Source organism: Peromyscus californicus, unplaced genomic scaffold (assembly GCF_007827085.1).
Source record: "Peromyscus californicus insignis strain IS unplaced genomic scaffold, ASM782708v3 Scaffold_12__1_contigs__length_115047231, whole genome shotgun sequence".
NCBI classification, from domain to species: domain Eukaryota; kingdom Metazoa; phylum Chordata; class Mammalia; order Rodentia; family Cricetidae; genus Peromyscus; species Peromyscus californicus.
Genome location: NW_026294413.1, coordinates 71,187,608 through 71,259,696, shown reverse-complemented (window position 1 = coordinate 71,259,696; position 72,089 = coordinate 71,187,608). Strand labels below are relative to the sequence as shown.

General features: G+C 40.7%; 1 pseudogene and 3 gene segments (V, D, J or C); all 4 read left to right on the top strand.

Moving 5' to 3' along the window:
* The first annotated feature begins 31,503 nt into the window (after positions 1-31,503).
* On the top strand, positions 31,504-32,012 carry LOC128106934 (T cell receptor alpha variable 23/delta variable 6-like). The segment is given in 2 exon segments: positions 31,504-31,555; positions 31,702-32,012. Coding segments are annotated over 2 exon segments (363 nt in total).
* Positions 32,013-50,195: 18,183 nt separating this feature from the next.
* On the top strand, positions 50,196-51,277 carry LOC128106933 (T cell receptor alpha variable 5-like; annotated as a pseudogene).
* Positions 51,278-56,526: 5,249 nt separating this feature from the next.
* On the top strand, positions 56,527-57,053 carry LOC128106932 (T cell receptor alpha variable 22-like). The segment is given in 2 exon segments: positions 56,527-56,578; positions 56,752-57,053. Coding segments are annotated over 2 exon segments (354 nt in total).
* A 10,331-nt stretch (positions 57,054-67,384) lies between these two features.
* On the top strand, positions 67,385-68,016 carry LOC128106931 (T-cell receptor alpha chain V region CTL-F3-like). The segment is given in 2 exon segments: positions 67,385-67,436; positions 67,601-68,016. Coding segments are annotated over 2 exon segments (468 nt in total).
* Positions 68,017-72,089: the final 4,073 nt, after the last annotated feature.

The window sequence follows — 72,089 nt, the reverse complement described above, 5'->3', positions numbered from 1 at the left end:
TTTTCTCTTTCTTTCTTTAGTTCTCTCTCTCTCTCGCTCTCTCTCTCTCTCTCTCTCTCTCTCTCTCTCTCTCTCTCTCTCTCTCTCCTTCCCTCCCTCCGTCCCTTCCTTCGTCCCTTCCTTTTTTTGTTTTCTTTTCTTCATAATCTCTTAGTTATACCTGAACGTTGTTCTGTAAGTGAGGCGGTTTGAATGAGAGCATCTCCCATAGGCTTATATATTTGAATGCTTGGCTACCAGTTGGTAGAATTATTTGGGAAGGGTTAGGAGGTTTGTGCTTATTGAAGGAGGTCACCGGAGGCAGGTTTTGAAGTTTAAAGAGATTTATGCCATTCTAGTTAGCTTTCTCTTTCTGCTTCATGCTTGTTTATCAAAAATGTAAGCTCCCAGCTCTGTTCCATTGTCATGTCTGCCTACCTGTTGCCGTTGCTCTTGCCTTGGTGATCGTAGACTCACTCTCTGAAGTGTAAGCTCCAAATAAACTCTTTCTTCTCTAAGTTCCTTTGGTCATGATGCCTCTTCACAATAATAGAAACTTAACTACAACAATAAGGAAAAAGAGAACAAGGGTAAGGATAGTTTTATGAGATTTGCAGAGATTCATTGTGTTTGCCATTAGACCCTCTTGGACCACTCTGCAGTGTCTAACGGGATAGTGAACTAACAAGCAGTTATTGTCCTGATCTAAAACCATATCTTCCAGTAAGAGAATCCAGATGGATTAACTACAATTAAGTTTATTATTATTCTTGTTGGTGTGGTAATGGAGGATTTTGGAGACAAGGTCTTGGCATGTAGACAAAACTCAGTCAGTTCAGGCTGGCTTAAAATTTGGGATCCTCTTGGATCAGCCCCTGAGGTTCTGGAATTAAGGGCTGTGTCACCATGCTGGACGTAGAGGCCAGTTTAACAACTCTCTGGTGAAGCTGACAGCAGGAGGATGCACAGTGCTGACTGAGCTATGGCTAGAAAAAGGAAAGAACCAGTGTGTTTTGTGCTTTCAGAAAGCTGTAGAGCTCTCTTCCCATTCCTTCTGTTTAGTAAAGTTTCCAAGCCTGGAGGACAGGAAAAAACAAATTTTAATGAGACTTCAGAGCCTGTAATGTGTGTGTGTGTGTGTGTGTGTGTGTGTGTGTGTGTGTGTGTGTGTGTGTGTGTGTGTTGGGGGGGGCATGGGAACTCTTTGGCCAATGACTCAACAAGATGTTTCCCCTTCCTGGAACTGTATGTTTCACTTGGTGACATACGAAATGTAGTTGGGACTTTCTCTCCCCATCCTATGATGACTCCATTTTCATTCTTTCCTATATATATTTTAGGAAGCTTCTACCGTAGCAGGGTTCCATGTGGTTTTTCAGATGGCTTTAGTGTTAGTTGCCCCTCCCTTTACTCTTTCTTTACCCTTCTCTCTTATCCTGCCCTATTCTAATTTACCTTTATCTCTTCATAACTCTGTATTCTATTTCCCCTTTCCATCAAGATTCTCTCTTCTCTCTGAGTCCCTTACTAAATATGTAACCTAGGTGATCATTCATTTTATAGCACGCATATCAAAAGCTTAAAAGCTAACATCCATTCACAAGTGAAAACCTGCAGTATTTGTCTTTTTCAGTCCAGTTTTCTCAGTCAGGATGATTTTTTCTTCTAGTTCCATCCACTTGCCTACACTTTTCTTTCTTTCTTTTTTTCTTTTTCTACAACTGACTAATATTTCACTGTGTAAATTTCCCACATTCTCATTACCCATTCATCATGGACATCTAGGCAGTTTACAATTTTTGGCTATTATTCCCAGAGAATAAATAACATGGATAAGCATGTATCTCTTTAGTAAGATATGAAATACTTTGGGGTATAAGCCCAAGAGTGGTGTATCGGATCTATTTTTAGCTTTTTGAGGAACTTCCACACTGGTTTCCACATGGCTGTACTAGTCTGCACTCCCACCAGCAGACAGTGTAGCCTATTTCCAAGGCTATTGATTTCTCTCCACAACCTAACAGTAAGGTCCTATTGCTTACTACTTATTCCTATTGCCTTACTACTCATGACACTAAACACAGAGAAGGTGAGTTAGTGTTCAACTAGAAATTTTATCCCTACTGACTAGTATTCACAGTGCTGGAAGGTACACTGCATGGTACTAGAAAAGAAAGGTAATCGTCATTACCACCAGCTACAAATTCTATCACAATAACCCCTGCAAGATGCATTGGAGCAATATCGTCACAGATGCTATGGGAGAAAGCAAACACTTTTTAGAAAGTGGATTTCAGCTCCAACCTGTGTCCATCACTGCTGAAGTGGACAAGAACCTGAGACTAGATAGCTCACTGGCCTAGGGGAAAACCTAATACTACTAATCTGTCCAAGGGGACATGGCAATAAAATAACTACTTATGACATATTTATATACCCATAGATGAGTACATTACAATGCTAAACCATATCAGAGAAGCTTCTTCTTTCAGTAGATGAACAGTAACACAAACAATAACAACAGGACAATGAGCAGAGAGTGAGAGACTTTGGAGTACTCAGTCCTAAATGGGATGTCTTCATCATTCCCCTCTCCTAAAGACTCAAGAGTCTATGTGGAAGAGGAGGTGGAAAGATTGTAACAGCCAGAAGTGGTGGTTGACTCCAAGCAAATAGTGTCTTTCTGACAAAATAGGACTGATACTCACGTGAACTCACAGAGATTGTGGCAGAAGGCAGAAGACCTGCATAGGTTCAAACCAGACAGCGTCCCACTACTGAGAGGATAAGAGCAGGAAGTAGAGATGGGGTCCTACCCATAACTGAGATGCTATTTGAAATGATACCTGCTGGGAAAAGGAAAACCTGTTTTTTTTCTTCAGTGGAGTTCTCATTGAGTATATGAACCACACGCCATTGTCTTATACCCAACAGTAGTTGGCCAACAAAAAATGAACTCCATGTTTGTTTGTTTTTTGTCTCATTTGGTTGTGTTTGTTTGCTTTGATTTTTTTTGTTATAGGATATTTATTTATTTATTTAGTTAGTTAGTTTGAAAGGGAAAGAGGGGAAATATAAGGTTGGGTGGGCAGGGAGAAGGAAAGAATCTGAAATGGGGGAGGGTAAAAACATGATCAAAATACATTGTCTGAAAAAACTGGAACTATTCTCCAAACAACCACAAAAGCAACAACAAAACTAAAAAACACACACACACACACAAGAAGACTTCAGAGAAAGAAAGAAGGGCTAGAAATGAAAAACTTTTGATGTAGAAATGATAGACTGGTGAATTTCCTGTGCTCTTTTTTGTTTCACAACACCTATCATATCATGCAAAAAATAACAAACTAGAACTGTGAGTGGGCGCAGGTTAAAATACTGTCCCAGGAAGAGCCTTGCCTTCAGTCAGAGGCCCACAGTAAGGAGAGCCTATTATATTATGCCAGGTGACTAGTCTAGAGTAGCTAAAGAGCACCTAACATTTGTACTGCACAGAACTTAGGAGGAAGGTAGCTGAAAGCCTTTAGAAATCTACCATGCTGCATTCTCTTGCTTTTGCTCCATTTTTTCTTTTATTGAAAATAGTTTTTTTTCTCACACAATATATCTTGATCACAGTTTCCCTGTCCTCTACTCCTAATTCCTCCTTCCTCCCCTCTCTTCTGGATCCACTCCCTTTCTGTCTCTCATTAGAAAACAACCAGGCTTCTAAAGGATTGTGATAAAATAAAACATAATAAGATAAGACAAAAACTAACAGGTTAGAGTTAGGCAATACAAACCAATCAAAGGAAAGAACCCAAGAGAAGGCACAAGAAACAGATACCCACTTGTTTGCACACCCAGAAATTGCATAAAAACTTTAAACTGGAAGCCATAATACATACCCAAAGGACCTGGTGAAGATCCGCCAGGTCCTGTGCATGCTGCCTCAGTCATTCTGAATTCATATGTGTTTTGATCATGTTGAGTTAGAGGGCCTTGTTTTCTTGATGTCCTCCATCCCTTCTGGCTCTTACACTTTTTCTGCCACCTCTTCAGCAGGGTTCCTTAATCCCAAGTGGAGGAATGTGATCCAGATGGTTCATTTATGGTGTTTCAAGATCTCTCACTCTCTACATGTCTGTCTGTAGGTCACAGTATTTGTTTTTATCTGCTGTAGGAGGATAATTCTTTGATGATGACTGAGCAAGACATTGATCTATGAGTACAGCAGAATGTCTTTAGGAAAATTTTATTGCTACAATTTTTAAAACAGTAGTATTTTCCTTTACCCTAGGTCCCTGGGTTATCTAGTCTCAGGTTCTTGGTCATCAAAGCAATATCGAGCATGGGTTCCATCTCCTGAAGTAGGCCTTGAGTTAAACCTGATATTTATTGGTTGGTTACTCCCACAAGTTTTACTACCTTTGCCTTAGTACATCTTGCAAGCAGGACATCATTGTAGATCAAGGGTTTGTAACTGTTTTGGTGTTTATGTTTCTCTTTTGATACTTTGCAAAGTACCTTTCTATAACAAAGATGCCTATATCTCTATAACCTAGGTTATATCCCTATAACCTAGGGATGAAGGCTCCATGTAGGCATCAGCTCAACTTCTCCATGATTAATGAGTTATGTGTTGTCTTCAGCATGGAGGCCTTGTCATCAGTTTGTAGAGAGTAACATATAGTCCTGACAACCCCAACAGGTTTGGGGATTTCCATGGGTAGTAGATAGGGTATAAATAGCATTAGAATATATTATGTGAAATTCTGAAAAAATTAATAACATATATTTTTAAAATTTAAAAATTGAAATCCTAAATATAATATTGCAGGCTGAAATAAAAAAGTGATATGCAATAACTTGGAGCCATACAAAATTAATGAACAGTGATAAACACTGCTACATAGATAAATAAAAAGCAAATATATTTTGTTGCATGTTCCTTTTTACCTAGCTTACAAGATCAATACATAAGATACAATTATAGATGTATTCCTAGCAACATACAGGTAAATATGTGTATAGTTTTACATGTATAAAAAAGTATCTGACATCATTTTAATACAATTTGCATATTTGAAACTGATACAAATTTAGTATCATCACAGTTTTTACTATGGAATAAATCACCATTCACTTCATTAAAAATGAAGGTGTGACATGGAATGTAGTGCTGGGGTTTTATTTGGCTCATGGTCAAAGGTAAAACAGTCCTCTATGTACCTATAGGACTACACACTCCCTTACCATCAAGTTTAACTTTTGCAGGACACCCCCAATCTCAGCTGGATTAACTCTGTTAAACTGCTTGTAGCATGATGTGGTTCTTGCATCTTTTACTGCATTTGATGTCTTATCTATTTTATGCTGTCTTTTGTCAAAAACCTTACAAATAGGTGTGATTATCATAAACACTGTGCCCTAGGCCCATGTCCTGTCTTTAAGGCTTCATATTGAATTTTTAGACATTATCTAAGGCATGATGAATGTTTTCTTCTGCTGTGGCCTTGCCTATTTTGGCTCTCACATTTATTGAGAAATAGCCTTTGTTTTGTTTTTAAAGAGCAAAATATTCTTGAAAAGGATGTTACCATGAGCTTCTTGACTTCTGCTCTACACACCAGACAGTTCTGGCTTGCTAGCTGGACACAAGTGTGTCATTAGTACAAAATATAATGATGCATTGTAAGGGACTCTGAACTCTATATCTGTTAAAATTATGTTTTAATTAAAACTGAAGACAATTAAAATAAATAAAATTATTACAGAAAATAAAAAGTGTTCCTCATAGCCATGCATAGTGGTACATGCCTTTAAAGGCAAAACTCAAGAATCAGAGGTTAGTGGATCTCTGTGAGTTCTAGGCCACCTGGGTCTATACAGTAAATTCTGGGCCGTCCAGGACTACAGTGACCCTGTGTTTTAATTAAGGTTTCTGTTACTTTGAAGAAACACTATGATCATGGCAACTCTTATAAAGGAAATCATTTAACTAAGACTGACTTACAGTTCAAAGTTCTCGTCCATTGTTAGCATGGCAGGAAGCATGGTGGCACACAGGCAGACATGGTGCTTGAGAAGGAGCTGAGAGTTCTACATCCAGATCTGCAGGCATCAGGAAGAGAGAGTCCCTGGGCTTGGCTTAAGTACTTGACAGCTTAAAGCCCACTCCTAGTGACAGACTTCCTCCAACAAGACCACACCTCTTATTAGTGCTACTCCCTATGAACCTGTGGGGGCCATTTTCATTCTCACCACAACACTCTGTACTAGTCACTTTTCTATCACTGTGATGACACACCATGACCAGGTAACTTATAGAAAACAGTTTAATGGGGGCTTACAGCTCAGAGGGTAAGTCCATGGCCATCATGGCAGGTAGCATGGCAGCAGGCAGGCAGACAGGAAGGCATAGTGCTGGAGCAGGAGAAGAGAGCTTCCATCCTGATCCACAAGCAGGAGACAGAGAAAGAGCTAACTGGGAATGGCTTGGGTTTTGAAACCTCTGAGCTCATCCCAATGATGTACCTCCTCCAAGAAGGCCACACATCTTAATTCTTACCAAACAGTTCCACCAACTAGGAACCACACATTCAAACATATGAGCCTAAGAGGGGCTTTCTAATTCAAACCACCGAAGCAGACTCTGTCTCAAAGACAAAAAATTTGTTCCTCAGATTTTGACATGAAACCATATTTACTAAGTGAGATTTTTAACCCAGTCAGTTTCTTTAGAATTTCTTTAATTAGAAGTTCTTTCAAAAGTCAAAGAGGAAGTGTTTTATACAGCTGCATTGTCTGGCTCAGAGAGAAGTTATGGAGTGTGAAATACTCCTGAGCTACAAGAACCTCACTCAGATTTGGTGATAGAAAGTATGAATCACTGAATACAAGGAAGTGGCTGTCAGAGGTAACTCAGGAAATATTTGAAGTTTAACTTGAAATTCATTCATACATGCTCCCTCACATTGAAGCAAATGTCTCTTAAGTTTGCATTTAACTAAGATTCCAGATTTTTACTTTTAGCTGCTCACATAAGAATGTTTATTTTTAGCAAATCTTTGGTCGCTGTCAGAATCCAGAAGATGGCAGTCTCTTCTTAGAGACATGGGGGACCTCTCAAGTGGTTTTGAGTGACAGAGTTTGGGGGGGAGGGGTTTGTTGGTGTCACAAGGGTGGGGAAAAGAGCTTTGTCTTCCTACTTGGTGGCACAGTACCTTGATGTTTCCTGAAGGAGAAACATTAGAAATGTGAAACTGATTTTTTTTTTTAACAAGGCTTAAAATCTGGATCCTCAGTGAAGAGAGAAGAAAGAATAATGAAATCCTTGAGTGTTTCACTAGTGGTCCTGTGGCTTCAGTTTAATTGTGAGTTTTGGCACTTCTTTTAGATATAAGGTGTGATACGTGGAGTTGTTGCCTACTATAGGATAATGGTAGGAACACAGATTTTTTCATCTCTAGTTAAGGAGTGGGAGGCCCATGGAAAAGCCATTGTAGAGTGTTAGCATCCATGTGCATCTAGTCTTCCTTGTGTGACCCTTGTCTCTCTTCACAGGGGTGAGCAGCCAGCAGAAGGTGGAGCAGAACCCGGAATCCCTCAGTGTCCCAGAGGGATCCATGGCCTCTTTCAACTGCACTTTCAGTGATAGTGCTTCTGATTACTTCAGCTGGTACAGACAGCGATCTGGGAAAGGCCCCGAGTTGCTCCTGTTTGTATTCTCCAGTGGTAAAAAAGAAGGCAGATTCACAGTTCACCTCAACAAGGCCAGTCGGCATGTTTCCCTGCACATCAGAGACTCCCAGCCCAGTGACTCAGCTGTCTACCTTTGTGCAGTGAGAACACAGTGCTCCCCAGACACCTGCAGCCTGCACAAAAACCTATTGGGCCATAATAAGGCCTGAACTAGAATATGCTTGATCGGAAAAGTATTTACCTTAAGAAAATATCTCATCCTGAACACGTGGTGCTCTAAGCGTCATGTCTCATATTCCTTCTCATCCTCTTTTTTTCATTACCCACTGAATCTAGTTAGTGCTGACCATGTGCTTATGGGTGTGGGATCATCTACTAACACAGGGTAACCTATAAGTGGCCACTTTCCTAAAGAAAAATGACTCTCCTTGTGCCAACAGCCATCAATTGCCAATAGCTCCTCAGCAAGAAAAGGGCCTCAGGAGCCCCTTTCACCTCCATGATTGAATTTCAAGCTGTCTTGATTTTGTGCATGTCTGGTACAGGTAACCACAGGTCCTGTGAGTTCATGTGTAGCAGCCTTGTCATGTCCAGAGAAAAGTATTTGGAAGCTCTTCTCCCCATCTTCTAGTTCTGTTTTTTGTTTGTTTGTTTGTTTTGTTTCACTTTTCTTCCAAGATATTCCCTAATCGTTTTTGGGATGTAGAGTTGGTAGAGGTGTTTCATCTGTGGCTGAGCACTCACAGTCTCTTTTTCTTAGCACTTTGAGCATCCTTGGGTTTCTACATTTTTCAACCCTCTCCTTTGTGACGTTTTCCTAGCCTTGGAGGGGCTGATACAGATACCCCACTTAGGTTTGGACACTCAACACCTGTTCTCAATACTTTGGGCAGTTACGCATCTCTGCATCAACTCACCGAAAGAAAGCATCTTTGACCAAGGTTAAGAGCAACACTAATCTGATTGTTGGCTCTTGTTTGAACTCAGTCACATTCCTTCTTTGCAGCTTGGAGATACTCTCTGACTTTTCATTTGGATGATCACATTATCACTGTTTGTTCAAGGCAAGTGCTTCATAGATGGAGTCTCAGATGTGGTTATACCTCTCTGAATTTCCTGAGGTATCCAGGTGCAAACCACTGGCCCTGCTCCTGTTGTGTCCATGGCAACATCCTTTGAACTTCTTGGAGTCTGTGTCAAAGTTCTCATGTATATTTTGGTTCCCACCAGTTTCCACCTTGCTGAATTTTGTGTAGATCCAATTCAGTTTCCTTTTGGAATCTCACAGTATTCTCTGGGTTCCATGAAGATGTTTCTTGTTAGCTATGAAAATAAAAAGTTTAATATATTTAACAGCACTAAAGACACCTGCAAGGTAGAAGTATTAATACCAGTCAGTGACTATCAGCTATGAGGCAGCCAAGGTCAGCATTCCAGAAAGCACAACTCAGAGGTGGGTAGAGGGAAGCTTTAACAACTTCTAATTGGGTAGGTAGTACCTGAACATCACATGATCATCTTCCAGCTTGGGACATGCATAGAGCGTGTGAGGCTTCTATTGGTTCAGCCTGTGATCACCCAGAAAACTAACCAATCCCAACACAATTATGTCAGCACTTGTCCAATCTCTTCCACAGCCCTATAAAGACCCTAGACAAGGAGGGTGACAGTTTCTTCCTTGAAATTATTCTCTCTCTGAAATTTCTCTCACTTTTCTTTAATTTCTCACTTTTCTGTAACTCTCTTAATAAAGATTACCTTGACTTTGCATACCCATACAAGAATCCACGTCTTTTGCCTTCATTGACAGCAGATCACAAACTCAGAGCCACTGTCCCAGGTCAATCTTTGGTGAATGTCAGTGTCTGACACCAGGGCCTTTGGTCACGTACTACTGAATTGTGAAAGGGTCTGTCACCTAAAAAACCCAAAAAACTGAAAACTAACCAACCAACAAAATAAAACTCCAAACTCTACATTCCTGGGATCTAGATACAACTCTTTCCTCATTCATGAAGACATGAATTAAACTGTTTCCTCTCAATCTGTTCTAGGACAAGGCAGAGAATGAAAAAGCTTTGCAATTTCTTCTGAATCAGCTCTGGACCCTCAACTCTCTCATACCATGTTCAAGTAGCAAAATGAGGTGGCAAACACCAGATGACAGATGGCAAGATGGTGGTGCTTCTGTGCCTTAAGACTTGATGTTAAGCCATGCCTCCCCGTGTGTGTGTGTGTGTGTGTGTGTGTGTGTGTGTGTGTGTGTGTGTGTGTGAAGACTGAGCTTTCCTCTGACTGGTTAGGTTAAAATCAGGGCTCTGGGAAATAGATTAAACACACACTCAATTGGGGGAACTAACTTTTCTCTCTTAGGAACCTCATTCCAAATCAGAGTCCAGAGCTGCATTCCCTGTTGAAAAGAAAAAGGAGGGGGGACTGGATAAACTCTGGGAGTTCTGGTGGCTGTATGCCTACAACTAGATAGTGAGTTCAATCTATTGGTAATGGGAACAGAGACATCTAAGTTCAGGGGATGCACCATTGAAGAGGCCAGGTGTTTTTCATAATTTGATCGTGCACTTGGAAAGTATAAATGCTGACTTCTGATCTCTAGCTTGTGTCTCTGTCTAGAGGTGAACAGCCTACAAGCAGAAGAGAATCCTCAGGCCCTAAGCATCTAAGAAGCTGAAAATGTCACCAAGAACTGCAGTCACAAAACTTTCATAGCTGCCCTACTGCAGCCCAGACAGGACTCAGGTAGAGGCCCTGCCCTGCTAATCTTAATCAGTTTAACTGTGAAAGAAAAACAGTGAAAGACTAAAAATCACCATTGACGGAGGGACCAGGAGTTAAAGAGATTCACTGATAGGCTGAGAGATAGGGAGAGGGGCCACATCATTAACAAAAACGGTGAACTTCCAAGATGGCTGGCTTTATCTTCACCCTGCTGATCTGAGATAAAGCTTGGCAGTTTAAAACAGAGGACTGGTGAGGCTTTTCTCCATCAATAAGCCTCCTGCTGCTACTGAACCTGAACAAGTTGAAGGCCTGATCAGCACATGTTTGTGTCAAAGCTGTGGGCCATCATTTACCTTGTCTTTATTCAAACTGACCAACCATAAGTTAGGGGAGTAAAACCTCTTAGAGACCCTTAAATACCAGCCTTGGAGAAGACACCAGAGTTTAGGGTTCCTGAATGCCTTCTCTGCACTGCAGAGTGTCTTTCTCTGTGTTCTCTCTCTCTCTCTCTCTCTCTCTCTCTCTCTCTCTCTCTCTCTCTCTCTCTCTCTCTCTTTCTTTCTCCCTCCTCTTTTCCCCTCTCTCTCCTCTTCCTAATACAAGCTTCTCTTCATCAGTTGATTCTGTCTACTGTCTCTTCCCAACTGCCATGTGCTACACTGGAGATTTTTGCTGCTTTGTAATTCTTTAACTGGTAGAGAAAAAGAATTGATCAAGAACCCCTAGATAGTAGGAAGACCTCTATCTTTTCCTGTCCTGTTCCTAGCTGTGCACACTGCTGCTTACTCCTGTGCTGCGGATGGAGTGTTTATCATGTACCTGTTGCTGTAATGCAAACCCTCCGAGATGCTTCCTACAAACCCCAACTATGGATGGAGTTGGTACTTCTGTCTTCTCATGAGGAAAAGTCTGTTATCAATAGGAAAGGCAAACCCTTTCAAACTTGTGACTTTAAAAGCATCTGTGATTGAAGCAAAGTGCTACGAGCTTAGATTAAAAAACTGAAATGCAAGGCTCAGTTCAGGCCATTCTTACATAAATGTCTTCAAGTGTAGTGACCTTGTATTTCTTCACTTGAAATGAAACTCAACATCTTCTGCACAGCTAAGGACTTCACCATGTGAATGGGAAAAACTTTTTAAGCTATATATATGACAAAAGGTTAGTGTGTAGAATATAAAAACAACTAAAAATCCCTAAACATTAAGAAACAAATTCAATTTGAAAATGGAGCATGGAGCTCAACAGAGAATACTCAAGATTTGAATTACAAATGACTAAGAAACATTTAAAAATGTTCAGCATCTTTAGCTATTACATAAATGAAAAATTAAAACTCCTTTGAGATTTTATAGCACTCCAGGAAGAATGGCTAGGATCCAAAAAGCAAATGAAGAGAAATACTGGCTTGGATTTGGAGAAAGGGAAATATATATTTAATGCTGATGGGAATGCAAACTGGTGGATCACTATGGAAGTCAATGTAAAGTTTCCTCAAAATCTAGAAATAGATCTACCAGATAGTCCAGTTAAGTATTCTTTGGAATATACCCAAAGATCTCTGATTAGCCATGTTCATTGCTGGTCTTTTCATGATCTCTAGGGAATAGAAACAGCCTAGATGACCACTAGCTGAAGAATGGGTAATTAAACAGAGGTACATTCATTTGGGGTTTGGGGGGGCATTAGCCATTCATTCTCAGTAAAATAAAATCTCAAAGTGATTTTTATATGTATTTTCATGATATCTAGTAGGGTTGATACCATTTGTACTTCATCTTTTGAGAACTATTTGTATAATTCCATGCTCTATTTTTCATTGGGTTGTTAGTTTTAATGATGTTTAGATTTTCAAAGTTCTTTTTATATTCTAGATATTTACCTTTCTCAGATATGTAACTGGAAAAGATTTTCCCATTATACCTTTTGAAAATTCACATAGAAGTGTATTATAGAAGCTTCATAAATACATCTACACATACATAAAGAGTTTCAGTGGAGTTACTCTGTAATGGGGCAACAATGCCCCTATTAGACAGCACAAGATAACAAATAAAAAGCTAAGTGCCAGGAATAGGTTACTTCCTATTGACTAGTGTGGTTCCATAGATCCCTATATATTATGGGATATCGTCAAATCTATTGATCACCTTTTGAAACACAATGGTAAGAACCTGTTGAATAAGTCAAAGAACGTGGAGAAATTAAGCTGATACTCATCTTGAGCTTCCTTACTACTGGACAGCCTCCATAGTGCTAGAATGTGCTATGCATACTCCTGGAGTAGAAAATGAACTGCCAGTCTTTCTGATCTCTAAATCCTATGAGCTACAGCCACAGCCTGGCAGACATGCTCATTCGTTCAATTATGGCACAAATGTAATGGGAGTAACCAACTAACTTCTGATTAGATTTAAGGTCTGCTCCGTAAGCTGAAGCTCATATGTGGCACCATTTGGGGCTCTAAGCACTTGTGACTAGACAAGACATAGACCCTATGAGAGAACCTGTGGTTATTACTCTGCTAAATGGACATATTATTAGATCAACTCTTAATGAATTATTGTTATAAGCACACAATGGTGCATCAGTCAGTCTTTATCAGAGAAGCTTCTTTTTGCAGTACATTGTGATTTTCACAGAGAACCAGAACTCACTGTGCTGCAGAGAAGAGGCTGTGGCACACTCAGCCCCAGATGGGACACACAGGATACATACAGTTCAGTAACGTTGGTAATTTCAGACATCCCACTGTGGACTTGAGACCTGCCTCCTTTGGGTGAGGTTTCAAGTTTATTCACAGTATTTTGTGCAGACACATGTGGTACAGTTTGAAGGGGAATCAGCAGAGGGCGCTGTCCCTTCAGAAGTGGTCAATGTCTGCATCCAGGTAGTGGCTTCACATGACAGACTGTCACTGTGCAGAAGGAGGTCCTTGTTTATGAGTGAGCAGTTTCAGTAAGGTCCTGCAGGAGACTAGCCCTGTGAGTTTGGTGCACTCAAGAACCAAGTGTCATTTTCTCCTATGAACATGCTTCCTGACACCTGCTCAGTTCTGCTGCTGCTCTTAATGCTCAGTAAGTTACATTTACCCTAAGTGTGGATGTCATTTTCTTACAACTCTGGAAGTCTTTACCTTCTTCCTGACATAGCAAAGTAATTTGTTCTTATTTATTTATATTTTATTTATTTTCAGGGAGGAGCAATGGAGACTCAGTAATCCAGACAGAAGTCCTGGTTACTGTCATAGAGGGGTTGCCTGTGAAGATAAACTGCACTTATCAGACCACTTACTCAGATACTTTCCTTTTCTGGTATGTGCTGTATCTCAACAAAGCCCCTTAGCTACTCCTGAGGAGCGCCATAGACAACAAGAGGACAGAGCACCAAGGGTTCCAGGCCACTCTCCATAAGAGCAGCAGCTCCTTCCACCCCCAGAAGTCCTCAGTGCAGCTGGCAGACTCTGCCCTGTACTACTGTGCTCTGAGTGACACAGTGAGGGAGACTGCAGGGGAAGCTGCATACAAACCACAGGGGCATGGCCCTGTGAGAGAGGGCTCTGTGCCTTTTCTAAGTGGGGTTTACCCAGCCTCCTGAAAAACAGCAACAAATCTCAGGTCAAATTCCTAGAAACCTAGGAATCTGTGGATACTCTGGTAGGATAGGATGGAAGTCATTGCTGGAGACAACCAGGCTTTGATTTCTAGAAATACTGTTCTTTCCTTATGTGAAGGACCTCTCACAGAAAACACTTCCAGGAAAACCCGAACATGGAATTTATCTCTACTGAGATGTCTTACAAAATTTAGTGATTTAATCTCCAGAATCTTCTGTTCTTACCCCATAAATTTATGACCAAATGGAGAACATATATTTCCAGTCCTTAAAAATCTGCTTCAGTCTCCCTCTGCAACCTATTTAGATTCTTCCTCTCCTTGGTCCATGTTACAGAGAGTTCAGTCCAACTTCTGGCCTCAGTTACTGTTCTATTGCTGTGATGAGACACCATGACCAAGACAACTTATAGAAGAAAGCATATAACTGAGGGCTTGATTACAGTTTCAGAGGGTGAGCCATGATGATTGTGGTGGCATGCATAGTAGCAGGCAGTCAGCCATGTCCCTGGAGTAGTAGCTGAGAGCTTCTATCTAATCACCAGCAATAGGCAGAGAGAGGGAGAGACTGGATCTGGCTTGGACTTTAAGATCCCAGAGCCCACCCCAGTGACACACCTCCTCTGATAAGGCCACACTTCCTGATCCTTCCTAAACAGTCCACCATCTTGGAACCAAACATTCAGATTTTTGAGCCTGTGGGGCCATTCTCATTGAAACCTTCACACTCCCCAACAGCATGCAATTCATGAAGCTGCTCAGGAAACACAGCCTTTGGAACTCTCAAGATGATGCCTGAGAGGCAGCTCCATCTCTTTCCTACACACCATGTAGGAGGCAACCTGGTCATGAAGAACTCTTTTGAAAAATTCTTCCCCCTTAACATCCACTCTCATAGGCTATTGCACTTTGCTTAAATCCTGAGGGTGTGGTGTAGTCACTCACCTGGGGTTAGGTTTTCAGATAATTCTTCAGTGTGAGAAGAGAAGTCAAAGTTTTGATCCATCTCAATTCTGGAAACAAAATACTGGTTTAAAGTAAAATGCTCTAGTATTCATATTTATCTCCCTATAAAGCAAGAAAGATCTGAAATCAAGCGCCATGGTGTCTCTAAAAAAATATTCATGTTTGTGGTCACAAAGAACAACAAAGTAGTATTTGCTGTCTTACTCTTTAGGGGGCAAAATGAGATGTGAAACTCAATTTTTAAACTCAAAAACTGCTTTGATGGCACAGCATAGGATAGAATCTCCCAGAAGAGTGCTTGTCAAACCTGGAATGAATGCCAACTCTAATAAAAAAAAAATACCAGTGCCAGGCATGGGAAACCTCTCTTCAAGTTGTTAGTTGGGGCTTCCAGAGACTCCTCCAAATGAAACAGGCTATTGCCATTGCCTTTGATTGCCTCATAGAAATTCAAGGTGATACACTGTTTCTAATGACATCACATAGTTTAGACATAGGACTTGGAGGAACTTAGCTAGAAATGACCTGAAGACTCTTCCCTGAGGACAAATTCTCTTAGTATATGAAGGTGCCATACAAGAATCCAAGGGAGAAAAGCAAAAAATAATCCTACCAAGTTGTGTTAAGACTATGAACCAAAACAATAATCATATGGCAAGATGTTCACAAGGGAACAATAATAGCACTATTATCTTTGGGGAAACTAACGTATGCCTTATTGAATTCAAGATTGCTCAGTAGCAATGAATTCAGACCCAATACTGTAAACCTAGTTAACTACACGTGGCTGGAGAGCTCATGGACCCTGGAAGAGAACCTTCTACAACCATTTTCCTAAATCAATACAGCTTCTAACTATATTCTAAAGACTCATAATTATACACTGCCAGTGCCCAGCTGCAGCAGGTCAGGGAAACTGGAGAGAAGATGTGGAGTCGGAGGCTAAACACACACAGAATGCTTATCTGTGTCTTTATTTTTCTCTTAACCATTTTATACAACCTAAGACAAAAATCTCTATGCAAGAAGGAAATCACCTCACAACTGCAAGTTACATATTTTCTAAAATCAAATTAAAATCCTTACACAGGAAGAAATCACATTATGATCACAAGTTACATGCTTTATTAGAAGCCTACATGTAATTAAACATTATCCTTTGTATTCATTTATCAACCATAACATCTTCACCCTAAAGCAATGATTCTTGTATTATTGATTAACTAAGTTTTCAGCAAGTCAACTATATTTCAGCCAGTTCCTGTGTACGGGCAGGCAGCAGTTTGTGGTTATAGTGTAGCAGATTTTTATCCTTATTTTATTCAACAGAACCTTAATCGAGTGGTCTAGCTAACCATCAGTTTTTCTTTACACACAGTAAGGTCATTTAATTTTCATTCACAACTTTGTTTTCTTGATGTGCACACTGAAACCTGAGATTAATTCTGTAAGCTACATGACCAAGGAACTCAGACCTAACCTTAGATGTAGGGACATAATTGCCTTCTTTAATTATTAGTTTGTTTTTCCACAGGCGAAATTCATGTGTCTATAATGCCTGAAACTGCCTTGTTTTTATCAGCCACTCTCACATCTCTGAGCCTCACTCATTGCTCTATAAAAATATCTTCATTGTGAACTGCAAGTAAATTGCCCAGTGAGGAATGGGATTTTCCCATAAAACAATCATTTTACACTAGATACAGTGGGATTCTCCCACTAAGCAATCATACCATGCCAAATGCAGTAAGGACAATAGAGCAGCAAGCAGGAGAAGGGCCAGCAGAAGTACAAAGCATTATAGAGACACCCCCTGGGGGAGGGGAGCATTGCCTCTCCAGAGCACACTCATCTTACTTGTGCTCACTGGTGAGCCATTCTCCATAAGCTTCATTGCCAACTGCAGCTCCTCCTACATGGTCACCACCAACACACAGAGGTAAGAGTAGTTCTTAGCCCTCGCTAAAGAAGCTTTATTTTGAAGCAGAGTGGCTACTACAATCAGAGACAACTACTCAAAAAGTAGAGAATAAATATCATAAGTTCTCTAGTCCCAGTTAATTCATCTGCAATGCGGTCCCTACACCTAAGGCCAGGGAACACCCCAGCAAAGGAGCAGGAGGGACTGTAAGAGCCAGAGGACCAGGCCACCAGCTGAGGGGATGACATGAGGGAGAAAAGTTATTCATTGCCAATGTGAATGGAAATGGGCACAAACATATGGAAATCAGTAGGGAGTTCCCTCTAAATTCTGACATAAATCTACCACAAGATCTAGTTATACCAGTTTTGAAGAATTAACCAAAAGAGTCTACATCTTTCTACAGCGATTCTTGCTCTTCCATGTTCACTGCTGCTGTATTCATAATCACTAGGAACTGGAAACACTCTAGATGTCCATCAGCTGATGAGTGAATTGTAAAAATGTGTTACATTTGTACAGTGGGATATTCTTCAGCTAATAAGAAAAATGAAATTATGAAAATTTCAGGTAAATGAGTGGAACTGGAAACAGTCATGCAGAGCAAGATAACCCAGACCTAGAAAAACTGAGTATTTTTCTCAAGTATATGGGTGCTATATTTGATATGTGTGTTTCATTTGAAATATCCATTGATGTTAGGTGTCAATAAGAGGTCATGAGAGAGGATCAGAATGGTCAGAGGAAGGGGAAACAGAAAAAAGACTTCCATAAAAGGGGAAATGGAACAAGCAGGATTCAAAGAGATGAGGATGAGAGGTCAAGGTAGAGGGAGGAATGTGGGGTAGGGATAACAAACATTAATGGCATTTTGAACAAAATAATATGGAAAACCTCTTATGGAAACTCCCTGAAACATGTATTCCAACCAAAATGGAGACCAGCAATGATCTGTGAGGATAAACACACACTTAGAAGGCAGTTTGGCATGAGCATTTAGCAAAATAACCTTATAGTAGTTTTCCCCTAGTACCTATGACCTCTTGAACCATGGGATTTGGGGCCATGTTACAATACTAGGCAGGAATTCTTTCCTCTGGTAGGCTTCTAATCCAATCAGAAAGCATTGCTATTCTGTAGCAGTCAGGCCATTATTGCACCACTGAGCACATATTACTGGAAGTTCAGTACTGTAACATGCAGGGTCCAGCTCTGGTTAATACTACTGCTATCCTTTCTTCCTCAGCAGCCTGCATCGAACCTTCCAGGGCTATGAAAGCTAACCAGCAGGGAGGACCATTCCCCCAGTCAGTTCAAGGTTGATTTCTCTATGTCATGCATCAGTAGAATGTGGATTGCTTTAGACATAGGCTCTCACCATCTGGTTACAGTGAGTGACCAAGAACCATGCCAATATTGAGTGTTGTTTTGTATACCTCTGGTGCCTCCATGAACAATAACTCCCACGTCTGATACTGAGATTGTTGTTTAATAAATTCATCCAATTTCTCCAAAACTAGATTTATGCATGTAAAAACATAATATGAGTATTAATGTGATAAATTGTTACATTAAGATATTCTTTGTAGAACATGTAGGTGATAAATTATTCAGACTGGAAGAATATTTAATGAGGGGAGAATGAAGCACATGCTCCAGAGTCCCTTACCCAAACAGACTCAAGGTCTAAGGAGAGCCCAGTGGATGATCACATGGTCTTCAGTTTTAAATGGTGTTCAAAAGTAAAATAATTTGAAGACTGTTCTTCACCAAATACCCCTCAACTACAATTTTCACTTTCCAGTTGGTGATAAAGAGACCATAAAATTATTTTGGATTTGGCTAGGACAGATGACTAAGTTAGACTTATTCATGTGACCCACTTTCATTCATTGTACACATAGGCGTTGTGATCAAGATTTCACAGCCTTTAGATAATGCTGTTTTACATTATGTCTATTTGCATCTTGGCTTCTTAACTCAAAGTCATGTTGGTTTATTTCCAGACACTTTCTGGTGTTGGAATCTTTATCTCTCCTCCCTAACTCCTTCCAGTGTTCTTTTCTGCTCTCACTGCTCACTGCTGCCTCATTGTGCACTCTGATCTGTCTGAAGAGGATTCTGCACTCTGTGTTCTTCATTTGGCACAAAATTGCCTCATTGAATGCTACCTGTCAAGGTTCTCAATGACTTCCTTTTGAATAATACCACACACAGACACACAGACACAGACACAGACACAGACACAGACACAGACACACACACACACACACACACACACACACACACACACACGCGCACGCACACGCACACACACACGCACACGCACACACACACACACACACACACGCACACGGAGGGAGGGAGAGAGACGGAGGAGGGGGTACTTACTGGTTCGTTAACACTCCTTGTTGAGAGAGAACTGTGATTGTAGAATTGAAATTCAATGTTCATAACTCCTGCCCCCTGGTGTCCATGATTGGCATGGTCTCCTCCTGTGGGCAGGACCTAGAATATGTCAGGTGACACTTCTGAATAATGTTGTATTTTATAAGAAAGACACAGGTAATTAAGTCTCTCATCAGTTTTATGTATGTTTAATTTGACCCTGAATTCATCCAAATGAAAGTTGTCTATAGCAGGCTTGCTGTTTTTTTTAAATGTACATTTACAATGTTTATTCAAATTTGTACTCTCTAATTTCCTCTTCATGTGCTAACACATCTGCAATATTCCCAGAAATATCATCAGATCTTTTTCTGAGCATTTTGATGATGTTGTGTAGAACTCTGGTAACATTGCAGTGTTCTGATTCCTATGTCCATGGTACTTGCTTTGGAATGTGTAAAAATGTTGTTATTTTCTCACTTTAAAATATCTTTTTCTCCCATTTCAGTTCATATCTTTATAGTCTCTTTTCTAAATGCTCACAAGTCTCAGCGTAGAAAGCATTAACCATCCTTTGTGCATGATCAGAAAGCCTTGTAATTCACACTCAGAAGTCAGCAAATACAGGAGGAACATCACTGCAGCTGTGACAGTGTCTCTTCCTCATTGTCTTTCCAATGTCCTGATGACAAAGGCATCTAAATCTCCTTAAGCTCAGAGCAACCTCTGTCCTACCTCTCCCAGTCTTCAGGCTGTATTTGCTTCCCTAGAATCTCCAGGAAGGAGTGAGTTGCTTCCTTCTCATCTTGGTGACCTTCCTGTGCATCCTGAGGGTTAGAGTAGTCCTACTGCTCACTGTCACTCCTCTTCAGGCCCTCATCTCCAGAAAGAACACTGTGCTGTTTCACTCTGAACAGAGACCCTCTTATTAGCTCAGTTCTTCCACACTGTACTGATGCTACAAAAGGATGCAGAGCTCGTGCGGTGCCTGAGCCTGAAGGCTGTATCTTGTAGCACGAATCTGTTTTTTTTTTTTTTTTTTTTTTTTTTTTTTTTTTTTTTTTTTTTGGTTTTTCGAGACAGGGTTTCTCTGTGTAGCTTTGCGCCTTTTCTGGATCTCGCGCTGTAGACCAGGCTGGCCTCGAACTCACAGAGATCCGCCTGGCTCTGCCTTCCGAGTGCTGGGATTAAAGGCGTGCGCCACCACCGCCCGGCTTTTGTAGCACGAATCTTAAAAGGTGTTATTAATAAAAACAAACCCAGTGTCAGTTATTGGGGTGAATGCTGGAAGATCAGAGAAGCAGAACAAGCCACAGCAACCTCACCCTGCAAATTTCTCAGCTGATCCTGTTTCCCCAGACTGGAAGCCTCTGAGTCCTTATTCAAATGAATCTCACCTGAACTGCTGCTAAAAGGTAAAAGCATAAAAAAGACTCCAGTTCCTGGTCCTCACACCTTATATACCTTTCTGCTTCCTGCCATCACCTCCTGGGATTAAAGGCGTGTGTCACCACACCTGGCTGTTTCCAGTGTGGCTTTAAACTCAGAGATCCAGATAGATCTCTGCCTCCTGAATGCTAGGATTAAAGATGTGTCTGCCACTATTTTCGGGCCTCTATGTCTATCTAGCGGCTGTTCTGTTCTCTGACCCCAGATAAATTTATTAAGGTGCACAGTGTACTGGGGACACAATATCACCACAGTATCTGTTTTTGCAGCAGCTGCTCTAGAGCTGAGGGGCATCTACTCATCTCTTGTCCCTTAGGGTCCTTTCCTGCATGTGCATCAGCTTCATGTGGGTCTCCAGCACCTCCTGAAGCTCACATCAGGAAGTCAGCCTGTCTCTGGTGTGGAGAGCTTTCAGACTGTATGCAGGAAGGATGGAAACTCCTTCCATCTGAGGATCCTCTGAATTCGTAGCTCGGTATTCCTGTCCCGAGTCACAAGCGCAGAGCTGGACACAAACCAAGTGAGATTTGCAGAGTAAGAGACCAGGGACATTCAGTGAAGGCAACAGTACAGAGAAAGTGGGATCTTGGGAAGTGCTTCATTCCTATGGGAGTCTTCATTGTCATTTACTTGTTTCCCATTTGTCAAAGATCTGATTTCTCCTTCAGTAGAATTTTGACAGGTAAAAAATTAATCATTTTTTTTTAACCTCAGTATAAATTTCACCCAAGTTATCCTATAGAATCAGAGGACAGCCGGGCGGTGGTGGCGCACGCCTTTAATCCCAGCACTCGGGAGGCAGAGCCAGGCGGATCTCTGTGAGTTCGAGGCCAGCCTGGTCTCCAAAGCGAGTTCCAGGAAAGGCGCAAAGCTACACAGAGAAACCCTGTCTCGAAAAACCAAAAAAAAAAAAAAAAAAAAAGAATCAGAGGACAGTGATTGCTCTAATACTGCTTGAGACTCCAATGGGCTGAGAAGGCCTAAGGTTGGCTGTGAGTTATTTTCGAGAAGATTGTGTGTCTACATTTCGTTTCTAGTCTCATTTCTCAAGCAATCATCTTCACAGTGAAAACTTTGAAATGCATTCCTCTACTGTTATGAACTCAAGTGCATTGTTCCAAGCAGTCACCATGTGCAATAGCACACCACTGTTGCTGCCCTTGTCGCTCTGGAACACAGGACTCCTATATTGGTTTCCCCCAACTCACCTCCTTCTAAGTATATTTTAAACAACATTTACAACTAACCTAGACTGTTGAAGGCATACTCCAATTTTTAAACTGCATTTCAAAACCATGAAACCATTACACGTATACTTTATCCTTATGTTGCCCTTTCTGTTCTACTGCAGTGATTTTACTTCAATTATCTTACAGGTGAAGATTATTTTTCTTTTTAAAAAACGTGTAGGTATTTGGATCTGTGTAAATGTGTGGTACATGTGTACAGGTTCTGAGAAGGACAGAAGAGAGCATCGGGTTCCCAGGAGCTGGAGTTACAGGCAGCTGTGAGCCATTGGATATGGATGCTGGGGAGGGAACTAAGGCCTCTGGGAAGGAGGAGGACCCTTATCTGCTGAGCCATCCCTCTGGCCCCAGAAAAGGGTCTTTAGTCAGAACGTGCATCTGTTTCCTGAGTTAAACCTTTAGCTTTGTTTCTCTGAGTGTGCCAGGCTCTGTGTGCAGCTGAGGCTTTTTCTCCTTGGGAGGGGATGGTCCTTTCCTCCTTCCAGCATCCATAATTCCATACAACCCCTTGGTCATCTCAAAATGTGCCTCTCCTACCCCACTGCACTCCACCCAGACTCTCAGGCAGGTCTGGTCTGGGAGGAGCTTCAGGCTCAGGAGGCTGGGAGAGAACTCTGCAGTGTCTAGCCTGGCAGGGTTCCTGGGTGGAGCTGACTGGTTGTTGCAGGAGGAGGGACACTCAACAGCCATCCAGACTGACACCACAGCCCAGGGCTTGACTCCTTGCTTCTGTCTCCAGCAGCCAGACAAGCACCATGAAGAGGCTGCTGTGCTCTCTGCTGGGGCTGCTGTGCACCCAGGTTTGCTGTGAGTCTGGCTGTCCACATTCAGGGGACAGAGAGGATTCTGTCAGCACATGGAGGGGTGGGGAAGCAGCTCAGGAGTCCTGCAGAGCTCCCACCTTCTCAGAGGACATGGGGGTGTGTTCATGGTTCTGTGGATGCTCAGTGACCCCATCTGTGTCTCTTTCTCTGTTTCTAACCAGGGGTGAAAGGTCAACAAGTGAAGCAGAATCCTGTGTCCTTGGTTCTGCAAGAGGGAGAGCATGCGGAGCTGCAGTGCAACTTTTCCACCTCTGCAAACCAAATGCAGTGGTTTCACCAAAGTCCTGGGGGACACCTCATCAGCCTGTTTTACAATCCTTCTGGAACAAAGCACAGAGGAAGACTGACGTCCACGACAGTCCCTCAGGAACGTCGCAGCTCTCTGTACATCTCCTCCTCTCAGACCACAGACTCAGGCACTTACTTCTGTGCTATGAGTGCACAGTGCTCCCCACACACCTGCAGCCAGTACAGAAACCTTCAGCTGGGTGGGTGTGGCTCTTCCCTATCATGAGACATCAAAATTTCACCATAGTACATCTGCTTGATTTAATATCCGTTTTCTGTATAGGTAGAGTTTTAACTTCTGGTAAGCTTTTGCCTATGTAGGTTAAGGATTTGAGTCTTTAAATTCTCAGTATATACTCCCTCCTGAATCATAAATATCCATCTTAGAACTAATTGAGAACTTATAAGTAACATTTTACAGATGAGCATACTTTATCTATGTATTTTGGAATAAATATGAATTTACACATATGTGTAACAATGATTAATGAAAGAAAGAGCCATAAAGTTGAAAGAGAGCAAGGAGGGAACACAGGAAGTTTTGGAGGGAGGGATTGACATGATTACACTAAAATCTCAAAAATAAAGCAATGATAAAAAATTAGTGAAAAAAACCTAAAGTTTATGGTTTAATAATCGCTATGTGTACAATCAGTCTATAAATGGGGTCAATAAATTTGACATGAAATCCAAACATTTGCTTATTTTATAAGCTTTACTGTAAATAACAAGCACTGTCATCTCCTTTTGTCTTATGACTAGCTTCTCTCATTCTCCAGAATGAGGTAGTTTTTGGCTCAATAGAAAGATAGGGAATCCTGGGGATGCATGGAGAAAAGTCTGGAAGGGGTAGAGAGAAACTAGGCTAAAGCTGACCTCAACAAAGACACATTCACATTCCATGTCAAAAATATTGGCTCCAGAGGAAGATTCAATGCATTTCTTTCTTCAAGGCCTGGGTGTCCAAGCTCAGGACACTGTTGAGTGAAGACCTTATTTGTCCACAGAGGGGCAGTGCTGCTTCAGAGCAGGTGAAGCTTGTGGCTCTTCCACACACTCCTCAATAAGCTAGAGATTATTATTTAAAACAACCAAACCATTATCTCCCATGTGCTTAAGTTTACCTAGAGAAGAAAACATGTTTCTGTCTAGCCCGTTACCTATATTATAGCTGTTTATCCTGGGCCCATAGTGTGGACAAATAGGAATTTGCAAGTGAACACTATGAAGATACATTCTATTCTTCATGGCTGGGGCCACATCACATCACCTTCTCTAATGTACATTTCTAAGGTTGTCACCCACCCTTGGTCTGATCTCCAGCCATGCTGATATGACCTGTGCCTAGAATTATGTTATATATCCTTTCCACTGGGAAATCCACTCATGGTTTGAAGCTAGCTCAGTCTTCTCCATCAGGATCTTCTCTGACTGGATCAGGAAGCAGTGTCCACACCCTTCCTTCATCATCCTGTCTAGACACACAGGTGTCTTCGGTAGGCTTCAGTTTTCTGTTCTTGAGTGCTGAGACAAGAATGAAGATAGAACAGTGTGTGTCATGAAAGACACCCGAGCACTACTGTCCAGTAGGCAGTTAGACACTCAGCAAATGCACAGAACTTCTTCCTCATCCTGTTTACCTTTTTCAGTTTCATGTCCCTGTTCTCAATCATTTGATATTTTAATAGCTAGTGAAAACTTCAGAAATAAGAAGTCCATTTGTTTTAAAGCACTCCTTCTTCATGGTACTATCAGAGATTCCCCCACCACTAATTGTGATCTTCTTTGTTCTGCATCTCCCTGTTGTCTATGCCGCTGGTCTGTTTTCACTGAGCAGCCATCTGTGTCATCAGAACGACTGTGCAGGTATCAGTGCTGTGTGGTGCTGCCATTTAGATATGCATAAGAAAAGGCACATGTATTTCATTTCAGTGAAGGAGTTAAAGGTTTTCAGGGATGCATATGTGTGTATAGAAGAAAACACAATGTGCATGTGGCTCAGCAATATTTGTGATTTGAGGCTTTAGGATATCATGGAAGGTACTCCCCATAGATGACAGAAGTGGAGTATACTGGACAGATGTCTGGCTGAAAGGAGTAAAGGAAAAAGAAAAGACACCAAAGTGTAAAAAAAAAAAGAAATAAAGAATCCCTAGGATGCTGAAGTATAATCTATTTGGATAGTATTTTATTATTTTCTTCCTTCCTTCCTTCCTTCCTTCCTTCCTTCCTTCCTTCCTTCCTTTCTTTCTCTCTCTCTCTCTCTTTCTTTCTTTCTTTCTTTCTTTCTTTCTTTCTTTCTTTCTTTCTTTCTTTCTTTCCTTTTTCTTTCTTTCTTTCTTCCCTTCCTTTCTTTCTTCCTACCTTCCGTCCATCCTTTTCTTTTTTGCCTTTCTTAAGACAGGTTCAGGTATCCAGGCTGACTTCAAGCTTGTTACATAACAAAAATGTCTTTCAATTTCTGACCTTGCTGCCTCTGCCCTCCAAGTGCTGGAATTAGATGTGTGCACCATGTCCAGTTTATGCATGCTGGCAGCCAAATCAGGGTCTTGGTGGTGCACTCTACTGATTGAACTACAACCTCAGTCCTTTCTTGGAGACTTTGTGGAAAATGGACCATTGTCTGCTGTTGGACTGAGGCTGAACCTGTGATGACATCACATATACAACACAACCCTCTCTGCTGTAGCTTCCTCACAGTCCCTTAACTCCTATTATTTACAGCACAGAGGCGCTCTACTTTAGCAGATGATGTTTCATTTATTCTCCACTTCCACTTGACGCCTTCTTGAAATAAACATATAAAGCCAAACTGATTTTAATGTTTGTATTTCATTTATGAAATTGCATATGAGGAAGATAATAAGTGTTTATTTGAATTTTTAAAGGTGTGTGTCCTGTGAGGTTGCAGAATGTTTCCCATCCTCTCACTCATCTGAAGATGCAAGCCTTTCCTGTATAGTTATTCTACTAACTTCTAATTTCTTTCCCATAGGTGTATTCTTATACGCATTTAGTTAACCTGGTCATTATTGTATAACAATATAATGAAATTTCAATGAATTCAAATCAATTATTTGTTTTTTTTCTGTGAATTTTTATTTTATTTTATTTTGTTAAGAGATTTTTTTTATTCATTTTACATACCAACCACAGATTCCCCTGTCCTCCCTCCTCCTGCTCCCCAGCCTTCTCCCCAAATCAATCATTTGTAAGGCCCTGTAAACCATTGAAATGCAAGCAATGACTATAAAATTCAAGTTCTCTTAGGTGAATGGAGAATATATTCTCTGTGTTTCACTTGTATATGACCTTGTCTCATAATGGGATATTATACTCATTGTGTGTCTCGATATATCTTATTAATATTTGCAATAAAACCCAAATGCTCTGGGTCTGAAAAGATGGCTCTATGGTCAAGCATACTTGGTGTACTCATGCTCACCTTGCTTCTCCATGCTAAGAATTTGTCTGTCTTAGGCTTGTACAGGCTTTGTGCAGACCATCGTAAAAACTGTGGCTTCTTATGTGCGCCTGTCCTGCTATATCCAGAAGATACCATTTCCTTGTAATCATCCACCATCTCCAGCTCCAACACTCTTTCTGCTTTTTCTTCCACAGTGATCCCTGAACCTTGGGAGGAGGGATGAGCTATGTGATGTAGATGTCCCATTAGGGCTTTCCATTCTACAGTCTCTTATTACTCTATGTATATTGGATGATATGAGGCACAGTGTCAGCCATCTACAGTGATTAGTTTCTCTAATGAGTATTGAAATTACCATTAATCTATGTGTACAACACTAAGTCATTAGGAGTTGGATTTATACTATGTCCGTTTAGCAGACTACTAGTAGTAAGTTCTCTCCTAGGCCATGATATGCCTAGCCAGAGATTCTTGACTTGATAATGGTGCCAGGTGTGGATTTCATCTTATGGAGCATTATCAGAGAGTGGTTGGTTACTACAAAGGTGTTTGTGCAGCTACTGCACCAGTATGCATGTCTTTCCAGCCCAGTTCTTATTGTAGCTCATGGTGTTCACAGCTGGGTGAGACAGAGGATTGCTTTTCTCCTCTGGTAGCATGCATAGCACATTCCAGCAGTATGAAAACCATCTGGTAGGGATGAAGTTTCCAGGTTACTACTAGCTTACTTTGTCCATACTCTATATTGCAAGTATGGGATATCTTCAACAATAGGTGCTTACCACCAAATAACCAATAGCATTTTTAATGTCCTCTAATGTTCAAAAGAGGTTGTCTATGGGACTACACTGGCCAAGAGTTGTGGGTGTTCTTTGTTTTTTTTTTTTGTTGTTGTTGTTATTTTTTTGTCAAATTGATGCAAACTCGAGATACCCAGGAAAAGCTAACCCCAGCTGAGGAATTGTTCTCTTCAGATTGTCATGTGAGCATGTCATGGAGTCATTTTCTTCATGCTTAATGTTGGAGGACCCAGCCCATTATTGGCAGTGCCACCCTGGTCTGATGGTCCTGGGTTGTATTAGAAATTAAGCCTAGCAGGTCATGGACTGTGAGCCACAAATAGGTGTTCCTCCATTTTCTCTGCTTCAATTCCTTCCCTGACTTCCCTCAGTGATAGATAGTAATCTGGGAATGGTACCATATAAAATACCTTTCTTCCTCAAGATGTTTTTGGTCAGAGTTTTATCACAGCAGCAGAAAATAATTAATACAGAAATTGATATTAGGAGTACAGGCAGTTGCTTTGATGAACCTGATCATGCCTTTGGGGAAGATTGTGGAGGTGTTTTGGAACTTTGGTCTAGAAAAGGCCATTGAGTGCTCAACATTTAAAGAGTTCTTCTGGAAGGTTAGAACGTAAGAATGTTATGAGAGGTATAGACAATGGAGGCTGGCTATGAAGCATAAGAGAGCAGCAAAAATGGTTATTAAGACTGTTGATGAGATATTTTGAATTAAGAATCTGTGGAAATGAAACTTTTGCTTAATTGAACAATTGATCCTGATTAGTTGGTGCAGAAGAATCAGCTTTAATGAATAAGGGGCTAGCAAAACTGGAGCAAATCTTATGGGAATTATCTTCTAACATTCAGCACACAGAAGCTATGGTCTGGGGAGGTCAAGGCTTCACTCCAATTCAGAAACCCAACTTCACAATATGTAAGAGTCCCCCATGTGATGCAGGTTTTGGCAGAGAGGAAGCTGCAGGACTGAAGGAAACAGGAAGAAGCTGAAGCTAGGTGCTGTGAATTTGCTGTGTCTGATTTAAGTGTGTCCTGGTTCTTACCTCTTGGAATAAGAAGTTTGGGTGTGGTGGTGCATACTTTGATCCCAGAACTTGGGAGGCAGAGGCAGGGGGAGCTCTTTGAGTTCCAGGAAAGCCTGGTCCACAGAGTGAGTTCCAGGACAGCCAGGGCTACATCGAGAAACCCTGTCTTGAAAAACAAATAATAAATGAATAAAAACATAAAAAAAATAGTAAGTAGAAGTTTGTAACTATTTTGGATTTTACAGGAACTCACAGAAAACATTACTTAAGTTAAAATACTTCATATTTCTTTTGGTATTTATTTATTTATTTGTTAGATTTTACATTCTGCCCTCAGTTTCCCCTCCCTCTTCTCCTTTAGTCCCTCTCCTCCACCTCCTCTCTCCCCCTCCCCCATACACTCTTCCTCCTCTGCTTCTCTTTAGAAAAGGGCAGGCCTCCCATGGATATCAATCAGCCTTCTCATATCAAGTTGCAGTGAGACTAGGCATCTCTACTCCTGTTAAGGCTGGAGGAGGCAACCCAGTCTGAGGAGTATGCTCCCAGAAGCAGGCAACAGAGTCAGAGACAGCCCCTGCTCTGTTAGGAGTCCCACAAGAAGACCAAGCTATAGAACTGTAACATAGATGCTAAGGGCCTAGTTCAGTCCCATGCAGGCTCTCTGGTTGTCAGTTCAGCCTCTGTGGAGCCTTTCTGATGACTATTGAGCTAGACACCAATCTATGAGTATCACAGAATATCATTAGTTATCATTTCATTGACTTTTTTTTCTTTTTTTTTGCATGTCGTTTTTGGTTCTGTCTGGGCTGTTCAGTCTCTGGGCTGTGGCCCTCCAGGCAGTGTCCAGGTGGGCTCCCTCTCATTGTATTTGTTTGAAGCTGGACCAGTATTGGTTGGCCACTCCCACAATTTCTGTGCCATTTTTACCCCAGCACAAACTGTAGGTCTAAGGATTTGTGGATGGGTTGGTATCCCAATCCCTCCACTGGAAGTCTTGTCTGGTTACAGGAAGTGGCTGGTTCAGGTTCTGTATGTATGCCCCATTGTTAGAGTCACCCTCATAGATTCCTGTGAGTTTCCATTGTACTAGGTTTCTAACTCATCCCAGAGATGCCCTCTTCTGGATTCCAGTTGTCTCTCCCAGTACTCTCTCCAACCATCCTCCCTACACCTGATCCATCCTGTTCCCATCCCCAACCACACATCTAGACCTCTCATTTTGTTCACTGGTGATGTCTGTTCTATTTCCCCTTTATAGTGAGATTCATACCCCAGATTGCATTGATCCTTCCTTGCTACTTAGCTTCTCTGAGTCTTTGGATTGTAGCATGGTTATCCTTTACTTTACAGCTAATATCCACTTGTAAGTGAGTAGGTACCATGTTTGTTTTTCTGAGTTTGGTTACCTCATTTAGGATGATCTTTTCTAGTCCCTTCCATTTGCAAGCAAATTTTATGATGTCATTGTTTTTAACAGATGAGTGATACTCCATTGTCTAAATAAAAAAATGGTTATTTAAAAGTTGTACTATTGTTTATATTGTGATACTAAAATAAGATCTTGGGGATCAAAAATAATGGAAAGATTTTGGCTAAATAATGCTGTTTTTATGAATCAGATTGATAAGGGGTCAGTTTTGATGGTTAATTTTTTCAACTTGACACAAAGTAAAGATACCCAGGAAGATGGAACCTCAATCAAAGGATTTTGTTTGTCATGCTTATTTGCAAGAATGTTTGTAGACATTTTGTTCATTAACAATTGACATGAGAGGGCCCAGCCTCACTGTGGTCATTCTCATCTCTGGGCAGGAGGCCCTGGGTTATATAAAAAACAAGATAATCAACCGTGGGGGAGCAAGCCAGTAAGCAGATGTCATGTATGTTTCTTGCCACTGTTCCAGCTTGAATTCCTGACTTGGCTTACTTCAGTGGTGGACTATGATGAGAAATGTAAACTAAATAAATCATTTCCTTCCTACATTTAATCTGGTCATTATGTTTATTTATCTTACCAATAGAAAGCAAACTAATTCAAACACCAGAAGAGGTAACTCTTTTCTGGCACAGTTTTTTTTTTTTTTTTTTTTTTTTTATATCACCTGGTATCTAGTAGATTTACTCTTGTTGTAAGGTAACTCCGTCTTAACTCCCATCATGTATATGCATGTAAAAGCTTCTAGGATGAAGAAAAATTTAAATTGATCTGTTCTTTAATCACATAATTACCATAGTCATCAGCACACAATAATTGTACAAAGTAGTGGGTTTGATGTAAAATTTTAGTATATGCATTTGCATAGATTTCCTCATATTTGTCTTCCCCCCTCTTCTTCTCTCCCTTCCCCTGTTCCCACTATCCCTCTCCTTACACATTTATATTACTTTTATTTTCAGATCATCTTTACTTTCTTTTTCTTTCTTTTTTTTGTTAGTTTTCACATATGAGAACACGTATGTATTGTGTATTTTTACGGGTCTGCTTTATGTTGCTTAACATCATGTCTTCATCTGTTTTCCTACAGATGGCGCCAGTTCATTCTTCCTTGTGGCTGCATATTACTCTGCTGTTTCAGGTACAATATTTTCTTGATTCATCGGTTGACTGGTGGTACCTAGGTTCTATCTACATCTTGGCAATAGTGAATGGTGCTGTCATAAACACCAATATGCAATATGTCTTTCTTATATGATGACCTCATGTCCCCTGGATAAATGCCCATAAGTGGTATTAGCTGGATTGTTGGTCTTTCTTTTCTTTTCTTCTTTTTCTTCTCTCTCTTTCTCTCTTTTTTCTTCCTCCCTTCCTCTTTCTTTCTTTCTCTCTTTTTCTTTCTTTTTTTCCTTTGTGTATTTCAGAAAATTCACACTGCTATTCTTGGTGAGTATGTCAACACACATTTCTACAAACAGTGTATAATGGTAGAATTACAATGAGAGGATTTCTGCTTCTCAATGACTGTCTTTGCAGCAATAGTAAATTTGAATAAAATTGGAGAATACTTCCTATGTCAGAAATAGCTTTAGACAAAGTGTTTGTGAGGGGTGGAGCCTGTTGAAAGAACTTAGTGCCTGTGAAGTTACAGTCTCTGTTCTAGGGGAGATAAAAGGCCTTCCGAGTTCTCCCTGAGGTTCAGTCTAGGAGGAATGGACAAGATTCTGAAAGCATCATTTTTGGTCCTAGCCTTTCACCTAGCCTGTGAGTCTTGGATGAGAAACTTCAGATATGGGATTAATGTGGATGCACGAGGGAACTGGGGCACCAGCCAAAATCATAAATGTTAAAAGCATCAACACCAAGTACTTACCCGGGAACCTAATGACACTTGTTATTTCTCTACACAGGGGTGAGTGGCCAACAGCCGGACAGACATGACCAACAGCAGGTGAGACAAAGTCCCCAATCTCTGACAGTCTCGGCAGGAGGGACTTCAGTTTTGAACTGCACTTATGAGAACAGTGCATTTGACTACTTCCCGTGGTACCGGCAGTTCCCTGGTGAAGGTCCTACACTGCTGATAGCTATACGTTCTGGGTTGAATAAAAAGGAAGATGGAAGATTCACAGTCTTCTTCAGTGAAGGCACGAAACAGCTCTCCTTGCACATCACAGATTCTCAGCCTGGAGACTCAGCCAAGTCTTTCCAAATGTTATAGCCTTTTCAAGTTTAAACTTGAGCTAGAAATTGGGAACAGTATTTGTGTCAGATTGGAATAGGTTTCACTGAATACAAACACCTAGCTCAGAAGTCAGCTAAAGAAAAGAGGCATCTTTGAGGATGGAGAACGGAGAACTTTGAACCTCTGGGTACCTCAGGACAGAACCCAGAGCTTCCTAGGGAATGAGAGGCTGGAAAATACTTAAAGAGATCTGAGAAACAGTGAAGACAGGTAATTTATAACATAATCATTACCACTTGGGTGTCTTCATGTGTAGTCAAGGCAGATCTCTGAGTTTGAGGCCAGCCTGCTCTACAGAGTAAGTGCCAGGACAGCCAACTTAGGTGGTGAAGGAGACAATTGAAAACACAAAGCTGGTGAAGATGTAATTCAACAAGGGGACCATGCTCCAGTCCCAGTAAACAGCAGAACTTGGGAACTTTGGCAACATGTGTTCAGGCTTTAAAATCAAGGATATAAGAAAGGGTTTGTGTAACCTCCTCTGCATCTAAGGAAAGGCACTGAGGCCAGGCACATGTCAGGGGTATACCTGAATAGATGTCCAGAAAGGCAGTTGCATGAAGCTGTGAAGGTGAAGTCTGTATTGCTTGGGTCCCCCAGGATGTTGGAGATGCCAGAGTCTTGGGATACCTGCCAAGGAAAGCTGCTAACAGGTAATGGAGCCAGTCCAAGAGAAAAAAGTTTGTTACAGTTAACAAAGCTGAAATGAGTTGGAGATCTGAAGAAAATTTTGACATCAAATATAGAAATGCAGATTTTGGACTTGGCCCAGCTGGTTTTCAGTCTTGCTTTGGTCCAGCATTTCCTTACTATGCTCCTGTTCCTCCCTTTTGGAATAGTAATGTATATTCTATGCTGTTGTATGTTAAACATTGCAAGTTAACCCCCAGGACAATGGGATTAATCCACAGAGTCTATTTAATGAGCAAAAAAAAAATCATTTGGAGGTAACTCACAACCAAGGGAGATATATCATAGGGTCCATGAAAGTTGAGCTATATCCCGTGCTGATTTGCCTAGTCCAAGATCTCAGCATCCAAATCCACAAGTTAGCAAAGAGAGAGAGAGAGAGCACATTCATGCATCCCAGGTCTTAAGGGTCCCTTCAAAGCCATACCCCAGGGACATGTACATCAAGGTCATAGGCAGGTGTAACAGCTATCTGTTCCCTCACTAGGGGTGGTACTTCAGGGTATGGTTCAAACAGGCAACCATTACAGTGTACTTTTATACATGAATGTAACAAAGACAGCAATGATTCAAAGACAGATATTTGAGTTAAAAAAAAAACAGAAAAACATGTAAATAACAAGTGCCAGTAAGCAAATATTAAACATTAACAGAGAAGCCATGTCCCAGAACTTTTTCAGGACAGGACAACTTTAACAACATTGCCTGGCACATACTATAGATCATTTCTGGGAAAGCACAAAAGCAAAGCAGATGGCCATATCCAGATTCAGAGTACACTGACCAAATTGGTTTCTATAGCTATGTTCTGACATTCAACAGTAATAAGCATGTCTTATAAATTGACGTAAATGCTTGGCATATGTAGTCAGAAGGTTTCTCCAGTCCCTTTGGGCCCCTTACAGACCCACAGTCACTAATAAAAATAATCACTCAGAGGCTTAGTATTATTTATAACTGCTTGGCCATTAGCTCAGGCTTATTACTGACTAGCTCTTACACTTAAATTAACCCATAATTCTTTTCTATGTTTAGCCACATAGCTTGGTACCTTTTCTCAGTTCTGCCTTGTCATCTTGCTTCCTCTGTGTCTGGCTGGCAGCTCCTGACTCAGCCCTTCCTCTTCGTGTTGCTCTCTCCTGGATTTCCTTCCTGGCTATAACCTGACTCGACATAGGCCAGAGCAGCTTCTTTATTAACCAATCATAGCAAGACATATTCACAGGGTACAGAAAGACATCCCACAGCAGGCACATGTCCAAGACCAATCCAGGTAACACGGTGCACTTAAGGTAGAAGGTTCTCTGTCTTGTTTCCTGGAGCTTCTCTTATAGTTCCCCAAGACATTGTTCACCACGCATCATTCTTTTGACCATTATAGTGGTTTAAAAGAAAATGTCCATCAAAGAGAGTGGCACTATTAGACAGTTTGGCTTTGTTTGGAGGAAGTATATCACTGTGTGGGTGGCTTTGAGGTCTCTGTTGTTCAAGATACTCCCAGAGACATGGACCATTTTCCTGTTGCTTTCTGATCGAGATATAGCCAGCACCATGTCTGCCTACTATCATGAGATATCCACTGGAGTCTGCTAAGGGGGTATTATGGAATTTATTAGAATTTAAATTGAGGAAATACATTTACAAATACAGAACTGAGTAGACAGCTAAAGTCATGCTCTTTTCTGACCTGGCGTGAATCTACCTTGCAGTTCCATCACCCCAGGAAGCAGGAAGCAGGGAGAAGGGACCTCATGACCCCTCTCCCTTTCCTTTTAAGAGGTCATGTAAAATGGCAGGAAGCATCGCCTTCTTTGGGCCTCATAGCCCAAAGTTATGGGAAGAGCAAATACCACTACAGCCCACATCCTGCACTGCTCCCCACAATGATGATAATGGACTGAACCTTAAAATTGTAAGTGAGCCACCCAATTAAAGGTTTCCTTATAGGAGTTGCTGTGGTCATGGTGTCTCTTTACAGCAACAGAAATCCTAAGACAATGATGTTCCAACTAAATGGACTAAAACTCTGAGACTGTAAGCAAGCTTCCAATTAAATGCTTTCTTTTGTAATAGTTGACTTGGTCATGGTGTAACTTCACAGCAGTAGACCAGTGACAAAGATCCAACCCTGCCAGTATATTTAATCCTCATTTTCCTGAATGAATGATCTCTTTTGTATGATTCCTAAAATATTAGGCTTTATTTTTTAAAGATTTGATTTTTATTTACATATGTGTGTGCACGTCCATGTGTGTCTACACAAACTTGTGTGTACACACGGTTACACACACCTGTGTGCATATGAAGGCCAGAAGATGGTGTCAAATCACTCAAAGCTGGAGTTGCAAATTTTGCTGGGAACTCAGCTTATTAAAACATGTTCTGAACTTCCATCTTTGTGCTTAGCAGCAAGTGCCTTTCACTGATGAGCCACTTCTCCACCAACCTTAAGCTTTATCTTCACTAGGAAGAATTGTTTTTCAATTAAATCTCAAGGAAACAAAAGGCAGCATTTACCCTGAGACCAACTGTCCAGCCCGGCACTCAAACACAATATGCTCCAAAGCCTCACCACAGAGGCTGTAGCCATGCAGCATTGAGAACATCCACCTGCTCCATGCAGAACTAGAGCAGGGGCACAGCTCTGCCATCCTGAGTTCCCCAGGCTGCTGTGGCTCCCATGGTCTCCTGCTCATCCACAGAGACTGCAGTCCAGGGCATGTGCTGCCTGTCAGCACTCAGCAGTGAGGTGGGCAGAGTAGTATACCTCAGATACCAGAAACTCATCCCCATGTACATGTTGACTGGCTATCGGGGACTAAGGGGGTCCATCCCCTCAACAGTCCCTTCCCAGGGTCTGGGAAGAATCTACAACCAGCTGATAATTTAATCTTTGAGGATAAGAAATGAATCTATGTACACAAACTCTCCTTAGTGCATACACTTTATTATTCTGTGTCAGTTCTCTCTCTACATAGCTTCTATTCTGTTCTCATGCCTAGCTCCTTTCTTGCCTGATTCCTCTCTACATTTATCTGCTGTCCCCTCTAAGTTCTATCTTAATTCCTTCATCTTAGTTCTGCCCCATCTAGGTTCTCATCCATCTAGTTCTTTCTCATATCAGCTCCTCTTCCATCTCCTTCTCTCTCACCTTGTTCTTCCTCAACTCATTCTTCCCCATCTGGCTCGTCCTCATCTTCTATCTTGTTCCCCTGGCACTCTTCTTTTAGCCCTTCAATCTAGTTCTTCCCATCTTATTCATTCCTCTCCAATTCTTACCCATCTAGTTCTTCTGTTCTCTTGTCTCTTCTCTGTTTCATCTTCAATTTGTCTCTTCAAAAATTATTCTCTCTCTCCTTCTACCTCTCAGCTCTCTGTATTCTCTCCGTTCTCTCTAAGTCTCTCAGGAATCCAGTTATAAACTCAAGCAGTAGTGATCCACTGGCAGACAAGTTCACAAGGCTTGAATTCTTATGGGGTCATAAAGGTAGGTAAGAATTTTCCTCCGGCAGTGACTGTCAGGCTTTTACAACCCAAAAGGGAAGTGGTAAAGGAGGAGGTCAATAGAGAGTGAAAGATTAGTATATCAAAAAGGGGATCTATGTGCTCATTCTATATTCCCAGAAGTGGTTATGTAAGAAGTTAGGGGTCTATTAGTAAGGTTGTATAAGAAAGGAGGGCCTCACCCTAAATTGCCCAAGAAATAAAGCTATCCACCTGACCTAGGAGACAGGTGTTGTTTCTTATGGCCTTGGATGCTTGATAGGCATTTTAGATAAATACACTGTTAGGAGTTCTTGGAAGCATGCAAGAAAATCATTTTAGGAGCCAGCATATATATACAAAAAAGCTAAAATATCAGCAAGACTTCTTAAGCCATGACTTGACCTTTGGAGAAGTCCTTGACTTTTCCAAGTAGTAGCTTTTGTGATAGTAGCTGAATTCCATTATGTTTTCCTGGGGCTTGCGGCAACTGGTTATTTAAACTCATAGTGAGAACTGGAGCTCTTTCAGAGACCTTGTTTGCACTTTCTCTTCTGATTGCCTATTGATTCATTTCATCCATTGGGATAATGAGAGCAAATGAATAATTAAGAACTACAGACTAGGCCTTTTGGAGCCCACTACCTATGATGGAAAAATTCACACAGCCTTAAGGCAGTGTGAGGAGCTTGGACATGCCTCTACTAAATGTACTTCCCCACGGGAGGCCTTACCTTCTTGTAGGAAGGAATGGGGGGGGTTGGGAGGGGAAGACTGGAGGGGCAGGAGGATGGAAGAGGGGGTCTTTGATTGGTATGTAAAATGAATAAAAAAATTCTTAATTAAAAAAGAGCTACAGACTAAATGATGATAAAGCAGAACTCAAAATTCAAACATCAATTTAAGTGGCATTAACATGCTCCTAAGTTCTTTCAGGTTATATATATCATGTACATGTAATAAGCTGGAGACACAGAGAAAATGGCAAGATTATCATGACACCATTTTGTACTTTAAAAAATACCCAGAATTTAACAAGTGAGACTGAATACTTCAGGGCAATAGTATAGAAGCTTCTAGGACATGTAATAAGCAGTTCTTTTTGTGGAGAGAACAGGACATCTTCTGAATAAAACTTGATGTTAGGATTTTACAAGCTAATCAGGTTTTATAAAAGTGAGTTTTCAAATTAGTATAACCCCCTGTCTCTCTCTGTCTCTGTCTCTGTCTCTCTCTGTCTCTCTCTGTCTGTCTCTGTCTCTGCCTCTGTCTCTGTCTCTCTCTCTCTCTGTGTTTATAATCCAGTGGTTAACATTCCTCTATTGATCTCCACATTTATTTATTCATGTACTTATTTGTTTTTATTTATTTATTTATGTGGTAGAGGTTTTCACTGAAACTTAAGCTCACTAATTGGACGAGACTGATTGACTAGTGAGACCCCATGATTTTCCTTTCTCTGTTTCCCAGAGCTCTGACTGCAGATGCACCCACATCAACTGGATTCTTAAGTGGCTGCTGGAGATCAACACATAGGTCCTCATGATTCACAGCAGGCAAGCGACACACTGAGCCTCTCTTTAGTTTGAAAGGACTATGATTTTATTAATATTACAGTTTCACAGAACATAAACAAACAAGTATCTTCTGCATTCTGATGCACTACACTTTTCCATGTGATTTAAAAGTAATTCTGTTAATTGCTGAATTTATGTGGACTCTAGCAGTAAAGGAGGAAGATTATTTCAGATCCCAGTGAGTCACAGAGAAATCCACAGACCTGTGAGGACTTTTTTTTTAAGTAAGCTTTATTAGATAATAGATGTAGAGAAGTAAACATAAGACAGTGGTCTGTAAGTGCACTAAAGACTTCACTTTAAGTGCATTAAAGACTGCACATGGCTAATGATGAATCTGACTTTGGTTCTCCCAAATTATCCCTCTAAATAACAACCATGAATGAGTTCAAAGCAACTTTATGCTCAGCAGGGATGGGTTTTCCCATTCTCCCTTTTAAGTGCTGCCTCTTTTAACTACCAAGAAAGACAGGAAGCAAATAAAAGTCCATGGTGAACTATACTGTTTCTCTCTGTATAAGGAACTTGTGGCCTGTGATCATACAAATCCCCATTTCCTGCTTGAGGTGATGTAGAAAAAACACAGTGAGTACACGTGCAGGGTCAGGCACTCAGACACTTAGCACTGATCTAAGGCTGAGGACACACACTCATAGAGAGGGACATGTGCCTCATGCCTCTCCACAGCCTGCTCTGTGTGCTGGTGGCCTTGGCTTTCTCTGGTATGGATGTCTTACATATAGTTAAGTATATTAAGCAGGAAGCATTGCTCTAGGCATGTAGCAGTTCGCATGGACATGGTGGGGAACAGGGATTAGAGAGAAGCAAGAAGAATATGTCTTCAGTTAGGTTTGTCTTGAGCCTTAAGGTACAGAATACCAACAGTGTTTTCTTCACACTATCACAGAATAAGCTTTTTTCTTTCTTTTGATTTTTCTCCAGGATCCAATTTGGGCCAGAAAGTGACTCAGGTCCAATCAACCGCAAGCACACAGGAGGGGGAAAAAGTCACCCTGGACTGTTTATATGAGACAAGATCGAAGTATTATCATCTTTTTTGGTACAAGAAGCTTCTTAGTGGAGAGATGATTTTTCTTATTCGCCAAATTTCTTCTTCTTCTCATAGTGAGTGGAGCAGTCGCTACTCTGTTGTCTTCCAGAAATCAACCAAGTCTATCAGCCTTGTTATTTCAGCCTCACAGCTAGAAGATTCAGTGAAGTATTTCTGTGCGCTCTGGGTAAAGACTCACAGTGTTTGAAATGATAGCGCAAGCTGAACAAAAACTGGAGCTCCTTAAGCATAGCCTCTCTCAGGGAGCCCAGATGAGAAGCACACCTGCACACCCAGACTAGAAGTTCCCAACCATGGCTTCTTCATCTGTGGTCTGCATCAGGAGTGTGTTTCTGAGTAAAACCTCATATTATGAAATTTATAATCAGTCTTGGTGAGTGTCTTTCTTTTAATTCTATGTCTTGAAAATATTTGGATAAAAATAGACCACAGAGAACATGTGTAGTATTCTCTATATTTGGTAATCTTACACCATGATAATCTAAAGTATTAGTTTTTCTTTAAGTTGGTCACAGCACAAAGCTCAGACTAGGCATCTGGAAGAGCAAAGAACATAATTTCCTTGTGAAACTGAGAGAAGCAGAGCCATCATGAGTGAAATAGTCAGAGACACATTAGCAGGAGTTCACCCCATGAAACTGCTGCTTCTGGGGAGTCCCTACAAATCAATGTCTTCGAATCTGTTACTGAGCCTGAGATACAGAAGGTCAGCTAGACCAGAATAGGGAAGGACGGCAGTATGAGGGCAGCACCTGATGGTACTCATACTTTTGGAAACACAGTGAGGCTCATTAGTCAATCTCTTTCATTTTGGGGGACTTCAAAAGATCCATCAATTGCCAACACAATATACACAGACTTGACCCAACATAAAGAAAAGCTCTAGAAGTGAGGAATAGAGAGTTAATGGTAAATTGAGTTGGAACCTCATTGACATCATATGTGCCTGGGCCTGAATCAACTGAGGTACATAAAAAATATAACTATATACAAATATATCCCACCTGTTTCTCAACTCCTCTGCAGTTTATTTTTCCATGTCCAACCTCCAAACAGAACAACATGGGGAAGGAAATTCTGGGAAATGTGTTTCCAGATACATTTTCAAAGATTTGTTTATTTATTTTATATTGTTTTTGTAACTGTTTTTCCTGCATGCATGTGTGTACTGTGTGTATGCTTGGTTCTCATGGAGGCCAGGGGAGGGCCTCTAAAGAGCCACAAGTGCTCTTAACTACTGAGTCAATGTTCTAACCCCTGTTTCTAGATAGTTTGCATTGACACTCCAAAGCTATCGTAGGACTTCTGGGTAAGCTATCGGATTAGTTGTTTGGTTTCTGGGATAAATGGAAATAGAGAAAAGGTAATGCTACAATAAGTCATTTAAGAGAAAGAGATCCTAAAGCAAAGGGGAAGTATCTGAGATCTTACTTTCTCTACAAAGAACCAGTCAAGCAACCGAGCTGTAACAAGCTCTTCCTGCCAGTTACCACCACCTGTAGCCAGCACTGAAGTGTCTGCCTGCAAGGTCTCCCTGAGAGCCACAGAGAGAAAATTCAGCTGTCCTAATGAATTTTCTATGGTTTCTGCTTCAGTTCCTGACTCTGGATTCCTGCCCTGAGTTCTTACTTGGTTCCCTCAATGACAGACAGTGAGGTTGAAATGTGATCCGAAATATTCTCTTTCTAATCCAGATTGGTTTTGATCTTTGTTTTATCACAGAAATCCAAACCAAAATAGAACAGGGCCTCACATCATAAACTTCTGACAGAAAAGTAGTCTTTCATCACAGAAATCCTCTTCTAGAAGGACCAACTGGTAACTTGTTTGGATTCATGAGTCTAGCAGCCTTTCCCCTCTATAGAGACTGATATGTAATCAACCCAAGCAGAAGGAGAAACAACCTCATCCTGAAGAGGATGAAACAATGACTGTGCTCGATGCCTTTTATTTCATAATGCTGGGTATTTCAATGTTTTAAATTTATTATTATTGCACACTTTTACACACACATATTATTTGTTTTGATTATATTTCCTAATTATCCTCTCTGATATCCTCCCTCTCCTCTCAAACTTCCTTCCAACAAGTTTCATTTTTATATTTATATCCTTTTCTTGTGGCCCACTGTCCCTTAGTAGGGTTTCTTCTATGAGCATAGACCTAGACAATGGAATTACTTGAATAAAGAGAACTGGTTATCAGTATATGTCACTGAGGAATATGATTTCCCCTCCCCAAGCAAGCACCAACAGACAACAGAATGTAGCTCCTCAGATTGGGTTGAACCTCCGGACAATGACAATGTTTAAAGATCCAATCTTGTGCTGGTAGACACTGCTTTTGTGAGTTCATAAGTGCAATATTCATGTCATTTCCAGAAGATTGTATTTATTCATAGTTATGTTTATAATTTGTTAGGTTGCTGTCTTATAATTTAATCTTGCTGTCAAAGCTTTTATGACTCAAGTCTTACAACAGTTTCTCTATTGTCCAAAACTGACTCACATGCTTCCTTTCCTCCTTTTCCTTTCCTTATTCATTTTATGATTTAAATGTTAACTCAAAAGAAGCACATTGTCACCCAAACACTGTTCTTGAACTCTACTGTGGATTTGGAAAAGTGCCCTAGTGTTTTCTACTGTAAGTCAGCACTGGGACTTCTGCTGAGTCGTTATGTCGGGTAGTTCAGGCATATTCCCTGCTAAAAAGGGTAGGTAACGTAAGTCCCAGTAAAGACAAATCACCAGGAGAAGTCACACGAGACAGAGGATCAAACAGAGGAAGAAAGTTAGAAAACACATCCATCAGATGCACAAAGCACAATGAATAAACACAGCATATATGAGAAAACCACCCACTATGACATCCACCTAAACTAACAACTCCTCAGTAGTGGACACCAAAGAGAATGAGACAGCTAAAATACAAGATAAAGACTAAGTTTTCTCCTTTGAAAGAGTATAAATGACCATCTATGGGAGTCAATTCAGCATAATAAAAATGTAAGAGACTCAAACTTAGGGACTAGGTAAAAAAGTTATTAAAGTGAACAAAATAATCAGGAACTTAGAGATATTTTTAAAAATGGAGGAAAACTTCAGCAAGTAAATTGAGACTCTGAAAATGAACCAATCATAATTTTTAGAAATGGAGGAATCAATCAATTAAACAGAAAACATCAGAAAGCACCATTAACAGACAAGTCCAGGTAGAAGGATGAGTTTCGTAGATAAAAGACAAGGTTGAGACAGCAATACAACCATAAACTATATAGAAAAACAATGAACATATCCCAACCTTCCAAGAACTGTGGGACACATTCATAAGACCAAAAACAAGTATCCATGGGGCTGAAGAAGGAGCTGAGAAAAAGTTTGAAAACATAGACCTTTATTCAACCAAAGGATAACAGGATATCCAACAAACTGAGTGAAAGAAATGGAGATCTGAACTAAAGAGCATTTTTCCTAAACAGGCATGACCAAAGAAGAACTGCTCCTTGACAAGTAAGGAAATGATTAAAAAGTATAAGGAAAGCCAGGCTGTGCATGCCTTTAATATCAGCACTTGAGAGAAAGAATCAGGTAGATCTCTGAGTTTGAGACCAGCCTAGTCTATAGACTGAGTTCCAGGACAGAAAGGACTACACAGAAATCCCTGTCTTGAAAAATCAAACCAAACCAAACCAAACCAAAGAAAACAACAACAACAACAAAACAGCAGGAAACAAACACTGTGGTAGTGCTTGCCTTAATGCCCACACTCTGGAGGCAGAGACATGGGGATTCTTGAATTTTTGGCAGTCTGGTCTACTGAGTGAGTTCCAGGACAACCAGAGCTACACAGAGAAACCCTGTCTCAAAAACAAGACAAACAAACAATAACATCAAAAGAATTACAAGGGAAAAAAATACCAATCCATATTCAAAGAAGAAATATCAGACAAGACTAGGTCATTCTAAAAGCCAAAAAAATATGCCACAATATCATTTAAGGCCTGAAATTAAAGAACTACCAATGAACATTGCTTTACTTGGCAAGTGAGCTCTTCAATTCAATAGAGAAATGAAACATTTTAACAAAAACAAATCAAAACAATTCAAACAACCCAGACAACACTGCAGAAAACACTTAGAGCAACACTATAAATGTAAAAATAAAGGTAGTCTCATCCATAAGAACATAAATTAATGTATTTCATGAGAGGAAGTGATAAAGGAAGAGAGCCAGGAAGGAATCCATCATATCCAACACAGACACCCAACAAACCCATAATATGAACTCAGAAGGAAAGAACAGCAATGAACCACACAACCAAAGCATCAACCAACAAAATCATGACAACGACAAGTCATTCTCAATAATCAAGTTAAAAGGATATGATACCTTATTATAGTAAGGTATCTTGATCTGGTTAATCCACTCTAAATCTTTGAAGATGAAGAACTACATCAGCAGCAGGAGGTTATATGCATAAGGCAATTTCATATAGAAAGTAGAGACATTTACTTATTAAAGCTCTGCACAGACCCTTTAATAACAAGCATTACATTAGAGTGATGGTGTTTAGGTTTCAAGTAAGTCTGTCTGTTATATGCTGGGGGAGGGTAGAATTAAGAAGTGGACACATGCTGGAATTTTCTCACTGTATAGAAGAGCAGATGATAGTGATGCTTTGACATTAAACCCAGAAACCTCTTGCAGCTGTGTGTGTCACCAATGCAACATGAGCACAGGTGACTCATGACAAACATGGCTGGCATGTTCAAATGCATAATGTTCAGGCACTGGGTTTGAATGATGTTGATATCTTACATAAATTATGAATAATACAAAAATGTAAATGGCTTCAACTCACCAATTAAAAGCCACAGGCTAACTGGCTGGATCAAGAAAATACCATTTGTGTCTCCATCAAACACCTCTCATAAACAAGAACATCAAAAACCTAGGATGGGAATTAGCATGCCAAATAAGTGAAATCTGTGGATGTGGCACAGCAAGTTTCATCTGAAAAAGTGGACTTCAGACCAAAGCAAGTCAAAGAAGTGAAAAAATCCACTACATAGCCATAGAGGGTAAGCATTGGGCATATGGGTGCAAGGAGCGTTGGAGCTCCAGTTCAACAAAATAAAAATTAAGTGACATAAATTTTCACATGGGTCCCTAATCAGTAATAATCTGAGCCCTCAATGGCTCACCATGACTTTAGCAAATCCTCCCGAACTAAAACCTAGCAAAGAAACTTCAGAGCTAAGGGATTCTGAAAGGCTACAACACTTATTTTGGTAGGAGAATCCCTCCAAGGAATGCAAGGTAAGGCAATAGACACTTAGAGAACTCACTAAATGCATATAATGAAATCTTAACACATGTAAAATTCATATTCTCTACTCTGAGCCTTTGCCTTGCCTGCCCATAGTGCTGTCCCATCAACTCCCAGCATGGTACTGTTCTGCACCTCCTGTAAGTCTTGACTTAAATGCAACTGTCTATGAAGATTTCCCTTTTTCCCCCTTGAAAATCATTCTCTAACCTACTCCAAATGTGGAAAAGGGAAGTATTTATATTCAAAATTTTTTATTTGTAACTTAAATCATTTTATCAGTCTTAAAAAGTCGTACCGAATGTAATGAATTTCTAGAAGAATTTGAGTCATATTTGTGGATGGGAAATTATAAGAAGCTTCCTGAAATGGAAGTTTCTAATTCCTAGAAGACACATGAATGGAAGTGGTTGAAAGTTAAGAGTGTTGTATCTGAACAGGACCAACAGAGGAAAGAGGAGGACCCAGAGAGCTACCAAAGACTCAGCTCAGAATCAGATTAGTGAACTCCCAGCCTTAGAGTATCCCCCATGACTAAAGGATAAAGCTTTACTTCCTCCTCCTCTGAGGCTCATCTTCTGTCTTACCCTGACATCCAGTACTTTGTCTGTTCCTGGGAATGTACTCTGTAAAACCCTAGATGACCACCAGTATCACTGCTACATCTGCTTCCCTAGTACCCTCATATTAGCTCCTTGGATCTCTCATGCCCCTTCTGGTTTCATGTCCTGTTTATTCTGTTACTGTATAATTTTCTGTTTCTTTTCCTTTTTCAGCCCTCTGCTAGGCTCTCTTTTCTTCTTTCTCATGCCCTTTTCTATGTCTATGACCAGTGGCATTCCTTCACATATCTATGTATGTATAATCATTAATATCTAGGACCTGTATATGAGAAAAACAAACAATATTTGTCCTTTTGAAACTCAAAAGGAAGTAGTTTTTACTGAACCTCTGCCACCAGAGATGTGAAGAAGATTGATATTCAAGCTGAGCTCCTGGCTGCCCTCTAGTGCTTGTGAGTTAAATTGTGAGAACACGGTGTGGTGGCAGCAGCTATCTTTTCTGATCTGAAGTTACAACCTTGTGATAATCATGGCAGGAGGATTCAGAAAGAAGGTTGTGGTGTTTGATCCACTGCTGTCTTATGTGACTGTGATTCATGTAGGAGTGCCAACTGTGATTCCTGGGTGTTCTGGGCTGGAGAGCAGAAAATTGCTTAAGATATGGGGCTCAGCCTTGTTGCCCAAGGTATGGTGTTTTTCTTTGCTAATTGTATTTGTATTTATATGCTGCCCCTTTTCATACTCCAGGTGTATCCTGGGAAGTAAGAACAAGTCAGTGATGGAGAAGAAGCCACCATAGGAAACATGGCACAGTGAGCTCTTGTCATGGTCCAATCTGTGTCCACCCTTCCAAGGTAATACAAGTTTTTCCGATGGGCACCAAGACATGTGATGGAGCACAGACATCTGGGAGAAGCTGGGAAAGCTGTCCTTAGGATGCACTGCCAAGCAGATCTCAGAAGACTTCCCATGGGCTTTGTCTTGTGGGCAGACACTGCAACATCATTGAGTGCTTGCTGGTCTTTAGTGGAGGAAACAGTAAGCAGACCCAGCAAGTGTCTGAGGTACTGGAGCTACTGTGCTGTGTGATTTCCATGTGTCTTCCTGTTTAGTGATCACTGGATATGCCAAAGTTCTTGAAGCTTCCCTCCTTGAACAGCATAGTGACATTCCAGAGAAAAAGACTTGGGTTGAAGTTCTGGGCCTGCCATTTATTAGTTGAGGGGATTTTGGAAGACTGCCGTATAATTTATTTAGTTGAGGGGAATTTGGCAGACTGTTTCATAATTCCTATGATTGAGTTCCTCATTCCTAATATGATTTTTGGTAATATCTACTGCAAATTTCTTTATGATGGATAAACACAATAATGGCTGCCAATGCTTAGTAGCATGTGCCAAAAAAGGAAATTTATTTACAGAAATAGAAATCGGATCCATCTGAGGTATATGTAGCCTACGGAGTCCATTTGTTTTGTCCATATGTACATGTGTACAGACATAACAAAGTAGCGTTGGTAAACCACAGTGAAAGCTTGTCTCTGGGGGAAACTATTAAACTATTCTACTTCTGCCAGCATCTTTGACCATCTGTAGGTCTTCATCTAGGAGTAGAACCATGTGGATGTGGACTCTCCCCATCCATGTTGCCATGCCAACCAGTGTTATCATGATGTTGGTTTTGCTAAGGAAACCCCTATTTTTGTATTCATGGGGCCATTTCCCTTAGAATGCTTATGGGAAACTGTGTAGACACAGACATCTTGTCCTCTGGCTCTTACAGTCTTTCCGCCACCTCTTCTGTGATTCTTTTGAGTCTTAGGTGTAGGGGTTGCATTGCAGATGTATCAGTTGGATTCGGTACCAGAAAAGAAATCATGAAATTCACAGGTAAATGGAGAGAGCTAGAAAAAGTCATACTAAGTGACATAACCCAGACCCAGAAAGTTAAATATGGTAGATTTTCATTTATATGTGGAAGTTAGTTGTTGAGTCAAAGAATAAGTAAGCTACAATCTATATAACCACAGGTTAGGTATAGAGTAAGGGACCAGTGAGGAGGGATGGCTCTCCATAAAGGGGGAATAGAATAGATTGTTATGGATAGGTGAGGAAGGAGTCTGGAACAGGATGGTGAAATGAGGAGGGAGAGGGAAAGAGGGCAGGTGAAGAAATACTGGGAGGGATAGTTAAAATTACGGGCCATTTGAGGGCTCTGTTGGAAACCTAATAGAGTAGAACATAGTGGCTACACTAGTTTACACTACCACCAACAGTGATCAAGTATCCCCGTCTCCACACCCATGTCATCGTTTGTTGTCATTTTCTCCAGCCATTCTGACTGGAATAAAATGAACTCTTAAAATAATTTTAATTTTCATTGTATATATGCATAACTATTTAAGTTTAATTTTCCCTGATGGATAAGGATGTTGACCATTTAAAAATTTTCTCACTGGACGGTGTTGGTGCATACCTTTAATCCCAGCACTCAGGAAGCAGAGGCAGGTGGATCTTTGTGAGTTTGAGGCCAACCTGGACTACAGAATAAGTGCCAGGACAGGATCCAAAGATAAACAGAAAAACCCTGTCTCGAAAAACCAAAAAAAAATTTTTTTCCTAAAATTTGTATTTCTTCCTTTGAAAACTCTCTGCATATTTCAAATCTCCAATTTTTAGCAGTTTTTTTCTTGATATACACACCTATTTTCTGTCATGTATACATGGTAAACGTGTTTCCCATTCTCTAGGCTGCCTCTTCATTTAAGTGATGGTGTTCTTTGCTGTGCAGAAGCTTTTTAGTCTGATGGAGTCCTGTTTGTTGATCGTTGGTCTTCACATTCATGCTACTAGAGTCTTGTTTAGAATGACTTTTCTTTTATTGTGCTTTGAAGTTGAAACCAATTTCCTACTTTCTCTTCTAACAGTTCAAGACACCAGGTCTTATGCTGAGGCTCTTGATACATTTGGAGCTTAATTTTGCTCAGGGTGAAAAGCATCTTTTTATGCTTATTAGGATGAATCTTACTTGATCACAATTGATGCAATCTTTTTGAAGTGCTCTTGAGTTCAGTTTGCAAGTGCTATATTGAGTTTTTTTTGCATCTACGTGCATTACGGGAATCTGTCTATACCTTTCTCTTTCTGTTAGTTCTTTTTTTGGTTTTGGTATCAGGGCAATACTGGATATATAAAATTAATTTGAAAAAGTTCCTTCTCTTTTGATTTATGAAATAATCTGAGAAATATCGATGTTAGTTAGCTGAAGTTCTGGTAGAACTCTCTGCTAAATTTGTCTGACCCTCGGCTTTTCCTAGTTGAAGGACTTTTATTTTACTTTTCTTTTTTTTTTTTTTGAGACAGAGTCTTTTATATAGCTCTGGCTTTCCTGGAACCTACTATGTATACCAGACTGGCCTCAGACTCACAGATATCCACCTGCCTCTGCTTTCCAAGTTCTGTGATTATAGGCATAACCCACTGTTCCCTGATAGTTTTGGGATTTTCAATTACTGCTTCCAGTAATTGAATTTGTTGCAATACATCTGTTTCAATGTTTTTACTTCATCTTGATTTAACTTTGAGAAGTTATATTCATCTAGAAATTCACCTATTTTCTTTAAACTTTCCAGTTTAGTGGAATATACATGCTTATAGTATATTCTTCTGATACTCTGAATTCCTTTGTGTCTGTGATGTTTTCCTTGTCATCTCCAATTTTATTATTTTTAGTATTATGACTTTTAGTATTTTAGTATTTAGTATTTTTTGTTAACTTAGGTAAAGGCTTGTTAGTATTTCCAAAGACCAAGCTTAGGTTTAATTAACAAATTGCACTGCTTGCTTTGAATTAACTTCATCCCTGATTTGGTGATCTCTTCCCATCTATTACTTTAGGGGTGTTGTTTCTTCGTGTTTTTCTAAGGCTTTCAAGTGTTACTTTAGCTATCGATTGAAGATTTCTCATTTTTTCCATATAGGTGGACACTGTTATAAATTTTTCTCTTGCATGATATGGCAATCATGCCTTTAATTCTAGCCCCCAGTAGGCATATGCAGTTGCATCTTGTGATTTTTAGGTTAACCTGGTAAGAATTGACAACTATGTACATACTGAGTTCCATGATAGTTAGGACTACACATAGAGAGACCCTGTCTCAAAAATTCAAAACTGAATAAATGAACTTCTTCTTATGAATGCCTCTATTGTACCCCATGGATTTTGTTATGTTGTGTTTTCATTTTCATTCAATTCTAGGAATTTTTAAATTTCCTTTTTGATTTCGTTTTTTGGCTTCATTACTATTCAGTAGTATGATATACAGTCTCCATGACCTGTGTACTTTCTGTAATTCCCATTGCTGTGAACAGTTAGCTTTAATCCATAATATTACCACAATCTTATAAAAAATAAGATAATTTTAATTCTTTTGTATTTGTTAAGGCTTTAATTATGATAAACAATGTAATCTAATTTAGAGAAAGTTCCATATCTGTTGAGAAGAATGTATACTCTGGAACTTATGTGGAATGCTGTATAAATATTTGTAAAGCCATTTGATCCATGGTGCCTTTTAATTCTGGAATTTCTTTCCTGATTATTGGGTGTTGGTGTTGTAAAGTTGAGCTGAGCTACGTTCCAATGATGAGTGGCTATTATAGTCACTAAGTTTTAAGCACCAGGACACATCCTTGTGTGTGTGTGGGGGGGGGGGCGGGTGTATGTGTGTTTCTGTTTTCTTTTGGGGAAGGCAAGTGTCAGTTGCTCCAAAGTGCTGCAGTCACTTAAGGTTATTCCCCTTTCTATGAACCAGGCTTGTTTCTGATCCCTATCAGTTTTACAACCTATTAATGAGGCAGGTTTTCACTGGCTCTAGAATCTGTCCAATTTGTAAACCTTAGGGTGTCTAATGTCTAAACCAGGTGTTGTCTCCTGAGCGTGTTGGGGTTTGGGGAGGCAGGAGAGCACTGGAATCTGTTACTGGAGGAATCAGTCCAATGTTTTCTAATTCTGCTCAGTAATAAATATCCTTTGTGATGAATGAGGCTGTTGAGGTTGTCTCAGTAATATTTATTCTAAGATTATACCAACCTATGAAACTGTGTGCTATAGGTAGACAATATTAAATCAGTTCTCAGCTCTGCATTCTATTTTCTTAAGAACAAATATTGACTAAAAGCAGAAAATAAACACATGAATAAAATATAGTAGTATAAAGGAGGATTGGAGCCACTAGTGCAGCTGGTAGGAACTGTCCACCAGGTGGCAGAGCATCTCTGTTGATGCAAACTTAGGGACTTTTTGGTTGACTTCTGAAAGAGCCTATGCAGTCAGCAGCCTTCTTTGAGGACAACTGAAGAAGCTGCAGTGCTGTGGAGGACAGAGGAGGAGAGCTGATCACAGAAGCATCTTGCCTGGTGAAAACCACAGTCCCCAGGGAGAGCAATGAAGACACTGACTGGACCTTTTGCCCTGTGCTTGTGACTGCAGCTGAACTGTGAGTGGGGACTTTTGGGAAACAAGGCATTTGGAAATGTTCATTATCAGTCTGAGGAGCAGACTGGTTCCTCCAGATTGCCCATAGTCACCACGGGAATAAAAGCAAAGATTGGAGAATACTGGCCTGATGGTTTTTCTGCTGTTTCCTTTTGCACAGGTGTGAGCAGAGGAGAGCAGCTGGAGCAGCAACCTTCTCTCCTGAGTGTCCAGGAGGGAGACAGTGCTGTTATCAACTGCACCTACACAGACACTAATTATTACTTGTACTGGTACAAGCAAGAGCCTGGGGCAGGTCTCCAGTCCCTTATAAATGTTCCTTCAAGTGTGGACAGAAAAGAAGAACAAGGACTCATTGTCCTACTGAATAAGAAGGACAAACAACTCTCCCTGAACTTCACAGCTGCCCATCCTGAGGACTCAGCCATGTACTTTTGTGCAGCAAGTGCACAGTGCTCCCCAGGCATCTGCTGTCTGTACATAAAACGGAGACCAGGGCCGGAGACAGATATATTTCACATTTATCTTAGTAAGGGTAGCTATTGCTATGCTGAAATACCATGGACAAAGGCAACCTGGAGAGGAAAGGGTTTATTTCAGCTTACAGTTCCACATAACAGTCCATCATTGAGGGAAGTCAGGACAGGAATTCAAACAGAGCAGGTTCGTGGAGGCAGGAGCTGATACAAAGGCCTTGGAAGGGTGCTGCTTACTGGCTTGCTCTCCATGACTTGCTAGGATGCATCTTCTTTCTCAAATACAGAGGACACAGTCCCATATTGGTTGTTCCGGTCTTCTGGCTTTTACAAATTTTCTTTCCCCTCCATCCTCCCTGATCCCTGAGACTTAGTTGTAGAATTGTGTTGTAGATGCATCAGCTGGGTTTGGGCAAACTATGTTCAGTTGTCTCTGATCTTTGACCTGTTGGGTATCTTTGTAGTATCCTCTACCAGCTGCAGAAAGAAGCTTCTCTGACGGTGAATGCTGTGCTTATCTGTGGGCTTAAGGTTAAGTATTTAGAATGTAGTTAGACATTATATGGGTTGAGGAAAGCAGCAGTAGTAGGCTTTCCTCTAGGTTCCATGGCCCCCCCAATCCCAGAAGTTTGCTAGGTTTACAGTGCCAGACAAAAATTCCCTCTTAATGAGTGGGCCTTGAGTCCAATTAGATGGCTGTTTGTTGAAATCGAGATATGACTGCCACTTTTGCATCCTTGGGAATATCTTGTTGAGCTGGTCATTGCTATTGTTCAAAAGCTTTACAGAAAGGTATCACTATTGATTGCTTTTGGTTCTTGGCAGTTTGCAGAGTACCTTTCACTGTCTTTAACAATAAGGACTTAGCTTCAAATTCTGGGAAGCAACTATAGGCAACTGTAATACCCTACACTGTTTGGGGGAACTCTTGGACTTCCCTAATGAACAACTTGAAAAGAGGATTTTCATCCACGGCACTGGGTTTTTGTTAGATGGGCTCTTGGGAGTGCATTACCACCTCAAGTAGCATACTTAACGTGTGTGTGTGTGTGTGTGTGTGTGTGTGTGTGTGTGTGTGTGTGTGTGTAATATATTTACATATACTATACATTACTTTAATTGAACACTGTAGCTGGAAGTTTTCCTGTGTCCTGCCCGGTCCAAAGCCACTCAGAACCAAGTAAACACACAGAGGCTTATATTAATTAAAACTGCTTGGCCATTAGCTCAGGCTAACTACTGACTAGCTCTTACACTTAAACTCAGCACATTTATGTTAATCTATATGTCGCCACGTGTTATGTAGCTTTACCTGTGTGCCATTACATGGTGTTCCCTGTACAGCAGCCTGGCGTCTCCTGACTCAGCCTTCCTCTTTCCAGAATTATCCTTGTCTGCTTATCCCACCTATACTTCCTGCCTGGCTACTGGCCAATCAGCATTTTATTAAACCAGTATACAAAAGCATTATTCCACAGCAGAATGTAAAATATGATCACCTATGGCTATTTATTTATTCATTTATTTTGAAACAAAGTCTCACTGTGTAGCTCTGGATGTCCTAGAACTCACTCTGCAGACCACACTGGCCTCAAACTCACAGAGATCCACCTGCCTCTGCCTCCCAAGTGCTGAGATTAAAAGTGTGTGCCACTACACCCAGCTCCCCTATGGCTTTTAAAAAATACCTGGTGTTATTTATTCCTTCTTCTTCCCTTCTCTCTCTATATTGCTCTCCTTCCATCAACACGTTAAAGGTCCCTTCCTTGTTTTCTTTGTTTCTATTTTATTAATTTCTACTCTGATTTTTATTATTTCTTGTCTACTGAACTTGGTTAATTTCCAAATTATGACTTGCATCATTAAGTCATTTCTTTGTGCTATTTCTGGTCCTTTCTTTCTTTTTATTTGCTCTTTGTGTCTTTCACACCATGCATCTTGATCCCATTCATTTCTCGTTCCCTTGTATCCACCCTCTTCCCTTGCAATCTCACTAGTGTGACAGTGAGTCATGCAGTAACTCTTTTATCCATATATTTTTATGTATATGTGTTCATTACAAAGACTCAATGTTCTAGTTTGAGGTCTTTGTTTCTACTACTCAATCAATGTTGGATCCTCACTGGGACTCCTCTTGGATATCCTGTTGTTGCCCTGGACTGGCGAGTGCTGCAGCTGGTGAGGGGCAGGGACATCCCTTCCACCCTTACTATCTTAGGGCCAGCTCTCCCACCTGCCATAAGGCATCAAGGTGTGGGGGCCAGGATGGGGGTGTCTCTCCTTCACCTACACCACCATATGTCAGGTGATGGGCAGGACCAGATCTCCCATGCTTTCATTCTTGGGGCTGCTCTCCTGTGCCCCCATCAACAAGATCATCTCTATTGTGCTGTCCAAACGAGGTGCAGGGCCTGCTTTCTCAAGTGTTGCAGCTGATAAAGAGGAGGGTCAGTTAGCTCTCTCATCAGCTAGAAGTGGGAGGGGCAAAACTGGGCATCTTTCTCTCACTCCAACCACTGCACCACATACAAGGGAGCAGAGCCAGTACCAGCTATGCCCCTTTCATGCCCTCAGAGCTGACTCTCCTGTGATTGGTTATGGTTTTCTATAACAGGTCTGTGTCTTTTGTAAAGAAGAGATTATTTGATAAAGGCTGAGGACTACACTTACCTGTGGGTACAGTGACAGATATTTAGAATGTATTTAGGGATTACACTGGTTTAGTAAGTTAGCAGTCGTCCGTTGTCCTGGGTAGCTGACTAGGTTTCCAGCACCAGGAATGGTATTTCTCTTGTTATTTCATATGTCCAGTTAGAGAACTGTTGATTGCCACCAAGTTATGAGTGCTGCTATTGCATTTGTAGGTTTTCACGCCATATTGATTCTTGTAGTTTATAGGCATCGTAGCTGGGTAGAATAATTGATTGCTTCTAACTTTTGGAAGCTTGCAGGTCAACCTCTGGTACTATGAAAGTTAGTCATCAGGAGAAGGACTTCAAGTCTGATCAAGCTGGGATCCTCTGGATCTTGTGTTTCAAATGCATGGTGTCGGCAGCAATAGGGACTCGCTGGCAGCTTCTGGGATGAAACCAAGGTCAAGAATACAATAGTCTATAATGTTTTAGGAGTCTCCTGAAATTCTGGGACCAACAACTTGAATGAAGGATTCATGTGACTGATATTGATGTTCTTTTTAAAAATATCTATGGCTCTTGGGGGAAGAATTGTCAGCCCAGATGAAAACAGTTAATGTAAATTGTGTGTGTGTATAAGTATGCATAGATATTTATAATTATGTGTATTTTATGTAGTTTTGGTAAATAGATACTAATATGTTTCCTTATAACTATTTTTGACATTTTTACTGTTATTTCACCCTCCCTGCTCTCTCTCCTTCTGTGTTGGCCTCCCTTCCCCTTCCAAATACCCCACCCCATTTTTCCTGTTTCTCCCATTAAAGTACACTTGTCATCTAATTCCTTTCTCTAGTGCTTCTCCCCATGTTCCCTTTTGTACCTTTCTGGCTTCTGTGGTTTCTCCAAGTTACACATTTCCATCTGAAGATTTGGAGTTACGAGCTCAGTGGCAGAACATGTGGCATTTGTCTTTTTGAGTCTCAGTCAACTCATTCAAAATAATCTTTTCTAGTTCCATCCACCTACCTGCAAAGTTTATGATGCGATTTTCCTCTAAATTGAAGAATATTCTATAATGCATAGGGGCCACCTTTTCCTTATCAATTCATCAATTGAAGGACATTTAGTTGTTTCCATTACCTAGTAACTGTGAACAGAGCAGCAATGAACATAGCTAATCAAGTATCTGTGGAGCAGGATGTAGAGTGCTTTAGACATATACCAAGAAGTGGCACTGCTGGGTCATGTGGTAGATTTTGTTTTTAGTGCTTTGAAGATTCTCCACACTGATTTCTAGAGTACCTGCACCAATTTTTGTTCCCCCCAACAGTGCATGAGGGTTCCTTTCCTCCCACAACCTCCCCTAGCCTTCATTGTCAGTTGTATTTATTGGTTTGAGATAATCTAACTGGGGTGGGATGAAATCTCAAAGTTGTTTTAATTTGCATTTTTCAAATTGCTAAAGATGATGAACAATTTTGAGATATTTCTTGGCCATTTTTATTTCTTCTTTTGAGAACTCCATCTGGACAGTCTTGTCTTCTGACCATCTGCATTTCCTTCACCAGGAAGTGATGGAGTGACAAGGCTGGTTTATTGAGACTTGTGGAGATGGCCGCAAGTTACTTTTGGTGGTGGTGTCAGTCCACTAGGGTGCGCTGCAGGGTTCCTAGAAACTACTTTTTCTTAAGGTGCCTAGAGGTTTGAAGAGCTGAGAAGAGACATAAGGACAAAAGGCAATCCACTCACAAGGCATGGAGTAGGGGTGACTGTGTGGATTTCACCAGATATTTAGCTCCTAATCATTCTTTATTAAACCACAGATATCTAGAGCCTTTTCACTAGATCCTGTGTGTCTACAAATCTATTTTAAGAACAATTCTCTCAACAAAATTGAATCTCACTGGACATTATGATGATGAACACTCAAGAGAGAACAACTTCACTGCTTTCATTTTTTAAAAAAAATTCATGTTGAAAATCCCCCAAGCTCAAAGAACTAGAAATTATTCCAATACATTTTATACACACACACACACACACACACACACACACACACACACACACACACACACAAGTAGAGAGAATATATATACTCTAAGCTATAAAGAAAAAGAACAACTACTTGAGAAAAACTGGGAAATATTAGGTATGAAAAATAAAAGGAGTAGGACCTCACTGAACCTGAGCTGGCATTCATAGGCTGATTAGAATCAGCTGTATTTTCCTGCACAGCAGTCCAAAACAGCTAGGCAGAAGGCAAGCAATGGAAAAAAAGTCAGGGTGGAAATATGGCCATATCTCATTTTTTTTGTAGTCAACAAAACTGTCATTGGGAACATTTTCTATGCACATGATGATCTGCTAATATCAAGTTTTACAGCATGCTGATTTTTTTCATTGTGTAATTAAAGAATCCTGCTAGGACTTTCTCACTGGGTATATTAATCACACTTAAGGGAGGGTCCATTCCCAGCAGTAGGTGGCCAACACAGAATGAAACCAAAGGTGTTTTATATCACATTGCATAGTTTGTGTGTTCTTTTTGGTCCTATTGATTTTTTATCTGTATTATATGGTTTTCTGTCTTGTGTTTTTATGGGTTTGTGTGTGTGTGTTTCTTCTTCATTATTGTTTTTAAATTCTGGTGTTTGGATATTTTGTTTGTTTGCCTATTTGTTTGCTTTCTAAAGAGAGGGAAAAAGAAAAGTCATGCAGTTGGTTGGGTGAGAATGTGAGGGAGATCTGAGAGGAACTGGAGGAGAGTGGACTATGATCTTAATATATTGTATGAAATTATTTTAGGAAATAAAAAATAGTGCTGGAAACGTTCAAGGCTCTGCTTAAGCCACTGGAGTTCTTAGTTTTCACACCAGTATTTTGCATTTATGTATTCCCCTTCCTCACACAATTTTTTCCCAAGTTCTCTTCTAAGAAGTGTTACATCAGAAATATACTGTCCTGGGACCTGCATATTGGCCTACACAGTTGTGGAGCAATTACCATGCAGAGTCATGTGTGGAGGTAGGTGGGGTTTCTTGTTCAGATGAAAGAGGAAGGCAGGTGATTTGGAGAGAACCTGTTGTGTGTAAGCACAAGTGTGTCTGCCCACAAGACTTGACACCCTCATAGCTGGAGAGAGGACACTCCAGAAATTGGACAGGGGTCATGGAGAGGAAACTGGGTGCTGTGCTGGGGATTCTGTGGGTGTGGATTTGCTGTGAGTTGTGCTCACCTAAGTTGCTTTAGGGATTCTCCATAAATGCCAGTGGTGGAGGGGAATGAGCCAACCCAAAGCTCCTGCACAGTCATCCTCAGGGTGTCTCCTGGGATATTAGACAGGTGTGGGTGAAAACTCCTCACTGATTCTGGTTTGCTTTTGTTTCCCAACAGGGGTGAGAGGAGTTGACGTGGAGCAGAGTCCTTCAGCCCTGAGTCTCCATGAGGGAACCAATTCTGCTCTGAGATGCAATTTTTCTACCACCACGAGAAGTGTGCAATGGTTCCAGCAAAATCCCAGGGGCAGCCTCACCAATCTGTTTTACCTGGCTTCAGGAACAAAGGAGAATGGGAGGTTAAAGTCAACATTCAACTCCAAGGAGCGCTACAGCACCCTGCACATCAGAGATGCCCAGCTGGAGGACTCAGGCATCTATTTCTGTGTTGCAGAGGCACGGTGCTCCCAGCAAGCCTGAAGCCTGGCCCCAAACTGCAGCTGTCTGTGCCGCAACAGCCCTGCCACAGGCAGACTCTACAGCAGGTTTTGCACAGCTGTGGCTTTATGAGATCTCCACCAATTACAAAGAAGGTGTGAGGAACCAGGAAAATACTGCTGCAGATGGTTAAGCTTAAATTCAGCTGATGTGATATTGATTTGTAGAAGGATAGATGCTCAGAAAAATCAGCTCACATGACTAAAATCTACACTTTATTTTATCAAATGCTGTGCTAATGTCATAAAATATAAACCCCTCTTGCACACTCCAGAATTATTTTGGTCTGTCCTCAAAATTGGAAACTGAGAGCAACTGTTTTCATCCTGTGTTTAGAGAACATTAGACAACACTTCCAGCTAATCTGCTCAATATGAGGTTGATAAAAAAATTAATTTGAGAATCTAATAAATCAGGCAAGAAAAATAAATCTTATCATTAAATCAAGACATGATTTCCACAATGTCTTGATATTTTAAAAAATATAATACATTTAATTGTGCAATATAAAACAAATAATTCACATAAAAATTATGTGAGCCAAAAGATATATCACAAACTACAGAGATGAATTTACAATTTATATCATAATAATATTTGCAGCAATTGATTCTTCTACCAAAACATTTATGTATCTGCAATGTAATATACATGCAAAATTTCTCATTAAAACATTGCTTTCTATGTCTAAAATAATTCTTTACAATAAAGCAACTTCTGTAGGCATCACTATCCCTGACTTCAAGCTCTAGTATAGAGCTATCATAATAAAAACAAGTTAATAATGGCATAAAAACTAACATGTGGACCTATGGAATCAAATTGAAGATCCTGACACACCTATGAACACCTGATTTTTGACAAAGAAGCCAAAACTGTGCAATGAAAAAAAGAAAGCATCTTCAACAAATGGTGCTGGCAGATCTGGATGTAGAAGACTGCAAATAGATCCATGTCTATTACCATGCACAAAACTCAAATCCAAGTGGATCAAAGACCTCAACATAAATCCAGCTACACTGAAACTGGGTGAGGAGAAAGTAGGAAGTGGCCTAGAATGCATTTGCACAGGAGACTACTTCCTAAATATAACACCGGTAGCATAGACACTGAAAGCAATAAATAATAAAGGGGACCTCCTGAAATTGAGAAGCTTCTGTAAGGCAAAGGACACAGTAAATAAGACAAAATGACAGCCTGCAGAATGGAAAAAGATTTTCACCAACTCCACATCTGACAGAGGGCTGATCTCTAAAATATGTAAAGAACTCACGAAAGTAGACAGCAAAATACCAAACAATCCAATTAAAAAATGAGTTTCAGAGCTAAACAGAGAATTCTCAAGAGAAGAATTCCAAATGGCTAAAAGACATTTAAGGAATTGCTCAACATGCTTAGTCATCAGGGGAATGCATATTAAAACGACTCAGATACAATCTTACACCTCTCAGAATGGCTAAGACCAAAAACACGGATGACAGCTTATGTTGGAGAGGATGCAGAACAAGGAGAAAACTCCTCCACTGTTGGTGGGAGTGCAAACTTGTACAGCCACTCTGGAAATCAGTATGGCGACTTCATAGAAAATTGGGCATCAATCTACCTCAAGACCCAATGATATAACTCTTGGGCATATACTCAAGGAATGCTCAATCATATCACAAGGACACTTGCTCAACTATGTTAATAGCAGCATTATTTGTAATAGCCAGAACTTGGAAGCAACCTAGAGCCCCTCAACCAAAGAATGGATATAGAAAATGTGGTGCATATACTCAATGGCATATTTCTCAACTGTATAAAACAGTAACAGCATGAAATTTGCAGGCAAATAGATGCAACTAGAAAATATCATTCTGAGTGATGCAACCCAGACTCAGAAAGACAAACATGGTATGTACTCACTCATAAGTAGATACTGGATGTAAAGCAAAGGATAATCAGACTACAACCCACAGCTCCAGAGAAGCTGGGAAACAAGGAGGGCCCTAAGAGGATGCACAGATCACCTTGGGAAGGGGAAACAGAGGAGATCTCCATGAGTAAACTAGGGATTGGGAGAGGCAATAGGGGTAGGGAATGGGGGACAAGAACATGAGGGAATGGGATGGTTGAGCTGGGGAAGAGATGGAGTGGGAGAGCAATGAATGAGATAACTTGATAGAGGGAGACATCATGGGGATAGGGAGAAACATGGTGCTAGGGAAGTTCCCAGGAATCCACAAGGATGACCCCAGATTAGAATACTAGCAATAGTGGTGAGGGTGCCTGAACTGGCCTACTCCGGTAATCAGATGGGAGAATACCCAACTGTCATCATAGAGTCTTCCTCCAGTAACTGATGGAAGCAGATGCAGAGATCCACAGCCAAGCACCAGGCCAAGATCCAGGAGTCCAGTGGAAGACAGGGAAGAGGGATTCTATGAGCAAGGGGGGAGGGGGTCAAGATCATGATGGGGAAATCTACAGGGACAACTGAACCAAGCTCCTAGAACTCAAGAACTTTAGACCGACAACTGTGAATCTGCATGGGACCGGTCTCAGCTCTCTGTATATGGGAGACAGTTATGTAGCTCCATCTGTTCGAAGTGCCCCTGGCAGTGTGATCAGGATCTATCCCTGGTGCATGAGCTGGCTTTCTGGATCTCATTACCTGTGGTCTGACACCTTGCTCTGGCTTGATGCAGAGGGAAGGGGCTTGGTCCTGCCTCAAAGGAATGTACCAGGTTTTGCTGTCCCCCCTTTGGAGAACTTACCCTTTAGGAGAAGGAGATAAGGGATGGGGGTGGGGGCAGGAGGAGGGATGAGAGGGGGATCTGTGGTTGGTATGTAAAATGAATAAAAATGTTTTTTAAATAGATTAAAAGAAGTGGATGTGTGTGGTACAGTAGAAAAAGAGCAGCCCCCGCCCCCAACAACAACAATAACAAAAACATTGCTTACAAAGAAAAACTGGAAACATCCTAAGGTCACACAATAGGGGACTAATTCATTATACAATAATTAAATGAGATCTAAACAACTGCTGTTTCTCAAGGGTTGACAGAATAAATTCCACAGTTGAAAACTCTAGCCTGCCACTTGTCTCTGTAAGGAACTGGAAAGCAACCATGCTCACTCATTCAGAAATTATCTGTTCATTGTGTTTTCACGTTGAAACAGCAGCTGAGTGGTTACAACAGCAACTGGATTGGCTAAACATTTACTTTCTAGAGTTTTACAAATACCCTGACCCCTTTTGATTCATTTAGCTTCATCCCCATTGCATGTACATCTATTTCAAATATAGATTATCTGTGCTTCCCAGGTAATAAACAATTCCTAATTGTCAGTAAGATTTACATGAGGATGGCTAGAAGTGTTGACCCTAGTAGTGATAGCTTCTGCAATAAGAATTGCTGATTCAGTCATCTCAGAGGGTTCACAAATAGCAACAACCATAATCCTAGCTTCTTGATAGTGTATGGTGTAGAATTAGGTGAGATTGGTACTTGGCAATTAGGCACAGAAAGAGGTACTCTGAAAAGGTTGTCTAACATCATCTTGATAGATGTTTTTCTTATCTCATTCCTGATTAATTTGGACTTGAAAGCACTTTTTAATTAAGAAACGAACTTGACAATTAAAGACAACAATTTTAGAATGTTTCTAGACAAAACATACAATAAATTTTTTAAAAAGCAATGTAAATGTTATTTTCTGTTGTAAATCCTTAAAATAAAAATCAAAATTAAAGTTCAGTCAAGATACAAAATGAGAAAAAGTATCAATTGAGAAAAGCACCTTCCATTCTTCTAGTTTTGCATCCACAGCCATCTGACTGGATCATTCTGTCCATCCCATGCTTCTAGAAGGCCTGTGAGCTCTCACACTTGAAGTTGACAATGCCCATTCTCTTTTTAAGTCTGGTTCACAGTAGTATCTGTCTGATGCACAATAGCTATCATCCTGTTATAGCCATTAATCATCTCCATTTCCTGTACCGACTCTTCTAGATTTCTTTCTCATTTCTTCTTCCTAAACTTAAAGTTTCTCATTAGCTTCTATCAAAGCTCGAATTTCATCCAGATACTGAACAAATTCACGTTATTCATTTATTCATTTATTCATTCATTCATTTATTTATTTATTTATTTATTTATTTATTTATTTATTTGTTTGTTTGTTTGTTTGTTTGTTTCTTTTTAGAGTACTGTGATTGGTTTCACTGTCTTCTCTTCTCCTGATCAAAATGATTCCTTTTGTGAACCTTTTTGTTTCTGGTCATCAGTAATGTCTGACAAAGATGTTCATTTTTTCTTCTTAATTTCTTGTTTCCATTTTATGTCTCTTCATTTTGAAGAGCCAATTGTTCATTAAATTTCTTCTCATGATCTGATTCATTTTCCACATTCTTTAACTTCCTTTTTTTTATTCCAACTCGTTTTCAAGATGATGAATTTCATCATTGTAAAACCAAGTATCACATCCACCTGCTGAACCATCTCCAGTTCACTTACCAGTCTCATTTCTTTTGTGTTTAGTTGATTTTCATTATTATTATTGTTGTTGTTGTTGTTTTTGAGACAGGGTTTCTCTGTGTAGCTTTGCGCCCTTCCTGGAACTCACTTGGTAGCCCAGGCTGGCCTCGAACTCACAGAGATCCGCCTGCCTCTGCCTCCCTGGGATTAAAGGCGTGCCCCACCACCACCTGGCTTATTTAGTTGATTTTCAAAGTTTACTTGTCCTTCTCTAGCCTGCTCAACTTCTCCAAAGCCAGCTGTTTCTTGAGCTGTCATCTTCATCAGTGACTGAGCAGTTCTGAAGAAATGTATCACGTTATCTTCATCTTTTAGTTCATTTGCTTCCGCCTTCGCTCAGGAGAACGTTGAATTATCTGCCAACTCTTCTTGAAGTGGCGCATCATCTGGATCAATTTTGACTAATTCTTTCCAGTTTATATTAGGTGACATCTTGAATTATTTCACTGTCTTTCCATCCTAAACCACAGCTTGCATTCAGGGGCTGTTGCCCATCCACAGCAACCACCACTCCTGGTTCAGCCATAGCCAGGCCTTTCTCTATCTAGAGCCATCCTCACACCAAATCTCCTGAACAAGCCAAAGCACAGTAGCTGCTAGGTGATACCACGTCCTGTCTTGATATTTTTATATAAGTTATAGTGCTGACTTTTCAATTTGTAAACTAATTTTTCCTCAGTATAAATTCCGTTGTGTTTTATAATACTATAGGCCACCTTTTCTGTATCTGGAGAGAGAAAACAATTTTCTGTTTTAAATCAGGTCCCACAAACTTTATCACTACCTCTGTTGAGAATTTGAGCCTCCCAGTTATCTCTGGAAAGAGGGTACTTAACTCCAGAAAGCCACCAAGAAAGCTGTCAATGTGACTTTGGTTTCATATTTATTATATATTATATTATATATTATAATTATCTATATTAATTATTATATATTAATAAACTGTCATTCTCAGGTTCTCCATGTTGCAAGATTTATGTGTTTCTTACAAGAGAGGTATGTTAGGTTTAATGATAAAACAGAGCCTCATCAAGGAGCATCCTGCTTATCTCTGCCTAGGCTATCTAGTCCACCACCTTATCACACCACATATGATCACTATATTCAGCAAAGTTCAGTTTTATTTTATTTTATTTGACTATAAATTTAATATCTCCCATGATCCACTATCATTCCATTTATGTTATGAGAGCTATGGAAACACAGATAACATCTTATCTAATATTTTAGGTACCTGTCAGGGAAATATCAGACATGTTAGATGCCCGAGAATGTGAATGGCCTTAGGTTTTCACACTATGAGACAGTTTCTCCCCAGTCCCTTATCACTCTATGCCTGACATTGCTCTCTATAGGTATTTTCTGTGTTCAGTGGCATAAAAGAATTTCAAAGCCAGAAGAATTCATAGAAGTCCCTTATCCAATTCCATTTCAAGGAAGAAAGTATCTGCAAAATGCCATTATAAAATGATTAGATGAAGGGCTGGGGAGATGGCTCAGTAGTTAAGAGCACTGGCTGCTCTTTGAGAGGAACCAGGTTCAATTCCCAGAGCCAATTTGGCAGCTCACAACCATCTGAGACGTCATATGGAAACCTATTTCAACAAGCTAACAAGCTAAGAGGATCTTGTTTACACCTAGAGGTATAATCCATAGGGAATTGATGTGTGGTGAAAAGAGGGGACCCTGCAAGCAGGTTGCAGTAAGGCAAAGAATTATGTGGAGAGATGGGGATGGAAGGGGTGGGGCCCTGCATCTAAACGAAGAGTTGCAGTGTCCAATGAATGAAGTTCAGGAAGGGGACCTGTAATCAGGTTCTTAATAGACTGAGGATGAGAATGAAGAGCTTGTAATGGAGGACAGGAAGGATAAAGTGAATCACTACCTGAGTCTCTGCCAGTGTAGTCACTGCAGTAGAAAGTGTTTTTATTTATGAGGGTGACACAAAGAAAATGAGATGGGCTAGATGGGGTGTTGAGAGGATCCATAGTAATGAGTGAAGCTGGTTTGTATGCAAGGTTTGGTGGAATCCCTGGGGAATGGAGCAGAGATCAAGGACAGGCCCTTGCCAAGTGGTCAGCTACAGGGCTTGGGGTGAAACTGGGAAAATTGCAATGTAGGACAGCAAGGAAAATAAAGATGGACTACCTGATTCCTAGAAATGTGTGGCCACCAGGCTCCCAGGTGGAGTGTCTCTTCGGGCATTTGACAAAAAGGAATGTCAGGGAGGAAAGGAAATGCAGCAAGGGTCTGCTGAGTCCTCAGTGAAGGGAGGAAGAGTGAGAGGACAGGTGAGTGGTCAGTTACAGGACTGGGGATGGTACCAGGGAACTGAAACAGAGGACAGGAAGGACAGTGAAGATGGCCTTCTGCTTCCCAAGACTGTTGTACAGTGGGTTCACAGTTACATAGTGTTTGTGGGTATTCACAGTTGAGACAAAAGAGAGGAAATGGGCTAGAAACGGGGGATGGAAGGGTCCATGGGAAGGAGCAAAGCTGGATTTATTGCAAAGTTTCACAGATTCTCCAGGGAATCCATCACTGCTGTTCTGTCAGTAATTCAGTCTCCAATCACTGGATGCTGTGAGAGTAAACCTAATGGATGTTGCTATTCTTAATATCAAATAATGCCTAAGAACTTTCCAAAGAGTAGATCCTATGTAGATTTATGATTCTAGGCCAACTTCTCTGAAAGGTATGATGCCTGCAAAAAAAAATTTCATATTTCTATTATCAAGAAAAAAATCATTGAAATGAAAAAAACACATGGTCCTCTTGCAACTTAAAGCCTGTGAGAGACCTGAAAAAAGCTTTTTCCTGAGTGACATAGCTCTCTCAAGGACAAATATTGGCCTAATTGTCTGTCTCCAAGAAAAGGCGGAGTTTTTTGATGACTTATCTGAGCATTCTGCAATAAGGGAGTGCATTAGTAAATACAATTCTAGGCATATGAAATGGCACTCATGCACACACATGAATACATCACATATATACATTTATAAATGAAACCATGTATATATATATATATATATATATTTATATATGAAATATTATACATGAACTGTGGTGGATTTAAAGAGAAGAAACACTTACTAGTGTGTACAAATACCATTCTTGACCTCTCAGTACTAGGACTCACTTGATATAACATATTGCTGTTTTATGTGTCTGAGTTCCTCATACAATCAAAGGACACTTAACCAGAGGCCTCACTGGTAGAGGATGCAGCCATAATGTGGTAGTAGGCTTCAGCTGCTGGGGAGTATGCAGAGGATTCACTTCCTTGTGCTGATTGTGCAGGCTTAGGGCAGAAGCCCAGCCTTTCTCTCAGTGGCTGAGTGGATGACATAAGAGGTAGAATTGTTCCTGAGAAAGAACAACAACCCGTAGCTGTAGCTGACCAACAGCTAACAACTAACAAGTCATCACATTCTAAACTGGATCTTACTTTAATTTTGGGAAGAACAATGAAGACATATATTCCTACTTTATTCATGTTTCTGTGGCTGCAGCTGGATGATGATTGAAGATTTTAGGACAACAGATTATTTCCTGGACGTTTCTGGGACACCCAGGAGGAACTCTATTTTAGTCAGATTTTCTCTAGTGACTGTAGAAAAAGAGAATGCTCGACAGTGATGACCTGACAACCCTCTCCTTTCTTTCCATCTTTGTGCATAGGGGTGTGTAGTCAGAAGTTTTTCTGTGTTCCGACGTGGCCGTGGACAGGACAAATCTCTCACCCACAGTCCTGCAGCCTTTTATAAAATAATCGCATAGAGGATTAATATTATTTATACCTGCTCGGCCATTAGCTCAGGCTTAATACTGACTAGTTCTTACATTTAAATTCAGCCCATTTCTGTTCATCTATATGTTGCCATGTGTTCCATGGCTTTACCTGTGTGCCGTTACATGCTGCTCCCTGGACAGCAGGCTTGTGTCTACTGACTCAACCTTCCTCTTTCCAGAATGCTCCTTGTCTGCTTATCTCACCTATACTTCCTGCCTGGCTACTGGCCAATCAGCATTTTACTTATCAAAACACATTCAGAGCATAAAGAATGACATTCCACAGAAGGGGTGAGCCAAGGTGAGCAGGTGGAGCAGCATCCTTCCACTCTTAGAGTCCAGGAGGGAGCCCGCGCTGTCATCAACTGAACTTATGTAGACAGTGCCTCGTCCTACTTCCTTTGGTATAAGCAAGGACCTGGAGAACATCCTCAGCTTGTCATTGACATTCGTTCAACTGTGGAAAGAAAGCAGGAGGAAAGACTGACCGTTTTACAGGATAAGAAAGCCAAACACTTCTCCCTGCACATCACAGACACCTGGCCTGCAGACTCTGCCCTGTACTTCTGTGCTGCAAGTGCACACTGCTCCACAGGTACCTCCAGCCTGTCCTCAAACCTGCCAGTAGTTCTGGAACTCCATCTATACACTGTGTCGCAGGCCTTCCACTGCACTGGCCAGGTTTTAGTTAGCAAGTGCCAACTATAGTGTAGACATTAAAAACACAAAATAAGCCGGGCGGTGGTGGCGCACGCCTTTAATCCCAGCACTCGAGAGGCAGAGCCAGGCGGATCTCTGTGAGTTCGAGGCCAGCCTGGGCTACCAAGTGAGTGTCCCAGGAAAGGCGCAAAGCTACACAGAGAAACCCTGTCTCGAAAAACCAAAAAAAAAAAAAAAAAAAAAAAAAAAAACCACAAAATAAAGTTAGTTTCAAGTCACTCTAAACAATTTAGGAGAGTTTTCTCCAGTTTTAAAAATTGAAATATAGTTTCATCATTCCCTTTCCCTGTTTGCAGCACATGGTGATTTTGTTACAGAGAACCAGAACTCCTGCGCTACAGAGAAGAAGAGGCTATGGCACACTCAGCCTCCAGATAGGACGTTTACATCACACACCCTCCTCTGAAGGTCAGAGGTCACTGAGGAAGAGGGGGTGGAAAGACTGTAAGAGCAATAGGTGGGGAATGACTACAAGGAGACAGCGTTTACTGGACTCAGCAGGGCAGCTGCACACATGGACTCACAGAGGTTGACAGCACACTTAAGACTTGCAATGGATCAGGCCAGATGCAATTGCAGTAGGACAGAGGGAAGGTGGGCGTCCCACCCTAAGCTAAGGAGTTAGGGCTTGCTGGTAGCTGCTGGAATAGAGAATAGGTTTCTTGAAAAATGCAGCCCCTGGTGCTTAGACTACCCTCCACTGAAGGCCATATATCCAAGAATATGGGCAGGACAAACTGTAATGCAAACCTTAAGGTATTTGTTTTAAAAGGAGGGGGACTGGGTTGGTAGGGAAGAGTGGATGTATCTTGCAGGAGTATACGGACCAGGTGAATATAAAAAAATATTCATTGGATAATATTCCCTAAGAGCTAATAAGATGAGAAAAGTAGATAAATTTTCTAAATTAAATTTAATATACATGTATGAATATTATTTTATACATATTCATACTACTAAATACCATAGCATACACATAGCTTGGTAACATTTGTGATTTCAGGAATCCATTGTGGAATTGAGACCTCCCTCTTTAAGAGAGGTTTCAAATTTATTCAGTGTATTGTGCAGACATCTGTGGTGCAGTTTGAAGGGAAATCAGCAGAGGGCGCTGTCTCTTCAGATGTGGTTAATGTCTGCATCCAGGTGGTGGCTTCACGTGGCAGACTGTCACTGTGCAGAAGGAGGTCCTTGTTTATGAGTGAGGAGTTTCAGTAAGGTCCTGCAGGAGACTTGCCCTGTGAGTTTGGTGCACTCAAGAACCAAGTGTCATTTTCTCCTATGAACATGCTTCCTGACACCTGCTCAGTTCTGCTGCTGCTCTTAATGCTCAGTAAGTTACATTTACCCTAAGTGTGGATAATGTCATTGTCTTACAGCTGTGGAAGTCTTTACCTTCTTCCTCACATAGCAAAATGACTCCTTATTTATTTATTTATTTATTTATTTATTTATTTATTTATTTATTTATTTATCTGTTTTTTAACTGATTTTTAGGGATGAGCAATGGTGACTCGGTGACCCAGACAGAAGACCTGGTCACTGTCACAGAGGGGTTGCCTGTGATGATGAACTGCACCTATAAGACTCTTAGTTCAGCTCCTGTGGTTTTCTGGTATGTGCAATATCCCAACAAAGCCCCTCGGCTACTCCTGAAGAGTGCCACAGACAACCAGAGGACAGAGCACCAAGGGTTCCAGGCCACTCTCCATAAGAGCAGCAGCTCCTTCCACCTGCAGAAGTCCTCAGTGCAGCTGGCAGACTCTGCCCTGTACTACTGTGCTCTGAGGGACACAGTGAGGAAGACTGCAGGGGAAGCTGCACACAAACCCAGGGTGCAGGAGGCTGAGGGGAGTGGCCCTGTGAGGGAGGGCTCTGTGCCTTCTCTAAGTGGGGTCTACACAGCCTCCTGAAAAACAGCAACAATCTCAGGTCAAATTCCTAGAAACCTAGGAATCTGTGGATACTCTGATAGGATAGGATGGAAGTCATTGCTAGAGACAACCCAGGCTTTGATCCACAAAAATACTGTTCTCTCCCTAAGTGAGGACTTCTCAGAGAAAAACATCTCCAAGAAAAGCTGGACATGGGATTTATCTCTACCAAGATGTCTTACAAAATTTAATGATTTAATTGTCCAGCAATCTTCTGATCTTACCCCACAAATTTATGACCAAATGAAGAATATAGGCTTTAGTATTTAAAAATCTACTTCAGTCTTACTCTATAAGCTATTAGATTCTTCCTCTCCTTGGCCAATGTTACAGAGAGTTCAGTCAGACTTCTGGTCTCAGTTACTGTTTTATTGCTGTGAAGAGACGCCATGACCAAGACAACTTACAGAAGGAAGCATATAACTGAGGACTTAATTACACTTTCAGAGGGTGAGCCATGATGATTGTGATCACATGCATAGTAGCAGGCAGTTGCCATGTCCCTGGAGTAGTAGCTAAGAGCTTCTATCTGATCACCAACAAGAGACAGAGAGAGTGAGAGACTGGGCCTGGCTTGGGCTTTGAAATCCCAAAGTCCACCACCCGTGACACACCTCCTCTGATAAGGCCATGCCTACTGATCCTTCCTAAACAGTCCACCATCTCGGAACCAAACATTCAGATTTTTGAGCCTATGGGGCCATTCTCATTGAAACCTTCTCACTCTCCAACAGCATTCAATTAGTGAAGCTGCTCAGGAGACAGAGCTGTTGGAACTCTCAAGATGATGCCTGAGAGGCAGCTCCATCTCTTTCCTACACACCGTGTAGGAGTCAGGCTGCCCACTCTCATAGGTCATTGCACTTTGCCTAAATCCTGAGGATGTGGTGTAGTCAGTTACTTAGGATTAGAGCTAGATTCTCAGATACTCTTCTGAAATATGGGGAAGGAACAAAAGTTTTGTTACATTTCAATTCTTGAAACAAAATTCTTATTTAAAGTAAAATGCTCTAGTACTCATATTTATCTCTCTGTAATGGAAGGAAGATCTGAAATCAATGACTATCGTGTCCCTCAAGAAAGACTCATATTTGTGTACAAAAAGAACAGAAAAGAAGTACATGCATTCTTACTGGCTAGGGAGCAAAATAGAACGTCAAATTGCATTTCTAAACTCCAAAAACTACTTGAATGGCACAAAATAGAATAGACTCTCTCATAAGAGAGCTTGTCAACCTAAAATGAATGCTAAATCTAATAAAAACCTCAGTGCCAGGCATGGGAATCTGTGGGTGCCCACAACTGACTCAGTCTCCCAGTTTGAATCGGAAGTCTATTATGAGTCAATAGAGTTCAAGCTTGTTTGCTCCAAGGCTGTGAGAAAGTTCTGATTATCCCACAAGAGGGAACAAACTATCTAGCTAGATGCAGGCTGCTGATGCCAGCTAGAGGTATATCGAGATAGAAAAAGAAACTGCCTACTCCTTGATGCAAGGCAGGATAGATAGCGGTTGAATGCCTGTGCTGTGCATTGTTCTACCTCCATCCTTCAAAACTGTATATAAGCTGGCTGTGAAATAAACTTGGGGCTGTCCAGCATGGACCGGGAGACCTCTCGACTCTTTTCTGTCTTCTTCATTGTCTCTTCAATCCGCACTCCTCTACCCAGCTACCCAGCTGACTGTTGGCAGGCCCCGACAGAAATCCTGCCTTCAAGTTGTTCATTGGGGCTTCAAGTGTCTCTTCCAAAAGAGATGGGCTATTGCTGTTGGCTTTTATTGCTCTGATTGTACGTAACAACCCTTTGCTAATGTTACCACATAACTGAGACTTAGAACTTGGAGGAATTTATCTAGAATTGACCTGAAGACTCCTTCCTGAGGATGAGTTTTCAAGTATATGCAAGATTCCAAGGGAGAAAAGCAATACATATTCCTACCAAACTGTATAAATGCTATGAACAACAACAACAACAAAATGACCATCATGGCAAGAACACCCACAAGGATGCAATAGTAGAACTTTTATCTTGGTGGAAACTAAAAATATATGTTTTATTGGATTTAAGACATGCTCAAAGGAAGGAATTTAGGCCAAATACTGTAAACCTTGTTAACTACCCATGTCTGGAGAGGTCATAGACCTTAGAGGAGAACCTACTACAGCCACCCTCCTAAATCAATACAGCTTCTCACAGTACTTTAAATATTTGTAACTACACAAAGAGATAAGTGTAGCTACCACACCTCATCACAGAAGGTTCATTTTGAAGCAAATAGAGGCCACTGGAGAGTTTAACAACTGTTCACAATGCAGAGAATAAGTGCTGCGACATCTCTAGTTCCAGTTAAGACATCTACAATGCAATTCCTACACCTAAGGCTCACGGAACACCACAGAAATGTAGCAGGAGGAATTTTAAGAACCAAAGGACCAGGACACCAGCTGAGAGAGTGACATGAGGGAGAAGACTTATTCATTGCTGATGTGAATGCAAACAGGTATAAACAACATGGAAATCAGAATGGAGGTTCCTCCAAATACTGACCATAAACCTGCCACACTAGCTATACCACTCCTGAGGAATTAACCAAAAGAATCTTCATCTTTCTAAAGAGATACTTGCTCTCATGTGTTATGGTCCTGCCTCAACTTGATATGCCCAACTTTGTTTACTCCCATGGGAGGCCTTACCCTCTCTGAGGGGTGGATGAAGGGGGAATGTAGGGAATAATCCAGAAGAGGGGAGGGAGGGGGACTGTGATTGGTATGTAAAATGAAAAAAATATTATATAAAAAAAGAAAGGGGGAAAAGGAGATACTTGCTCTTCCAAGATCATTGCAGCTCTATTCATAATCACTAGGAGTTAGAAACACTCTAGATGTACATCAGCTGATGAGAGAAATCTGAAAATATGGTACATTTACACAGTGGGGTATTATTCAGGTGAAAATAAGAAAAATGAAATTATGAAATTTTCAGGTAGGTGGTTGGAACTAGAAACAGTCATGCTGAGCAAGATAAACCAGATCCATTAAATAAAGAAGCATAGTGTTTTCTCAAATATGTGGATGCTAGCTTTTAATATGTGTGCTTTATTTGGAATATCCATACGTGTTAGGTGTCAATAAGAGGCCATGAGAGAGAAGGGGATCTTCAGAGGAAGAGGAAATAGAAGAACTGTCATAAATGGGGAAATGGAACAGACAGGATTAATAGAGCTGGGGATGAGAGGACAGGGTAGAGGAAGGGATGTGGGGAGGGATAACTAGTACTAAAGACAATTTGAACCAATCAGTATGGAAAAATCTGTGATAGAAACTTCCTGAAACACATGCTCCAAACAAAGGTGAGCCTAGTTATAATCTGTGAGGATAGACACACACTTAGAAGTCTGTTTTACATGATTACTTAGCAAAATAACAATAGTAGTCCCCCTAGTTCCTAAGGCCTCTTGAACCATGGGATTTTTGGCCATATCACAGACTAGGCATGAATTCCCTCCTGTTGAGGAGACTTCAAATCCAATCAGAAAGCATTGCTATTCTGAGGCAGTCAGGCCACAATGCACATATTACCTGGAAGTTCAGTACTGCAGCATGCAGGGTCCAGCTCTGGTTAATACTCTTGGGACCTTTCTTCCACAGCAGCCTGCATAGGACCTTCCAGTGCTAGGAAAGCTAACCAGCATGGAGGACTTTCGTCAATAAGTTCCAGGTTGACTTCTCTATGTCATGCAACAGTAGAATTTGGAGGCTTTAGACATAGAATCTCACCATCTAGTTATAGTGCGCAGCCAAGAAACATGACAATAACCTGTGTTGTTTTGTATACCTCAATGGCTTCCCTGAACAAAAACTCCCTTGCCTGATACTGAGATTGTTGTTTAATAAGTTCATCTAATTTATCCAAAGCTAGATTTACGCACATAAAAATCATAATATGACTATTAATGTGATAAATTATTATACTAAGATATTCTTTTTAGAACATGCAGGTGATTAAATTATTCAGATTAGAAGAATACTTAATGAGGGAATAATGAAGCACA